General features: G+C 39.8%; 2 protein-coding genes across 2 annotated transcripts; both read left to right on the forward strand.

Moving 5' to 3' along the window:
* The first annotated feature begins 4,195 nt into the window (after positions 1–4,195).
* On the forward strand, positions 4,196–39,066 carry LOC149075510 (uncharacterized). The gene is made up of 5 exons (XM_089242875.1): positions 4,196–4,429; positions 9,860–10,076; positions 15,894–16,724; positions 21,529–21,758; positions 34,328–39,066. The coding sequence occupies exons 1-5, from the start codon at positions 4,412–4,414 to the stop codon at positions 34,532–34,534; spliced, it is 1,503 nt and encodes a 500-aa protein (XP_089099001.1). The 5' UTR covers positions 4,196–4,411; the 3' UTR covers positions 34,535–39,066.
* LOC149075511 (uncharacterized) lies at positions 25,809–27,947 on the forward strand. Its single transcript, XM_089242876.1, has one exon. The coding sequence runs from the start codon at positions 26,129–26,131 to the stop codon at positions 27,233–27,235; it is 1,107 nt and encodes a 368-aa protein (XP_089099002.1). The 5' UTR covers positions 25,809–26,128; the 3' UTR covers positions 27,236–27,947.
* Positions 39,067–67,580: the final 28,514 nt, after the last annotated feature.

Here is a 67,580-nt window from a genome sequence, read left to right on the forward strand (position 1 = left end):
GGTTTTTTCATTATTTCCATCAAATGAAATTCTTAATGGTTCATTAGCATGGAAGATATCATGTTGTGACCGTATGACCCGTAATTTAACGGGATATTCCAGTAACTTTTTTGTTGTCCAAACGTACAACTTCACTTGCCTCCCTGACAATACTTTATTTATTTATACTATATTGTTGGCCCTTAGGCCTAGACAAGAGGATGCGATTGAGAATGACAAAGATATTGTTTAATATTAGACAAAAAACTAGTGATAGTGGGAGATTCAACAATAGAGCTTGGGAGTTTGTTCCATTCACCAATGGTATGAGGAAAGAAGCCGTATTTAAAGCAATCAGTGGAAGCAAAAATAGGTTTCATTTTAAGGGAATGGTCGAGTCTTCTAGAGATGTAGGATGGTTTGGCTAAGATACCACACTTTTGCATTGACCATGCAAAATTTTATAGAACAATGGTAATCGAGAAATGAGACTATGAGTAGAGAGAGGGAGGAGATGAAATTCGTTTTTAAGACGGAAACGAAAGATGACCAGCAGACGTGAGCAAATCGGGTGGATTTATTTTCCATTGATTCGAGTTTGTCTATATTATGCTGGAGGTGTAGGGGTCCCAAATTTCAGCGGCGTAGGAAAGGACGGGGGAGATATAAGTTTGGTAACAGAGAAGTCTGACATCCCGAGTGGAGTGTTTGAGATTGCGGCAGAGGAAGAAAAGTTTGTCAAAACACTTCTGATAAACGTAGTCAACGTGTTTGTTCCAACGTAGGTCGGCTGAAATTATGACACCGAGGTATTTGATATGTGAAACTTGGGATAACGTTAAATTATTGATGGAGTAGGAGTATTCAAGAGGAAGTAATTTAAGGGTAACTTTCATGTGGACGGTTTTTGAGATATTGATTGGCATTTGCCGTAAAGCTTTCTGCTCAGATAAGCGATTTTACTTGCCTTCGACAATTTTTTCTGCTCAAATAAGTGATTTTACTTGCCTTTGGCAATTTTTTTGGCTGTAATTGGCCACTTCACTTGCCACTGACAATTTTTTCTGCTCAAATGAGCGAATTCACCTGCCTCTGACAATTTTTTTGGCAATTTGTAATTGGTAACTTCACTTGCCACTGATAATGTTTTCCAATAAAATTGGCGAAAAAAATCTCAGAATTAATCAAAGTCCAGAATTAATGACAGAAAAAATTCTAGAATCGATGAACATGTGCAGAATTAATGAAAGAAACGATCTCAGAATCGATAAAAATTCAAAATTAATGAGAGAAATAATTCCAAAATAGTTGGAAGTTAAAAATTTGCGAAAAAAATATTTTCAGAAATGGTGGAAATTCCAAAATATGAAATCCAATTGAATCAGTTGAAGTACAGAAACCTTATTTCAAAAAATATATATTTTTGACGTATTTATATTTTTTTACTTCTACTACCGTGACTGCGGGGACCACCAAACCGAAAGATACCCAGGCCACTTCGCCACATGACAATATCGGCTCATTGTCCTCACCGACTGGATACATCTGGCAATTTATTTATAAAAAACATTTACATTACAAAATATACATTACAATCATAACAATTATAAAATCATAATCTAAGTATAAAATCAGTTGCGAGATCTCAATCTACGTATACAATCGGAGAAATCAAGCATATAATCCTATATTCCAAATAAAATCTTAATTCGAATATAAAATCCTATGAATCGCATATTGAAATCAATAATAAATCGGATATAAAATTCATAATCGATTTCGTCCTCAATTTAAATCGTTCGATTTGAAAATGCCCGGTGATACCGCATCTGTCGGGCTTCGGCGGCTCTGGTTAAGGTAGGCTACAAATGCCTCTATTTCAGCTCATCGCGCATCAGTGCCCGAAATAAGTAAGGCCGGGTCGTGTCTCCAGTAGTGGTTTCTGGCAATGCACTTGAGAGAACCAGGGTTCGATTCCCGGAACAGAGTTGACATCGGCATAATGCAGAGAAGAAGTTCAATTCCTTGATTTCTTGTAGTGACAAAAAATTAAAAAGTCTTCGCGTAAAATGCAATATCGTAGGAGCTGGAATTCGTGGAGATGGATCCCTTGTATTTCGTTATGAAATTGTTTGAGGATCTGTCATTACGGAATCACAGGGAGATTTCCAATGATTTTAGGCCGACGCCACACTCGTGTTCAGCCTGACCCAATACGTTTCAAAGCTGGTCATGGGTGAGTAGTGTCTCCGCCCCACCATTGGCACGTGATCGTTAAATGTTGGAAGCTGGAAGGTATTGACAGTCTGGTCGGAAAGAATGACCAGGACCTTGCAGCGTCCAACCCAAGTTAAAGTAGTTGCCTTCCTTCCCCAATCTTCCACACCTTCTGGCGGCCACACATTGGTCGAAGTACGAAAACAGTCACAACACGCATTGGCGTATTAAATTGTTCTGGAAACAAATGTTCGCCAAGGAACATTGGACCAGGTTAGGGTGATGTGTATTCAGCGTATGTCGCTGCTTCATTGCAGAAGGGGAAAAGCAAACATTAGAAGCAAGTATTTGTGAATGGGTATTGGATCAGGCTGTGGCCCTGGCTTTAAACAGTGGTTATCAAAAGATTGTTTATGGAATTCGAAACATTCAAAAAAGGTTGCAAGGTTGCAGGAATTCAATAGGCCGTAGAATACACCCAGTCCTTCGACATATTGACTTTTTAGTTACCAAATAGATATTTCAACCAGACTTGCCTTCCTAATTTCTGTAAACGTATCCCAAATTATGTGCGACCGTGTAAAGGCCTCTTTCCGTAGACGACGTCAGACGCCCTTTGTCGTCGGACTTAATGTCGGCTGTTGCCGCTCGCGTAACTTGCCGTATGTTGTCGGTTCCAGTGGACGACCGACCTAAGGCTTTACATTTCGGTAACCCAGAGATATCTCGTGCTTTTTTCCCCACACTCGACCATGTTTTTTCCTCCAACCCTGTCAATCAATTACAAGCTTAAGTTAACATTTTGATGAATGGGAAATTTAGTAAAAACCGGACGCTTCAAATCTTGCCAGTAGAGACTTCTACTACTACTACTTGACCGTACAAACAGCTCGTACTCATTCCTCTAAGGAATTTCTAACGAATTGATATACCCAGGAATTGTGTGCTCGAGTGTGTGGCGCCCCGCTAGCGTATGTTGGCAGTGTTGTGTGCCTGTTTCAGTTTCTTGCTGGTGCTGCCATCTGAATTATATTTTGAATATATACTGCCATCATATATTTTGAACTGAAGATGATAAGGTACAACTCAGAACACACATTCAGGAGTGTACCTATTCGAGGATGACGTCACTCTCCGCTATCCATACAAAGATTTTTAACAGCTGGCTGATGCGAAGATATATTTTTTTTTGGAAATAGAGAAAATTCAACTGCCCCTGCGGGGAATCGAACCACGCCCTTTCACTTTCCGGTGAACGCCCTAGACTACAGAAGAAACGAATATCTCAAGGGTTGTAGCTAGAATTTTTGCTGTCCAGGGCAAACATTATTTTGCCGCCCCCCCCCCAACTTTAAATTTCGATGATTTTGTAACGGTGTTCTTTGTTTCCACATAAAACTGCCCTCCCCGGGTTAAAATTTAGCCACCCGGGCAGCCGGGAAGTTGCCCCCTACTGCCCCCCTCTAGATCCGGCCCTGAGTAGTAATGTAAAAACACAAAAACAAATGTGATAAGAATCGTCCCGATCCCCAGGACCGAAGTTTTTTTCATCCCACCCTTTTAGGGACCACGGGGTCCGTCAGCACCTTTTTGGGGGCCAAGGGATCACTCAGTACCTTCCGTGATAGGTCATCGACCGTGTAAATGGTTATTGAGGAAACACTGCTTATAAAGACATATAATTAGACATTATGTCGATGGCATAACGGTGTTGGTGGCGTGGGCATTAACTGGGTTCGAATTGGAATCCAAATAAGTGCTCGGAAGTTGTCGAAATTGATTTCGCCGACGTCATCATCGGAGTTGATGAGAAGTTTTGAGAGGCAATAAGGGGATGCCTTAGAACATCTCTCCAGGCCCGTCCCAACGGTATTTATTAATTTTCAACAGGCAGTCGTCGAAGGCGCTTTTCTAATGTTAATAACTTTGCTGCGGGTTGCTAGGAGGACGGTTCTGGCGCATGCGTACTGATCGCGCCACTGCATCTAATATTGATCCATCTCTGGGACACCTTCGTCTAGTTTTTTCAGGGCTGCTGCGCTTCTAAGACGGTCATCTTTTCCGGGAAAAAAAACAAGAAAAACATATATTTACTTTCACAATCTCTCTCATTACTATCTCTCTCTCTCTCAGTGTATGTGTGCGTGTGTTTGAGTGCATACTTACGACCATCTCGTCTTGTTTGATTTATGGTCCCGTGAGGTGAAGAAACACCATGAAAATCCAGGAACTGGTGAGTTTTGAATGTTCAATTATCCCTCCCTTATAAAAAAAAATACTTGAGTCACCCGGTGATTCCCGTACCGTATAATCCAACGGTACCGATAATCCGATTTACAACAGGAGGGATGGATGGATGGACCCGGAATCGCGTAGGTGTTTGTCTCACGTCCTTGACGGACATTGAACAGTTTCAACGCGTGTCCTCTTCGTTTTCTCTTTTTATCCATGATTGTATTTCGAAAATACCAATACAAACTAGCGAGCAGAAATTTATAATTATTTAGGAAATGATGCGATTTAATGTGTACACGTTTACAGATCCACGAAACATTTTTCTTTAAGAAATGAATGTATAGGAACAAGTAGGAATATCGAAATGTAAATGTTCATCTTTTCAAGGAGACTCTCACTTAATCAGTTAGTGAATTTAAGGTGTTTAAATTCGGTCCATAAATTTTATGGAAGGCATGTGAAATTAGTTTGGAGATGGGCAGAGAAATGATAACTTAATAAAGGTGGGTTCTTTTGCGTTCCACGGACCCTTTGTGCCAATAAGACGAAGGCCAGGGCTGCGGTGCTGCTAAGACGAACATTTTCCAGACAAGAATTAAAATATATTTTATTATATAGTATATCTTTTCTCTCCCCTTCGATTATAGTATTACATTCGACGCCACTTATTAGAATCACAGATGAAATGTTATCATTCTGGTATTGTTATCACTTTTGTAAAGAACGGAACGAACCAATATCATAACATGGAAAAAAATAGTTCGTTTGTAGTTATTGAGACTTCGGATAATGTTATCAATTTTTTTTTCCCTTCGATTTTTTTTTTAAGAGAGAGAGATAAGGTTTAACTAAATTTTTTTTTCCTGTGAGTTATCGTTTTCAGGCTGCGAGACTATGTAGGGTGCTAGGTAGGAGGTAACGATTTACTGAAAATGACATTTCTTAGGATTTCAAAATTATTTTAATTATAGTGTTATACAGTCGTCTCGGTATTCGCAAGGGTTAGGTTCCGGGGTGTGGGGGTAACCGCGAATACGTAAAATCCGCGGACAACAAAAACCCTACTTAAACTTTTATGTTTTTTTTAGACATCTCGTTTATATCTGGTTTGTGGGACAGTCATAGAAGGGGCATTCAGTGATTTTCGGCAATGTTTTTTGAAGGAATATTGTAATGTTTTTTAGTCGCTGCTTCATTTCAGATAATTTGTTAGAGTATGGTAACTTCCAACGGGATAATGGCTAAATTTGGCTGAAGCCAATAGAGCCTGGACCATGTTCGGTTCGAAAGAAAGAAAGAGTTATGGTTACAAGGCTTTCTTCTTCCAATCTTCCTACTTGTGATGAACGCATCATAGATTGGTTTATGCCACGGAAACGATCCATTGCCGATTTGAAATTGGCCCTTGGTGAAGCCCTTGCGCTCTGTTGCGTTATAATGAATGAACTTGCCATCCACTTTTTGTTCTTGATCATCATACAGAATCGCTTTGGTTTCAGGAGCAGTGAGTTCGATTAATCTCTCCCTTGTCGATTTCTGAATTGATGTTAAGTAATTCTCCAATTTTCTTCTATGTCCACATCATTGAACGCTTTTCCATCCACCCTCTCTGCTAACGTGACAATGTCTTTCACAATTTCTTTGACTGGCTCCGTAGAAATGGATGTCACACATTGTAGTCAAAAGTTTTTCCACATAGTGGAAAATGCGATGATCACTTGATGCATTGACACTAATGGCATCGGTGAAATTCATCCGTGACTTTTAGACGTTTTTTGCATTTGCATCTTCAATTGCCCGTCATTGAGTCATGTGTATAGAGAGCCATAAATGTTCGCATGCGATCGAGTAGCTGAATGTTACATTAGAATAAGACAACCATAAGTATTCTTTATGGGCATTGTATAATATTTTATCATGTGTATATTGTTCATAATTTTTGTTAATTGCATTTTTAATTGGGTTGCTGTATTTTTGAAATATATGGCATCCATATTTTTATGGGCATCTTTTTCTCAGCCACCTCGTTGGGCATTTTGCCTGTTGTGGCGTTGTATTTGTATTTGTATGTTGAGTTAAAAGGCATATAGTGTACTCAAGCACTAGAAAAAATCTTCAGCGCAGTGGTTTTTAAAACGTTTATTCAACGCGGAAAAATTTATTCAGTATTTTGTTCCGATACGAGAATTGGCACTGCAACGGTGTTTTCCAGAAAACTGGGAAAGAGACCACGAATATGAAAACCGCGAATACCAAGGGCTGACTGTACACTGAAGTGCCAGAAAAACTGGTGCACCCACCTAATATCATATATGTCCTCGCCGAGCACTCGGAACTGCTGCAACACGATGTGGCATGCACTCCATTAATGTGTGAAGATATCCTGAAGGCTATTCACACCATGATTCTCTTATGGCAGTCCACAATTCCATAATAGTGGGAGGTGATTTTGTACAGGACGTTTCAGGGTATCCCATATGTGCTCAGTAATGTTTATGTCTGGGGTTTCAGGTAGCCTAGGGAGGATGTTGAAGTCAGAGGATTATTCCTGAAACCACTCGATATAGCGACTCCCGACGTGTATGGTGTCACATGGTATGTTGGAATTGTCCAAGCCCGTCGGAATGCATACAGGATATGAATGGGTGTAAGTCATTAGAAAGGATGTTTGCGTACTGGTCACTATTCAAAGTTGTATGTATCCTTAGCAGGAGTCCCATATTATGCCAACTACACACGTTCCATACCATGACAGATTTCCCTACCAGCTTGAACAGTCTACTGTTGATATGCGGGATCCATAGGTTGTTTTGACGTTGACATCGAATGCTGACCTGGTTCAAGATTCCATATAAAAGTTTTAAAAACTCACAAAATAAATTATAGATTCACTAAAATTTTCTGTTGCAAAACAATTGAAAGCTTTTTTGAAGTTCAATGAATGTCTCGGGAGTTCTTGAATCAGTCATGGTGTCCTAAAGCAGAATACTTCAAACAAGTTTTTGTGAGCTTTTGTGGTAAAAAAATTTTGTGAGTTTTTTTTTACTCAAGTTTTTATGAGCGATTGACAAAATTTATGAGAAGTTTGAGCGGTGGATAACACCTGGACGCAAACCACAGCAATCTATGGACACAAGTTTGAAAACTACAGAAAAGCTCCGCTATACTGTTAACGCAATGACAAGAAACGAACGCGTACGGGGGGGGGGGGGGGGTGTCCAATAAATTCGTAAATACGTAGTTTAAAAGTTCATAATAAAGTTGAAGAAATTCATACATTTGAATGAGATTTGAGAGTAGGTAATTCTCACTGGGGAGGGGGGATTTTTTCGGTATAGAAAAAATAATTTCAAATGTTAGTCGATAGAGGGCACTGCACTAGAGCAAATTCCCGGAAATATTCAACTTATAGTCCTATAAAATGCAGGGTGTACTATTAACAGCCCATTTCTGAATTTTCCCGTTGCACTTACATGAAGTTTTCATTTTGATGTTGACATTGGTGGACAAAGCACTACTGATGAAATTTTTTTACCGCACGTCATAAATCGCCGGCCGAAGCTTTACGAACGTTTCGGGTGCAGAAGAAATAGAAGAAAGGTTCAGGAACAATCACTTTTGCCGGATTTTCGTGCGGTGCCGTCTATCAATAGAAATTTTAACTAAATTGTTTTGTTCCAAAAAAAAAAAAATCCCCTTTCGTGGTAATAGCTTTTTTTTTTTTTTTGCGAACCACGTTCAAATATACGAATTCCTTCAATTTTCACGAATTTTTAAATTATTTATGAGTTTATGTGTCACCCTGTATATCACCATTCCCGGATTAAAATTTTAATTAAATGCATTAGCTGTGAGCCGAAAATAGAGCTCACACAGAAAAACACACGCACACACAAACATGTATTTGTTTTTAAATCATATCTCAAAGTGCGGCTTATACACTGGAAAAGCTAAAATCATAATTATTGCATGAGTGACTAAAGAAATCGAAGCTTCAACATAGAACGTGGGGAAAAAAGTACATAAATTGTATTTTTTTTCCTCTTTTTCAAATTTAAAAATTTTGGTGACATTTTCCTATTCGGGGAAACAATTTTATTTTCAAATTAAAGACCTTGAATTGATTTTTTTAATTGTTTTATGTGTGTGTATAGAAAGCGGAGGGGGGGGGGAGATGGGATTTTTTTCTCCTCGTTATTAGGGGTCATTCAAGTATTACGTCAACATCGATGGGGGGAGGGGGGGGCTTTCCGATTCGCTGAGTTTTGATGACAAGTGGGGATTTGGATGATGCTTACGTCATCAACCACCCTTTTTGAAAATATGAAATATTCTTAATGGCATCTCATTCGGTGCACCAAAAACGGAAAAAAAACTTTGGATAGTCACCTAAACTAACATTCTCCCTATTGATAAGTCCCCTACAGAGCCACTTTAGTGACCTCTAAATGGCTCGCGGATCCTTCAAGTGCTCTGGAAATGTGTCCGGGCCGCTCAAGTGCTCTGGAAATGTGTCCGGGCTGCTCAAGTGCTCTGGAACTGTGCCACGTATCACTCAAGTGATCCGTAATTATGCCACGTATCACTTAAGTAATCTGGGAATATTACGCGGGTAACTTGAGTGATGCAGAACAGCACTGGGGGCCGCTTATGTGCTCTAAAACTGTGCCACGTGTCACTCAAAGATCTCTAAATGTGCCACGGATCGTTCAAGTGGTTATGGAACAGTGTCGAGGGGTACTTAAGTGATCTTTGAATATGATATGAATATGATGTGAAAGTGATCTTTGAGGACTACTTCAGTGATCTGAAAATGTACCCCGGGCCACTTAAATGCTCTGGAATTGAGACACGGGTCATTTAAGTGATTTGTAAATGTGCCGCTTAGTTCATTTTTACAAAATCGGGTTTGAGGGGGCAAGTCATATCACATAACCTTCAGAGCCACATTTGGTTTGCGCGTTTGCCATATATGGCTGAAAGGGTGCAATGAATTTCTTAAAGAGAAATTTTGAGTTCTTACCCTTCAAATAGCATTGAAATTAACAGGAATTGATTATAATAACATAAAAAAAGGTATTTTCTTTCGAAATTTCAATTTAAAAAAAATAAATTTTGTCTGAGGTAGAGGTGCATGAGAGTCCCCTATGCTGCCCCCTCTCGCGTACGTTTCTGATCCCACCAATATACGTTAGGAGATAGGGGGCAGTGTTGACAAAAGTTTTCTGACAAGGGGGGAGGGGGTCAGAGTTTTGCTGACTTTTGCGGACGGGGGGGGAGGGAGTCAAAAATGGCTAAAAATTTGCTGACGTAATACTTGAACACCCCCCCCCCCTTATCACTTACTTATCAATTGTGCTTATCCTTGAGCGGTATTTTATTTATTATCCATTTATCACGTAGATCATCCATATTTTTTTTGTTTCAGATTTTACTGTTTTTCCATTGTACCTTGGCGGTTGCCCTGACCTTGGACAATCTGCCGAGACGAATGGATATGCCATCTTCTTCGTCCCACCGATTCGGTTCTTTTGACATGGACGACGATGACTTTGACAGCGACGATGACGGAGACTATATTTCAAGAACCGCTGCCAACAAACGTAGAAGCGATCTCCACAAACTCGATTTCGCCTCCAACTCCAGTAAAGTATTCTGCTATTTTTCTAGCATTTATATGCAAATGTTACGGAAGGGAATTTTTTTTTCCTGACCTTATTGTGTTTTCTGCTTAGTTTAGTCACATATTCGATGAAAGAAACTATATTTTACACAGTTCTTAGTATCGGCGGATATCTCTTATCCCCAGGGCTGGACAAATCTCCGAAGAATTTACACGTAATTTAAAATAATAAGTGCCCGAGTCACACCACACACATAATATTTTAAATGTTCGAAAAATATTATCACTGGATTTACTTTAAAAATTGTTTTTAAAGGAATTTATTTATTTACATATAAAATATCGAAAGTGAAAAAAAATTTGTAGTGGAAATTTTGAAAGAAAATTCAAAATATGGGCACTAATTAAAAAAATCAAAAATTAGAAAAACGGGTCAAAAAATTGAACGGGTCTCTGATAACAAAATCTTAAAAATTATTAGTGTTTTTTATAGTTTTTTTTTTCATGATAATCACTGGGAAAAATAATCAAAAAATTCCATCGCGTCTAGTTTTTGAGATAAAGTGAAAATTAAATTTCAGTAGTAATGCATAGGCAGAGCATACAAATCACACTGAAACTGTTGCGTCATACACAAATATATAGTAAATCATTTCAAAAGATATTCCAGTGAATGTTACGGTAATTTTCGGGCGCTGATTCCGAATCTGGCATTGGTTTTGTTAGATGGGCTGTATTTTTTGAGGAAAAAGTGAAAATTAAATTTCAAAAGTAATACCAATAAGCAGAATACGAATCACATTGAAACTGCGAGCTATAAACAAATATAGTAAATCATTGCCAAAGAGATAATTCAGTGATTTTATGGTGATTTCTCGGCGATGATTCCGAATCTGGAATTGATCAGATGGGATTAACTTTCTGAGATAAAGTGAAAATCAAATTTCATTGGTAATACCCATAAACGGCATACAAATCTCATTGAAACTGGACTTTATGAATGAATATAGTAAATTGCAAAAAAATGGACCGGCTTGGTCCCCTTTTCCCTGTTTCCCACTTAGGGGTCTCTGATCTTAATATGCATATCTATTTTTTTTTCAAACCGAGCACAACTCAGGTCTATCGCCATATATGAGCAATTTACTACCTAGTGAGTTGTCCCGGAAGTGTAAGTGTGCGTACTTAGCAGTCTAAGTGCGTGTCTAGTGTTATGTATGATTTTTTTTTCTCAGTACTGCCATTTATGTTTCAGAAGTGGAGAGGGTGAAGTGTAATGACTGAATATTTGTACTGTTTGTAGGCCTGTTGCTTTCTGTGGCGTATACATATCTATTGCGGCTGGCAGAGCTCCAGCCCGAGATTATGATCATCAATTTTGTTTTTCGCATTATAAGTTCATAATAGGGGGGGGGGGCGTGAATAGTCTTACCTGAGTTTATCTGAGTTGTCGGGTGTTTTTTACACTATAAATTCACTATAGAAGAAGGCCCCACTAAATATCTCAGTATGGGGGGGGGGGGATGGCTGGTTCCAGGATGGGGAGAAAGCACAGAGATTCTCGCGGGGAAAGGAAAAATTTTATTCCTACATGAAATGTGCCCTCTAACTTTTTTTTCATTCAGATGGGGAGGGTGGGAGGGGGGTATCTGTATCTGTCTTTTATTTGACCTGCACTGACCTGTTTCCCTGCGCATAGAATTCCGATATCCGTGCAGAATCTCAAATTTACTACCTTACATACTACCTTATGTAACATAGGGAATTTTTTTCTGCGTAGCCGAAATTCTGTGTATACAGAAGTACTATTCTCATTCTTAGTCATTCCTAGACTCTAAACGCGCGTCAATATTTCTTAAACGTATTAACCACGAAAAAATGGTGGTTAGTTACTTTTATCTATAACTACCAAACGGGTGGAAATAGAATTTTATCAGCTACAAAATATGCCTTTCAAAAAACACCAATACAGTACAAGATATATTACGTATAATGAAAAACATCGTTAAACTGGAACCTCTTCTGCCATCTATCAAATAAAAAGCGCGACAGTTACGATTATTCGATTGCAATTGGGTGACCGTTTTTTGACTCATGAAAAAAAAACCCCAATTTAATATGATATTAGTAAATTTTTTATGAGCAATAATACTACTTAAATTGTTAAGCCCGTTTCAAAATTTTAACAGTTGATGTTTGTGCCAAAAGATCAGATATCAGCTTTTTCCAGACCCAAACACTTTCTGGTTATGAAAAGACCGGAGGTACCGGGATTGTGAAAAATGTATGTAAGCAACTTCTGTATCTAGTGTTAATAATTAGATCAACTACAAAATATCAAATTTTTGTAGATAATATATATTTAATCAAATAATCATAACTAACCTCTATTAATAAGATATAATCGCATTTACTAATATAGTTGACTCTAGATTTAAAAATGTGGATGGGTAATATATGCAATATGATGAATTATTAATGTTTAAAAAACCCATTAATTATAACTGAATAACGACTTAACAGGCTGATGAAGTGACTTTCTTTACGTGTGTTTTTTTTAATTAACTTCCTGCCTGCTTAAGCGTTCTTTTCTCCCTAGATTAATAACCCAATGTGGGGTAATATTAAACTCTAAGTAGTTTAAGAAATAATAAAATATACAACCATGGCGAAAATCGCACTACTAGTCCAGGATGGCTAAGAAATGACTCAGGGGTTATGCACTGTTTGCCAATTTCAGTCGGAATCCACAGGCCACTATGTCATATTTAGGAATGAAACAGTTTCATTCCGATTGTCGATTATGAACTGACTGACTGAGGTAGATACATTTTCTCAGGGCGTACCGAGTCTTTAAGACTTCCATAAGCTTCCCTGTTCGATGTTGCTCCGTACGAGCTGGATGAAGAAGTTAAGAAACTGTTTGTATGTGATAGTTTGAGTGTGTGAGTGTATGTGTATAAGAGGCGTGTCAATAAAAGATAATAAAATTTACAACCCAAGCTGTACTCAGAGAGTCCGTATACATCAAATTAATTGAGATCATATTAGAAAAAATGAATTCGGTAAGTTGTGGCTTACTTATCACAGAAATTTGTAGAGCTATGTCCGAAGGAGGTGAAGTATCAAAATTCAAGAACGCATTTCATATGCAATTACAAATTAATCAGTCAATTATCTCAGCAAATAATTGACAAAAAAGTGGAATACTGCACCTAATGGTTACAACAGAGTGTATATATATATATATATGTTCATTCTATTGAATTGCGCGATTAAATACAATATATATGATTACATGTAGATACAAGATTAAATGCGATAAATATGGGTAAGCGTTCAGTATATATGCAACACTATGCCTCCAATCAATGAAGAGAGAATTAGTTATTATTTACACTTTTTACAAAACTAAACCAATTCATTGGGCCATATCAGGCCAGTATGTTTTTAGGTCTAAGAAACCTCAACATCTCTCCCGCAGGATAAGACGAGATGTCTCTTATGAGCTAATATCCTCTACATAGTTTGACTAAGTAGTCCATATGGTATCAACGGTGAAGTTATTTTCTATAAACATTATGCAAATGTATTATTAATAATATTTTAATGTATGCAAACATCAACTGTTAAAGTTTTGCAGCAAACTTGGTAATTCAATTTTAAAAAATTACTGCTCAAAAAATATTTATTAATATCATATGATATTGTTTTTTTTATGCGTCAATTTTTATTCATTAATTTTAATTGAAGGATCATCAACAGTTGTGTTTTTTATTTGATAGGTGGCAGAAGGAGTTCCAGTTTTATGATGTTTCTGAATATAATTCATCCTGTACTAGTTAGTAGTTATTTTCTAAAAGGGGATATACATTATTTTGGCTGATATAAAATTTTCTTTTTTACCCCTTTTATTGCTTATGGACAAAAGTAACTAAGAAAGGTACTATTTTTTCATGGCTAATAAGTTTACAAAATATGACCAAATGTGGCCCTCGGAATCATGCCTACACCGCTAATAACGCTAAACATAATTTTATAAAAATGAACCAAGTGGCACATTTCCGGAGTACTTAGGTGACCCGTGGACATTTAAACATCACTCAAGTGGCCCACGGCACATTTGTAGGCCCCCTTAAGACTCGCGCCACACTTGCAGATCATTCGAGTGTGTGTGAGCTCCGCCTCATTTACAGATCACTGAAGTGACTGCAGCGCTGTTCCGTCACTTGAGTGTTCCGCGGCACATTTACAGATCACCTAAGTGACCCGTGCGTGAGTTATAAATCACTCGAATGATCTGCGGCACACTTGAGTGACCTGTGACACATTTACAGTGACCTTAAGTGACCCACGGCACGTTTACAGGTCACTTGAATGAGCCGTGGTGCTGTCACATATCACTTGATCAAGTGGCCGATGACACATTTTTCAAATCAATGAAGTGGCTCTCATTCTCCTAACCTCTTTGCTCCAGAGGTACACGCATGTGTACTTCCATTTTTAACGGTTTTAAATGGTGCTTAATGATTCTTTTTTCAAGTTAAGACCTGAAGTGCACGCATCTGCGCCCAATTCAAATGGTCCGAGAAAAAATATCGTCCCAAATTTTTTTCAAATAAATAAGACAGACGGAATTAATTAATTAATTAGTTAATTTAATTTTTTTTCCTTTTTCTTTTCAAAGGCCATTTTGACGTACAATTAACACAAATCAAACTCAATAAACACGAAAAAAGTTCTCATAGCCAGTTTTGGCTCAGGTTTGAAGAGGCTAAAGACAGGACATTCTTGCCCTATGCTAGTTATTGGCAAACTACGGCCCGCTAAGAGGTTCTATCCGGGCTGTCGCAGATTTCAAAATAATAGTATAGAAATTTTCAATTTCAGTGGTTTTAAAAAAAATAAATCATTTAATGGCCGCAACTAGGGGAGGAGCAGGTGGATATCGTGCCCCGGGCGCTAGACCTGAAGGGGGCGCAAATTTCATTTTGACACCTCTCTTTCAACATTACAATGGGGCGTCAAAATGCGCGCTTGGCCCGGGTGACCAAGCATCTAATCGCGGCCCTGTTAATGGGTGTTCCTTTTCGTGCATTTATGGAAAATATAGTTCTGAGAATTCAAATAGAAATATATTTAAAAACTTTTGCATATGCATAAGGGAAAATCTGTGGTGTTTGGTCAGAACATGATGTCTTCAAAAAATGGCTTTTTGATCTAAAAGTAAATCTTCGGTAATTATAACTAATTAGAAGTGAGGTAAATGCATTAATACGTGCGTACGGCTAAACAACATGCTGATGTATGATATTTTCATTCGAATTTGTGTGTACGCTTCATTTTTTATTTTAAGTGACAATGTGAAAATGCTGGAGGCTTCAAATAATACCACACATAATGCCATTGTATTCCTAAGTATAAAAATTCTAATTACGAATCAATGTCCGAATGTGTTCGGCCCACCAAAATTTTGTCTTTTAGAAAAAGCGAGCTCCTCTTGCAGATTCTTTCAAACGTGAAACTGTCAAAATTTTTGAGAAATATGCATAATAAGTGTAAATTTTCTTTTGCGAGGCCCCCATTGAATGCGTTGCTCCGGTTGCCCCTAGCAAGGGCGTAGCGGGGTGGGGGGACTTAGGGGGTCTGGCTCCCCGAAATGTGAGAAAATCACCGAAAAAAGGAAAAAGATAAAGAAAAAAGATGGCCAAATCTATTGTTCTATCACTTCGGTTCTCCCCATCCCCCCCCCCCGAACGAAATTTCTGCCTCTCTGGCTACGCCCCTGGCCACTAGCCTAATAACGGGCCTGTCTAATCTCCTGCATTTGTTCTTCCAGACTCGGTTATGAAAGCTAAGGACGATGCCGGGGCATTATGGGAGATGCCGTCCTACCCATCTCTGAGGAACTTCAGAGAGCAGGTCAAGAGGGACGTCAAGAATCAGCGACGACAAATGTCGGAGAAGCAAAACAACAACAACAACCAGCAGGAATTGGCCGACATCTTGAAAGACGACGATGACAACGATGCCGGGAAAAAGCCATCGTCATCGCCAGCAGTTCAGCAACGGGATCGCAAGGTTCCACCGGACGTCAAGCGCAAATCTCCAGCAGCAAAGAAGAACAAGAGAGAATCCGAGAAAGTCGAACAGCCGCAACCAGACCAGGACCAGCAGGAGGCCAAGCATGGCAACGACTCCCCGGATTTCCAAGAGTGGCTCCGACGCGAATATTACCGCAACATGGCCAAATCCTTCGCCTCGATGCGTAAGAAGAGGGCCATGTGGGACGACGAGATGAAAGACATGGACCACCGGCGCACGGCTCCACCGGCCAGGGCCTCGAGGCCCAAGAAGAACGGCGGCGGTGAAGACGCCAGGTTCGAGGAAGTCACTGACAGCCTCAAGTCGATCGAAGACGAACTCCTGGCGGACGCCCTGAAGATCATCAAGGCCAGCGGCGAAGGGTTCGAACAGGATCGCAAAATACGGCGGAGGATCACCAACGACCTGAACGCGGCCTACGACATCGAGACCATGAGAGCAGCCTTGTTCCGCCTCAAGGACAACCTGTACAGCAGCGAGCCTCGCTATTATTACGGCAGAGAACAAGACGATGACGATGACGAACGCGATGACTTTGCGGAATTCAGGAAATACAAGAAAAGAGGTGAGGAATCTCCTCGTTTTTCTTTTGTTCGATTCTTTTTTACAGAAATACGATTCAATACCGAAATTTCATCCATTGCACTACTACAGGGTGATTATAATTAAGGTTTCAGTGTAGTCTGAATAGTTTTTCCTCAAAACCTGCTCCTCTGAATGCAGCCAAATTTTCGGGATATCTTAATGAGACCATGGGATCATGGGCGGAGATACAGAGGGGCGTGGGGGGGGCATTGCCCTCCCTGCGTCAAAGGTGGAGTCGGCTGATCTAATGTATATATGAATTGACATCATCATCATCATCATCGCCGCCCCTCCAGCAATAATGGCCGTATCCCCTCAGACTTCCAAGTCTATCTCCGCCTATGCATGGGATGGACATTTATGAAATGATAAAAAGAAATATTTCGATTTTGACCACCAGGTGAAATTGGTGCTATTTATTGAATTTTCCTTTCTCCCCCATGGTCCATGTAACGTATATATAAGGTGGCCATACGTCCCGTATTTCTTGGGACAGTCCCGGTATTTTCTATTTTTCGGGCCGTCCCGAGTATTTGGCAGAAGTGTCCCGGGTTTTCCCGTTTTTTACGCAAAGCCTACTCGAAGTTTTATTCTTTATTGAAGTCAAAGATTGAAATTATTTTCGAACTCATAAATTATATTATTATGATAATTACAACTATAAATAAGAATATTAATCTCCCACATTCGTCTTGATGAACGTTTTATCTCGTGGAATTCATTTTAGTCCACTGCAATTTACAGTGATGCTTCATTTCCCCGCCATGTTGTTTTTCATGTAATTTGAGCACTATTTCGCAACTTTGTTCAATTTTGCACCATTCTTGGCGATCATTGGCGATGTCCCGTATTTTCCCGTATTTGGAATCACAATTTTCCGTATTCCTATCGAGGAAATATGGTCAGCCTACGTATATACCAAGTTACAATGGAATACATCTGCTAGAACGGGCGCTAAATAGATCTGAGTAGTTTCAATATGCTGACACTACTCCGACCCATGTAGCGCCCGTTCTGGAGTATTCCATTGAAACTTTATATATACGCTATATGGACCATGGGGGAAAAAACGGAAATTTAATATTAAAAAAAATCGTTACTTTTTCACCTAGTGGTCGAAAATCGAACTATTTTGTTGTCATTTCATAAATCTCTCTTCCGTGGTATCATTAAGATATCCTAAAAATTGGCTGTATTAGGATAAACAGTTTTTGAGAGGAAAAACTACGCAGAGTACAGGGACTTTGATTATAATCACCCTGTACTTCTACTACAACGGAACCTCGTTTATACGTCTCTCAGTTATACGACTTTCACGTTTATACGACATTTGGCTTCGGTCATAATTGGTTCTTGTACATTTTAATGTTAAAATAATTCATTTATCCGATGCGAAAACCTCAATTATTCGACGTTTTCACTTCGACTCGAACTCCTAATATTTTGAGGAAAACGTGATTTGTATCCATCAAATGCGCATATTCTTTTTATTCAGCGAAAGCGCGTTGCTGCAACTGCAACGGTTCCTCTTTCATATTGTCACCGCAAGAGCCATAGGTTTTAAAGTGATTGGGGACGTATATATAAATAGAGTGGACACTAAAGGGATTTGTTTATCGCTTGTGTTTCTGAGAATTCACAGACGCTGCGAACCTCAAAGAAACGAGTTTCAATTGTTTTGACGGCCATATGTACATTCAGAATTATTTTTTTTCTCCCATTGGTTTCAGCGTTATCCGCAGAGGGTAAGAAGACCACATTCGGGGGGGGGGGGGGGTGACGTAACTCTCTAATATCCATACCAGAGTTGCCGGCATGAAGAAAACATTTTGGGGGGGGGGGGCTGAAAGTCGCTAGTTGACTCGTATATACGGTACTCAAGCGCGTACGCAGAAGCGGGAGGGTGAATTGCATTATTTTTTTTCAAATATTCTTTTATTATACACTATGTATGCAGTTGGGTTTCGTGATACACTGAGGTGCCAGAAAAATTGTTACAGACGATCATTTGTAAATAAAGGAGAACTGTAGAGTACTTGGTGATCGGTTTCTGCTGCTGAAACGGCAGGTTATCATTGGCCCTTAGGAGACTACGTTTTTTTGGTAGATAGGATTCACGACCTGCCCTCGTTTCCTCCCCCTCCCCCATCCTTTAAGAAAAATGAAGGAAGAAAAGGAAGGAAATAAGAAAAAGTGATAACGACACACCGCGGCAATCCCTTATCTGTGCTATCTTCGCGTATTGATATGAACGTTTTTACTCTTGCTGTCATCCCCGAAAGGGGCGTTAGTTTTCATAAGGAAAACGGTTATTACTATATTTAATCTGCATAACATGATATGGCTGCACGCGTTATTCGCTACGCAGATGGCGATGAAGGGGGTAAGGGCCGCTACCGCAGCAGATTCTGGGACCCCAATCCACGTATCATTTCAATGTCAATGTCAGAGCGTACCGTGAAAAAAAAATCTCCAACAAAGGTGCGTGCGGAAAAAGACCCCGAAGGAACGGCATCACAGACGCCTGGCAAGATACGTTTCACAAGATAGACACGCAGTGCCTCAAATCACCACAGATTTCAATGTTGGGATATCAACCACAGATTTTCATGGGGTATCAACCGCAGAGTTCAATGGGGCATCAATAAATGCCAACGTGCGAACTGTACAACGGTCCCTCCTTGATATGGGTAATAAGGATAACTTGAATAACTTCGATGACCAGAGCCGTCTAAATAGCAGCATCATGTGCCCTCGGGCCCCCTTATCTGACTAGAAATACCTCTGCCTACCATTTCAAGTGCTTAATTTCGAAATTCTTAACCAGATCTCATTATCATGAGGCTCTCTGCACTTTAGGTCGAGCTGAGCCCGGGTGGGGCCATTCGTCAAGAAGGCACTGTTGATGACTGCAAGGCACAGAACTATGCGCCTCGCTGGGACATACGTAGTCGGCTTGATATGGGACCCCCCCCGATAGGGCTACAGACGACTCTGAGGGGGTAACCAGTACGTAAACATGCTTTCCGAACACCCCCAACTTACAACTTCCTAAATTACACCCAATCGTGTCCTGCATACACTCCGACAGGCTTGGACAATTCCAAACCACGCACCGAGTGGCTCCAGAAACACTCTTCTCAATCCTCCAAAGGCCACCTAAATCGCCGGACATGAACACTATTGAGCACGTATAAGATGCCTTGCAACATGTTGTACAAAATCATCTCGCACCGTTATGAAACTGTGGAGGGCACGGTAGCCCATGTCGGATAAGCCTAAGTGCCAAAGGATGTTTAGTTGCCGCGAATTCGATACCCGATTCGCCCTTGTCAGAAACTTTCCTGACGCAAGGGTACAACAGAAACAGCGATACGACCACAGAAAAAAATTACTACCGCAGTGATTCCCACCCTGAGGGGATAGCTCATCAATCTCTGTGTGAGTATAGGTAAAAGGCTGCCGTTCGGAATCGGCACTAAATTGTAAGTACCATTCTAATTAGCCCTCGTGTGCAGAAAATGACCGCCGTAAGAGAAAAAAAAATCAAATGAAATTGTGGACTGCCTTATAAGAGAATGATGATGTGAATTGCCTCCAGGATACCTTCACACATTAGTGGAGTACATGCTACGTCGTGTTGCATCAGTTCTGAGTGCTCTGGAGGGGATACCTACACGATATTAGGTGGGTGTATCAGTTTTTGTGTCACTTCAGGTATGTAGTTAGCTCATTTCTCCCTCATACACATGCAAATGGAAAAGATGACGTCTTCAGAGGAAAAATATAACCACAATCACGCCGACCGGGGGATCCCAGTTGGGTTGGTTACCAAATCTTAATTCCCGGTTGCTCAGCGGAAAAATACGTCTGCGTTTACATTAAACTCCGTGGTCAGAATTTTACTCTTCCATAATGAAAAAGTCGACGTTCGTTATAACGACCCCCATCGCTCCAAGGAAAACGAACGTTGTATGTGGAGGTCTTTATATCGAAAGGAAAAATAATTAGCTTCTTAAGAAAATTCATATTTGGACGGAATAAATTTTTTTTAAATTCATTCTTTCATGTAAGCAGTTGGCATTTGAAATGCATCAGGATAGAAAATTTAGGGGCTCTACGAGAGCCGAGAGGGGTCTGGGGGTGCCCTCAAGAGAAGACGACCTTCTTCCTCTCGTGGGTGGGGCTCGAAGAGAGCCGAGCGGGATGGGGCTTAGGGTGCAGAGCGCCCTACACACCCATCCCGCTCGATGATAATAATAAAATTTTAATGTAATGCACGTACCTATTTACCGAATTCTCAAGTATCAAAGGTCGAGGTCAAACACAATTTTAGCAAACGAAAAACAAGGATTTCTTACATTTATTTGCAAAAAAAAGGTGGGGCAGTGCCGTCTTAACGCATGAGCCCACCCGGGCACGGCCCGGGGGCCTCAAGCGAAAAGGGGCCTCACAAAAATGAAACCAGGTAAAATTTTTCTAGAATTTACTAGGTAGGACCTCAGAAAACCCACTTGGCCCGGGGACCCATGATGCTCTTAAGACGGCCCTGAGGAAGGGGGGGGGGTGTCAGAGCTGAGTTTGGGCATTGTATTGGATTGAAATGCTCTTTGCATGTCGTTATATTGGACATTTTTAATGAGCACAGGGGAAAACGATCGAGACTCGTCATGCCGGCCAATTATAGTGGAACGGTCACCATAATATGTATATGGCGTTATAACGAGCGTCGATCATATTTTTTTTTTTGTCATATTTGTACAATGACGTTTATTCCATCACAGGTCCTTCTCGTTCGGAAGGGTTCAGCCTGACGCCATCGCCATCGTCCTCATCATCATCATCATTACCTCGTGACCTCTCGAATGAATTCCTGAGCACCCAGCAGCAGTGTCCTCCTCTGGCCGTCCTGACAAGCGATTGCTCCGCTCTCGGTGACACCGTGCCACCCGATGACTCCCTGAAGGAACTGCTCTCTTACGCCTGCAATTGGCACGAAGTCTGCTATTCTTGCGTAAGTCGCAAAGAAAAAAAAACCACGTGTTTTTTTTCATTGTCTTCCGAAGCGTTACTTTTTTCCTTCGAAATTTATGAATTTGACCCCCAATGAGTGGCAACAACTTCCATAGAAAAAAAAACAAAAGCAAACGCGTCCAACACACACACAAACCAGAATTCGCCCGAAACAATAGCAATATTGATCCCTATTTATCAGTTCTCGAAAATCACAAAACATTGGTGTTTTTCCTGTTCGTTTTCATGAATATATCCCATAATACACAGCGGCGGCTATTTCTGGAAGGCGTTTGAGAAACTTTTCTTTCAAGATTTCGTCCGGTGGTCGGTCAAAAGTCTCATTGTTCTTCGACGGCCATTTTTTTGATGGTTTTAAACTCGGACAAGATCCTATGACTTGGTTGACCCTCTTCACTATCATATGCTGTCCCGTAAACTTGGATGGATTTCTTTTTAAATCATAAAAATCAACAAATTGAAGTACCAGGATGCGGTTCGCGCCCTCAGACTTGTCAAAAAATATCTTGTCTATAAAAGAAAGGAAAAAAGTTAAAATTCTCGCCGATAGATGACACTGCGTATAATCTTGTTTCCTGATATTAAGCAAATTTAATCTCTCTCTTAAAAGACGATGGAAATCAACTTGCTTGCGAACAAATTCTTCCCAAATAATAGTGAACGCGAATTGAATTACGGCTTTATTGCGTTATTATGTCTCTTTGGAAGGCTTTTTGAAATTGGATTTTTGCATTCTCTTTCAACAATGCGATGTTGATACTGCTGAACCACACACTCATGCACCTCGCCCAGATTCCTCTGCGGAACTTCTAACAAATTGGTACACGTTGGAATGTGTGTGTACGTGTAGTGAACCTGACGTGAAGTTTGTTACTTGTATAATGCTCGTTGTGTATGGTGCTTCCATCTGCTATCAATTTTTCTAACTATGAGTGAAGTGTAATGATTGAATAATTGTATTGTTTTAGGGCGATGTGTTGACACTGATGGAATAGGCAAATGAGGCGAACATACCTGCTGTCCGAAGACAGGGCCGCAACTAGATGCTTGGTCACCCGGGGCAAGCGAGCATTTTGAGGCTCCCTTCTATTGTTGAAGGAGAGGTGTCAAAATGAAATTTGCGCCCCCTCGGGTCTATCGCCCGGGGCACGAGATCCACCTGCTTCCCGCTAGTTGCGGCCCTGTCCGAAAGTGATGTCACTCTCCGCTAATACTGCGAAGGCTTCGAGAGCTGGCTTATGCTAAGATAAATAAAGAAAAGACAATTCAACTGGTCTTGCAGGGAATTGAACCCACGTCCTCTCACCTTTACGGGTGAGTGCATAAGACCACCAGAGTCATCTGGTGACAGTGTCAGAGCTTTTGCCTGAGTTAGGTCGAGCTGTTCGTGTACAGCCCCGTTCAGTGCACGCGAGCGCTCTAAGGAGAGAGAGAGGATTCGTTGGTTTTGCAGTCTAGCGGCAACACCTTCTATAGAAGGAAACCTACAAGCGAAGCTTTGACGTCACTGAAGTCGTCCATTTCACCTGTAGCCATTGGATAAAGCAGGCCGACGTATGTGAATTTCGTTTACCTTTTTTTTGCAGTATATTCAGTGACTATAGGTGAAATGGATGACTTCAGTGACGTCACGAGCTTCGCGCGGAGGCCTTCTGCTCTAGAAGGTGTTGCTAGTGGCCTAGGGCGCTCACTAGGCATGTGAGAGGACGTGGGTTCTATTCTCCTTCAAGGCCAGTTGAATTTTCTTCCCTGGATTTATCTTTGCATCAGCCAGCTGTCGAAACCTTCGTAGCATTTAGCCTGGAGAGCGACATTGTCTTCCGATGAATTGCCATCTGGTGGAGGTGTTAGAAATTGTGAGCTTTTGTCCGAGTTAGGTCTGGCTGTCCATGTACGGCCCCGTTTAACGCACAAGAGCTCTAAGGAAAGAGGATTCGTTCTAATCTAGAGGTCTAGGGAGGATGATTCCCCCCTTCTGCATAATCTGGATGTTTGTTGTCCTACACTTCTGACTGGACGGTTTTATCAATTCATGATTATGATATCTTTTATAATTATTTTTTTTAATATTTTTACCTTTTGATGATGTTACAACTTAGCTTATTGCCATTGTTTCCCGTTTTAAGGAATTGTTGAAACAATTCAAATTTCAAAATAAAAGAACCCAGATTCACGCATCCTCAGGGGAAACGCCCCGATATCTTGCAGGAGACGTGAGGCGGAGTTGTTACCGTAAACGTGATAAATGCGGTTATTATGCATACTTGGCAAGCATCTTCATAAGTTTCATAAATTTCTCCAAATTCATCTTTTTTACCGGCGGTTACGCATAGTAACCAAGCGTCGTTTTGGTAAATTGAATATATTTCGCGAAATTAATATTTCTTGCCGGTGATTATGCATGATACCCAAGCGTCGCGTCGTTGGTAAACATGATAAATCGTACTATATGATAGACTTGATGATATATATCAAGTATTGTATACTTGAGTACTCATACATGTATTGTATCACTATATCGGGGTAGATCGAATAATTTGTTACCATTATATCGGGCTCCGATTGGATTCATCACACATACTATACGCATTCGGAATTTTTTCATATTTACCTAATTCACCAATTACATTGGGTATTAGGCATAATCACAGATAAAGAATAGAGATAAATTTCAAGTATTTATCAAATTTACTGATGACACTTGGTTATTATGCATAATCGTCTGTGTTTCAGTATTAATCAAATTTATTAACGGCTCTTGGGTATTATGCATAATCCCCGGTAAAAGTGACGAATTTATCAAGCTTATCAAAGTTATTGATATGTATGCATAATCATCGATTGTGAGTGAGTAGTATAGTGAGCGACCTAGAGAGTGAGTGATAGAATAGTGATTGACTGGGTGACCTTGTGAGTGAGTGAGTGAGTGAGAGCAAGCTAGCTCTATACAGGGGTAGTCCGGTTTCGCTCATTCATTCACTCATTCACTTGCTCACGCGATCATTTATTCACTCGTTCTTTCACTCATGTCCAACTGATGTTGGTTAATTTGTTGTCGGTGAATTTTTCTGGCGGGTAATTGCATGGCGATGAATTTTCTGGACACTGCTCATTTCAGTCAAGGAGAGCACTATTGTTGGGATAATGAAATCCAGAGATTCTACAGGAAATATATTCGCAAACAATTCATACATTAATTTGTAGATCAATTCTGTACATCAACAAACACAAAGATATCACCTGAAAATAAGCCCCTAATGCATTTTTGAAGCAAAAATTAATATGAGACCAGTGGCCTTATTTTTGGGGAAACACGGCAGTTGAATTGGTCTGTATAAGATAAATAAAAATTAATTAATTAATTATAACTAAGCCACCCATTCGATGCCGGGGCGTCCACAAGAACTCCTTTTTCGGGGAGAACACAGTTTGTAAAGGGCTCGGGGAATCGAGAAATTCCAATTTACCGAAAATTCACCACCAAAAAATTCATCGACAAACAAACACTGACACCAGTTCCCGTCACCAGCGAGTGAGTGACCGATCGAGTCATTGAGCAACTGAGTGGATATTTGAACTAGTTGGTAAATAAGCTAGCGAGAGACCACAGGAGCGACCGAATGACTAACTAGCTCGCTCACCTTCTCGTCCACTTGCGCACCTCTACTCATTCCCATATTCATTTGCTCACCTGCTCACTCACTCGCTCATTCGCTCGGCTATTTACTAATCGGCTCCCTAACCCTGGCTCATTTGATCAATCACTCACTGGCTTACTTACTCATTCCCCCCTGCTCACCCCCTCGCTCTATGCCACTTCGTCGGTGAATTGCTTGCCAGTGAATTTTCTCAACGGTAAATTTTCCTTTTGGTAAATTGTGTGGTGATGAATTTTCCGCGTGAGGGAATTTCGAGCAACTACCTTACAAAAAACATTTCGAATTGGCAGAAATGGATCGAAACAATATATATAAAGATTATTTTTTCAATATTATTATTTTTTTTACAAAAAACTATTTCAAATTTTCAATCGTTTGCATGAATTTGCCTCTAATTGGACGGATATCGTCGGAAAGCACCATGAATTATTAATGAATAAAGAAACCAGGAAGAATTTTTTTTCTTTTACAAACCTTGATAACATTTTTTTCCTAAGAATTTCCGTTTTTGTTGTTTTTACATAGTTAAGTATTCTGTTGAAGCAAGAATAGAACTGCTATTGATTATTATACAGTAACGACCAGGTAGGGGAACGTTCCAGATTTAGCCAAGTTTCAACCTAGTGAACAATTTGCTTTCAGAATGAAGCATTCTCGGTATGTTGCCTAAATCCATTACTTTTTTTAGACGATGCCAGTTGCAGCCATGGATAATTTAGACTCCCAAGAACCTGTCACCGATGGAGCTGAGCTCGGGAAAGTGACACCTGAGTCAAAGCTCGGCTCCAACCGAGATGCAATCGACCAAGATGCAAGCGCCGGCCGCGAGCTGGGGCAAAATTGCTCAGATGCGGCAGTAACAACTACCGAGACTCAGACGAATCAGTGGGAACTGCTTCTTGCCAATTTGGGTGGAATGAGTGAGAATGAAATGTTGGCTTTGGCGGTACTCACGTTCATCGCCGGGTACTTCGCGATGCAATCGCGAAGAATCGAAGGGAATTCGCCCGGTATTGACGTTCAAACCCCAGCTCAAGAGGTGTCGGATGCCGGTCCCGATGACCCCCAGAGTCTTTCAGCGGCATCACAGCAAGCGGCTGCAACCAATTATTCCGTCACTAATTACATTGGCATCAACGACGACGACGATGATGACGATTGGATCACAGAAGACGAATGGTATGTTACCGATGAGGAGGAGGAGGAGGAGGAAGAGAACGAACCTCCGAACCAACACTGGTTTTCCGAAGACGAAAGCACCAGCAGCGACGATCCACTAACGGATGAAGAAAGCGATCTACCACAGCTGACGAACTCCGAACAACAGTTCCTCGACCAACAGCGAGAACTTCATCCCGATTCCAGCTTGGCGAGTCGAATCACCGGGTTCCCCACGTTGATGCACTTTGTAGACATGGTAATGGCGAGTCTACAAGGCCTCTACATGAACGACGACGAGCGACATGCCGACAATAACGACGACGGCGACGACGAAAGCGTCGACGATGAAAATTACAACGGAGATATCCCACAAGCCACGAGGCCTCTCCTGAGGCAAGAAATAAACAGACTCCCGACAAAGACTTACGAGAAATCCAAGGCCGTCGCCGAAAACGGGACAACGTGTCTGAAGAGGAATTACGACAGGGAATGCATCATCTGCGCCGAGGAATATAGGACTGGTGATTCTCTGCGCGTTCTGCCCTGCATGCACGAGTTCCACTCCGGGTGCGTGGATCGGTGGCTGAAGAAGAAGAATCTGTGTCCACTTTGCCGCAATCAAGTCGTCGCCGACTGACATCCCTCAGAACCTCGCTTCACCGTCTCAGACAGGCCTGCTTACCTTCTTTAGTTAGAAACTGAAAAAAACAGTGAAATCTCTCAATCTACGAACCGTCCATATTGTATCAACACTGAGGGAATGGAAATTAAACAGCAACATTCTATGTTGAGTTTCCAAGTGGTCTTCAAAGAAATCCATAAAAAAAAAATGCACGTGATTTGTTTCGTTTTAACACTCTTACCGCGACATTGGAAATCACTAAACCTCCTGTAAAATGTCGTATCTTTTTCAATCAAATAGGCTTTCTTTCCGATTTTCAGCAGGAGTAAAGTAAGTGGTTCTTAAACTGTTGTGACCCGCGGCTCCCTTGTCCAATTGGGTACGTGCTCTGAGCGACCAAAACGGACTCTGTGTGACCAAAGCCCTGTATACATGGGAAAATAAAATATCCCGGCAACAGGAATTTTCATTGCACAATCCGTTTACACGGCGTTTAGTTTATGCCAATATTTCCAAACCCCCTTTCATTCCGGAAGTCGTCACAGATCACGTGGGCTGAACGAAAGTGTCCTGAAAAAGGAGCTAACAGTAGTTCCGCGGCGCAAAGGATTATGGGAGAGGAGGTCAGAGTCACACCCACCGTTCCTCCACCATAAAGATTGTTTTGAGGGATCTCCGTCCCGCCTTTTTTTCCTCCAGAGGGGGAAAAAAGTTTCCATGCAGGTAATAATTACCAAAGCACCCCCCCCCCCTCCCAATCTTACACATTGAAAATTAAAAGACCAGTCACACTCTGCTTCCCATCAGATGGATATCGAAGCGTTCCCGAAGGATTGGTGTATCAGGAAATTTATTAATTTATGTAAAAATAACAAACAACGATATTTCATATATGCATCAATGATACAATAAGGAATCTTGAATAAAAATTGTGATCATAACACCGTCCACAGTTAATCAGTCAGTAATCGTACCATTGTCTTTATGTAAATAATCGCACTTGTCTTGTATATGATAAAATCTGGAATTGAATTTATCTAATCTCTATGGAATGTACTAATCTCATTGATATATTCTTGCGCATGTAAACGAGGCTTAAGATAAATATCATTGTGCCCTGAGCGACCCCATATCTTTTTCTATTCTTTACTTCGACAAAAGAGGACCCTTAGGATATTATAATTGCCAGTGATTATCGGCCTATTCCTCTATTGACAAATAGTTTCTTAAAACTTTTCGCTATACTATATATATACAGGGTGTCCTGTAAGTCCTAGTTCGGCTTTTATCTCGTCAACCGTTCGTCGTACAGCTATGGTTCCATCTTTAAAAAAATGCTCAAAATGTGTTCAGGAATCATCCTGTACCAGTTTTCAGAGTGAAAATACAGTGTGTCCCAAAATAAAAAATAAAAATCTTTATATGAACGCCCTGTGTGAAAAAATAATAATTAAAAACCCAATTAGAAATTTTTCCAGTCTCTCTTGATGCCAACAAAGAAAAAAAAATTCTAAGTTTCTAAGTGGAATATTCGCTGACATATTCGAATTCGAAAATCGGGAAAAAAGTTGGGAAAGGACAGCATGAATGAGGGGAAGGAATCGTCGTTCGCGTTAGTTCATGCTCTCCTTTCCCAGCTTTTCTCCGATTTTTCAATTCAGATATCTCAGCCAATATAGAACTTAGAAATGTGGAGGGTTTTTTTTTGTTGGCCTCAGGAGAGACAGTGTAACAAGTTCCAACTAGTTTGAAGTTGGAGGACAGGAGGACCATATAGTAATTTAGATTTATTTATTTATTTTATTACACACTTTATTTTCACTCCTGAAACTGGTACAGAGTGATTTCTGAGCACACATTTTGAGCATTTCTTTAAATCAGACCATTCCTCTACGACGAACGGTTCATGAGATAAAGGCCGAATGAGAACTTACGGGACACCGTGTATGTGTGTGTAGCCACTCGCCGGCAATTCCCGTAAGTCGAATCATTCCTACGTCAGAATTTCGAATTTAAAAGACTAACTGTAGTTCGTTGAGATGAAGACGGAGACATGCAGTTATAATTATAGCCATTAAGCGTCCAACGCATTTATTTGCAGATAGTGTGCGCCGCTGCACCTCAGTGTGCCGCATAGATGTGCCACGGGACATCTTGAGAATATTACATTGCATTGAAAATACCAATTAGGTCAGTAATTTCAACGGTGTGTCGCATATTTACTCTAGGAAACTTTAATGTGCCTTGAGGTCGTGCTGCCTTGCAACGGAGTCTTCAACTATATTTGGTATTGATATATTTGGTGAACATTGGTCTAGTCCCGTTGTTTCTCAACCTACTATCCCCCGGAAGGGAGGGACGCCCATGTCAACAGGGGGCCTACATGACGAGATCTGTTGCCATGTTTCTCGAGAGTAAGTATGCTGATGTGTAAGCTGTTAGTTCCATCTTATTATGGGGCCTGAGAACTTCGCCCGAGGACCCATGGTGTTGAGACGTCCCTGCATAGGACCACCTCCACCCACTCCCACAAGAGGTGAAGTTCACTGAACTCTAATCCTGCGGCCAGAAGATTGATCTTGCTTAAAAAACTTATTGCTCACTATAAATTTGATTAAAAAAACCAATTGAAAAATAAAAGGGTCTCGCTCCTGGTCTAGTTCCATTGTTTCTCAAACTGGGCTCATATGACCCTTGCCGTCCTGGGATATTCTAGGGGGCCGTGGGTGAAAATCAAATGAAAAGGGGAGCCATGAAAGGTAGCCACAGAGAGCCGGAAGAATTTAGATGCGCAGAAAAATTAAGAGAAATGTGGTGGGAAAATTGTGACTATTTTCACATCATAGTAGTAATTGTGACCTGTAAATCCAGGGCCATCTCAATGTTTGGGTCTGTCCAGGCATGAGTCTATCCTCATTGGGAAGGGGTTCATATCCACATGACGAGGTTTTGTACCATGTTTTTCGAGAATAAATATACTGATGTGCAAGCTGTTACTTCCAGCTTATTATGGGGTCCGTGATGTCGATACGGCCCTGCATAGACCTCTCCCCCCCCCCGCACAATATTTACTTGTATATATATATTTACCAGCATATTTACTCAAAAAAATCAATGCATTAAGTAGAAAGGGTCTCGTTCCTGGATGAGGATACGTGGGTCCTGGATAACACAGGAGGGCCATGTGGCGAAAATATTGGCTAAATGTAGCCACGGGCAAAAAAGGGTTAAAAAAACACTGGTCTAGTTCCAGTGTTTCTCAACCTGTGGTCATATGCGCCCCGCCCCCCCCCCCTTTCTGTCCTGGGCTATTCTAAGGGGGACAACTTCAAATTCAAATGAATCGAAAGCAGACAACTTCAATAGAGTTGAGGCAGACATCTTCAGCTGTAAATGGAACTGAGGCACGTATATCCAGGGTTATGTGTCGGAGAAGCGACTTATTGTGTCGTTGCATCGGCTCATCCCGTATTTTACAGGATAGACAAATTTCCCCCATGTTATTCAGCTCTTGAGGGGAGTGATCGCCCCCCCCCCCGAACCCAGGTGGCCAGGGGGGGATCAACCTTATTTGAAAAATTTTTGCTCACTATAAATTTACTTAATAAATGAATTCATTATGTAGGGGGGAGGGGTCTCACTCCTCGATGAGGATGGGGTCGGGGCCCTGGACGAGGGCCGTGAGAAGAAAATATCATCTAAAGGTGGCCACGGGAGAAAAAAAAAGTTAAGAAACAGTCTAGCCGACTGAAATAATCGATTATTATTTCGATTCATCGTGTTTTATCTTTCTTTATAATGGTCTTAAAAGACGTTATGAGTTCATCGTTCGTGGATCGGTGACCGCTCGGTGTACACAGGAATTGTCGTAGAAGGAGATGTCCTTCAGATATTTAGGAAGCAAACGGTGGCAACGCGATAATCATTTAAAAGTTGTCTTTAGGGATGGGGGGGGGGGGGGAGAAGCTGAATAATTGCTGTCGCACCAACACGCGAATAACAATCGCGCCAGAGACGACACGCACCGTGTAACTGAATAGCGGAATACTTCACCTCGATTATTTAATAGTAGTGCGTCTGATGGTGTTTGGTGCCTTCGATGTGATGTCACAGATAAGTCTCTGAGGTCATCTTTGCATAGTAAGCACACAATAGGGTTCGTTTGTGTGAGGTCAATCCATCTTAAATGTGTCTATTCATCCGGGTTTATAGCCTCTAATATCGAGTTTAAGAGCTGTATATTGAATTGAATTTTCACAAAGCTCTAAGACGAAGTCTAATAAATGAGTCATTCTCACGAAATCGGCCTAAATTGTGTACAATACAACCAAATTTTCAGAATATCTTAATGAACCCATGGAGGGAGGGGGAATTTATGCAATGAAAAAGTTAAATTTCTGATCACCAGGTGAATAAGTGGTGCTTTTTTATTGAATTTTCCTTTTTTTTCATGGTCTAAAATCCAATTACAAAGTTGTTGCCATGTCTCTCCTGAGGCCAACAAAAAAAAAAAAAACTTTTACATGTCTAAGTGCAATGTTCGCAACGCTGGGATATTTGAATTGAAAAATTGGAGAAAAGTTGATATAAAAAAACAGCATATAAATTAATGCTTATTTCCCGTTTTTATGATGTTCTTCCCAATTTTTCTCCGATTTTGGAATTCTAATATCTCGGTGAATATTGCACTTACAAACGTGGAAATTCTTTTTGTTTACCTCAGGTGAGACAAGGCAACAACGTAACTATGTAATTAGATTTTTGAGGACAAGGTGTCCGTATAAAAAATTAATTTCTATATTTGCATAACTATATATCCCCTTGCAACATGAATGGCGCGTATCGGAGATTTAACAACACCATCTATAGCAGAAGCTCGTGACGTCACTACTACTGAACCACACATGCACCTCGTCGATATTCCTCTACGGGACGTCTAACGAATTGGTACATGGTGGAATGTACGTGCATGTGTTATTAACCTAAACGTGTTTGTTTGTGTATAATAAATTGCTATGTGTGGTGCTGCCATCTGCCATAGATTTTACTAACTATCAGTGAAGTGCAATGATAGAATAATCTTATCGTTGTAGGCTTGCTGCTGCTCTCTGTGGCGAGACCTTTTTAACGGGGGAGATCGACGAGATCTCGTGACGTCACTGAAGAAGGTCACGAAAAAGGGTAAAGATGGCGCATGTGTCGGACTGCAATATCCAATGACTATAGGTAAGATTGCCTTCTTCAGTGACATCACGAGCTTCGCGTGGAGTCCTTCTGCTATAGAAGGCACTAGTTTTACGCGTTATTTGGATTTCTCTTTCTAATTGTAAGTATGTTCCCTACGATCAGCGTTTCGCCAGTAAAATGCGGCAGGAGGAATAAAGAGCCTCAATATTATTATTCTTATTATTATACTGTATTTTGCGCATTGGCTATCCTACCAAGCACGCTCTGGTCACGTGAAAGAATCTCAATACATTCTGTACTCAAGCACGAGGTGATCCCGCGTGTGGGAACTTCAGATTATCTCCAGCTCTCACACGAGATACATCCACGTCGTCTCTCTCTTTCTCTACAGTCGAATCCCGTTTTAACGAACTCCAGGAGACCGGAGAAATCACTTCGTTATAACGAAATTTTCGTTATAAAGGAATTCCAAGCTTTTTCATTGTAACTATGAAAACTTATCTGGGGTATTAGAAAAGTGTTCGTTAAAACGAGATTCAACTGTACTAACACATTCTAAGGTTAATACGTAGACAGTAAAAAGTAATTATTAACAAGATGTATGGTGAATCCAAAAACACTTTTGAGTAACAGCCTGGTAGTCCTGCTATCCTGACTGCCGGTCTGGGGGTTCGAATCCCGATTCCAGCAAGAATGTCTACTATCGCCAACAAATTCCCTGGACGGATCTTACATATCTCTTGGAAATACGCGAGGATCGCGTTAATAAATAATCTGTAAAGTTTGTTGACGCCGAGTCTCAAGTGTGTCCTTAGATCAACATTCCAATGAATGTTGATCTAAGGATTTCAGCTGAAAAGCGGACAAATATGAAATTTTTTGAAATAAGCAAAGCGTTTTCTATCACTGATACATTGAATGCGCAATAAGGATTCCAAACAACACTAAAATATTCCAAAGTTCGTCTGACAAAACAGTTATAAAAGAGAAGGGTATAGTTTGCTTTTACTTTAATTTCCATCCAATTATCTCCATATTGATTCAAAAACTATCTATTAATTATGACATGAATGTCGCTCTCCACTTGTTAATACAAGATATACAGAAGACTGGATGTTGTGAAGATATTTATTATTTGAGATGTTAATTTTTTAAAGAAGGAAAAAACTCATCACTGCCTCTACCGGGAGTCGAACCCGGGCCCCTCGATTGCAATATAAAAATGCAATATATATATCCTCGATTGCATGTCATATATATATATATATATATAGCCATCTGGTGGCTCGTCGTCCATGAGCTATTAAGCTGATCGGTTCACCGTCCATTGCACGGTTCCGTTCGGCACATATACGCTCTAGCGAAGGAAAATCTCTATCTCCTCTGTATTCCAGAGGATTTGTCTGGCAATCGAGGGGCCCGGGTTCGACTCCCGGTAGAGGCAGAGATGAGTTTTTTCCTTCCTTAAAAAATTAACATCTCAAATAATAAATATCTTCACAACATCCAGTCTTCTGTATATCTTGTATCTATTAATTATTGTTTAACATTAATTACCTGACATTTTGAGGCCTGTTTCGATCGTAATATCCCTGAGTGGGACCCAAATATTCATGTTTGTCCAGGTCATATTATAGTCGTAAAGAACAGGTCTTGATTTCACAGAAATTATAAGAATTCCTAAATACCACGAAACGTCTGGTAATGAAGACATTATCTCGATGTAAACGTACTCACTGGAGCTGAAACAAAGAATAAAAATCCACTCTATATTATAATCTCGTTCATTCGATTTAAGGCGTTACAAGCCCCATTATTTCCGATTTACATTCGGAAAGACGACGCATTTTCCAGATGCGTAAGATTTTCAACACATGGATGATAATAATATAGTTATATATTTTTTTCTTCTTGTAATAGGGTGAGATATTTGGCTTGAATTCCGACAGTTGCGACATGGGCTTTGTGGAGCAGAGCAGAACCATCTGTAGAGGAGACGTGCCATGCGAAAGCACCGCTAAGCTTCTACTGTTGCCCCTGAGGCAACGCCGAGTATTCTACAAGAGAAGCAGCCCTAATATATGTCTCGTCGACCCATGCGTTGAGGATTTTCTCACCAGAGTTTAATGATGACGATGACGATGACTGACTGCATCTTTCGGTGTCATGAAATGTGATTTTTCTTTTACATTTATTTATATATACTATATCTATATAATACTCGTGATTGAGTTAATGTTCAAGCTGTATTGAAAAACAAAAAAAGTGTTTGTGTAATAATAACGTGTTGTGTGTGCGTGTATTATGATAATAATTATTGTTTATTTTATTGTTTTGATTTATTTATTTTTCGTCTCTAATTTATTTACGTTGTTGAGGTATGATAATCACGTTGAGGACTATAAATGATGTTTTTCGAATATTATTATATGAATTTAGATGAATATTGATTTCAAACTTTTCTGATAATTGTTCATTTAGATTGTTCCATAATTTCGAATTTCAGTTATTAATACCGTCTAATTTCATCTAAAAAATGCCTGATGATTGTTTAGTTTCATCTCCAATTTCATATTATTTTCATAATTATCCAGTTGTTTATTTCAATCATTTTCTACTTAAATATTAGCTTTAAAATTACCTAATTTATTTTAATTACTGTCTAATTCATATTAAAATTATGTAACAATTGCTTATTTTAATTATTTTAAACATAAGTTTTGAAATTATCTAATTATTAGTATCAATTCAATATCGCTTTCAAAAAATTATTTATTAATTATTATACTGCGTTTATTTCAATTATTGTACAATTCAATATTAATTTTGAAATTGTCAAGTAATTATTTTCGTTTCAATACTTATATTGCAGTCATCTATTAATTATTTGCCTAATTCATATGAAAATTTCAAAATTATCTAACAATTGCTTTTTAATTGCCGCCTAATTTCGTATTATTTTCAAATAATAATTATTAGAAATTTCCAGAAAGTAATTCATTAATTAAAATATATTTAATAATTGTTTATTTTAATTGCTGTTTAATTTCATATCAATTTGCAAATTACCTATTTAATATATAATTGCGTTTATTTTGAGTTTTATCCGATTCTATGACTTAGAAATTATGAATTAATAGTTATTATAATTTGTATCAATTATTGTTAAATTGAATATTGATTTTGAGGACATTCATTAACTATGATTGTGTTTATTTTTATCATATAAATAGATATCTGATTCCATATTGATTTAGAAATTATCCGCTAATTATTATAGTGTTTGTTTCAATTACTATCAGATTGAATATTCATTTCGAAAATAAATGGTAATTATGGTTGCTTTTATTTTAATTATTTTTTAATTCCACATTAGTTTTGAAATTATCTAATTATTATTATCAATTCAATATATATTGCTTTCAAAATTATTTAATAATTATTATATTGTGTTTTTTTCAATTATTATACAATTCAATATTAATTTTGAAATTGTCAATTAATTATTTCCGTTTCAGTACTTATTTCAGTCATGCAATAATTATTTAATGTAATTCATGTATAATTACAATATATTTATAACACTATAATTATTATGATTATAAATTAAAATAAATAATTGCAATTATATATATTATTTATTAATCTATTCAATATAATTTCATTTGTTGTGATTTTCATCCGATTCAAAATTGATTTTGAAATTATGTATTAATCATGTGTTGATTTATCGTAATTATTGTCCAGACCAAAATTTATTTACAGATTATCTCCTAATTTTATTATTGTATGTGTATTCCAATTATTATCCAATTATATTGATTTCAAAATTTTATCTATTAGTTTTATCTGATTTATATATATTGTTTTAAATTATTGTCTAATTTCCCTATCAATTTCGAAATTATCAGTTATTTGTAGTGCAATGCAATATCGTGTTCAAAATTATCTATTAATTGTTAATGTTGTTAATATATTGTTTAATTTCATGTTGATTCGGAAATTATCTGATAGTACTTAATTTTTGCGTTTACATCAATTGTTGTCCCATTTATGAGATTGATTTCTACATTATCTGCTAATTATTATTTCCAATTCAATATTGGTTTCTAAATAATCATTACGTCATTATTGTGGTAATTTTGATAATTAAGAATGGAACACACGGATTTTTGGAGTTAACTAATAAGGCAGCTAATTATTATATACTCATAGTTTCTCGATCTTTTTGGATTAATTATAGAATCGTATCACAGATAGGACAAGTCCTAGATAGGGTTGCCAGAATTTCAAAATACGACACACGTCGGGGTGCTGCTAACTTGAAATACATATTGAATAACGACACATTTGTTCAATGTTGACTGACCATATTTCTTCGAGAAAAACACGGGAAATAGTGAGTGAGCAAAGTTACCAACTATAGCTAAAATCGCCGGAAAAACCACCAATGGCGGGAAATGATGCACTTCTGCAATTACAGTTGAATAAAATGAATACTATGAAATAAAACGTCTAAAAACCATTACAAAAAAAAAAAAAATATGAGGTGAATATTCTTATTTCTCTCTTGCTCTCTCTGTCGTTGTAATTATCATAATATAATTCATAAATTGGGAAGATAATTTCAATCATTGACTTCAATAAAGAATAAATATTCAAGTTTGCATCCTTGAAAATACATTGAAAAAATGGAACTCATTTATGAAAAAAGTCGGGACGGCAAAAATTACGTGAAAATACGGAATCTCCTAAGAAATATGGGATGTATGATTACTCTACTGACACGCACTTCACATTTTGCGCATCCGTGAGGAAGATACTTGCGTATTAAAACGGCCCAAGAACATTATTGGCGCGAATTGGCGAATATTGAAGGGACACGCCCCACCCCCCCCCCCCTCTCCAGCCGGAGACCTTTTTTGGAGACGGCTAATAAAACAATGGAATAAAAACATAAAATAAGAGAAGAAATTAATGTTTTTATTCCCATAGCACAGTGTTTCTCAGCCAGTGCTGGAGCCCCTGTGGCTCCGTGGCAGCTCGAGAAAAATACAAAAAAAAAAAAAAAAAAAACAGTGAAATCGGGAAAAATAATTATAAGTATTTTTGAATAATAAATCAGTAACTTTGATGAATGAAAGATAGGCTTACGGGGCCCCTCCATGAAAATTATATACACCAGAAAGCGAGTCAAAAAAGGTTGAGAACAGCTGCCATAGAGTATTGGGAAACAAAATAAGTCGCCCTACGTTCAAGGTAGTGCCGTCACAGCCCTAGGGGCCCTCAAGTGTAAAGGTCCTCGTGGTAATGTGGTGTGGTCAAGGCCATAGCGAGGGGGGACTTGGGGGGTCTGTCCCCTCCTCCGAAATGTGAGAAAATGACAGAAAAAAGGGAAAGAGATGGCCAAATCTATTATTCTATCACTGCTCCCCCCCCCCCCCCCGAACGAAATCTCTGGCTACGGGCCTGGGTGTGGTACCGTGATTTTAGAGAGGAAAGAATAAAATTCGTCGGTAGTACTTCATATAGTACCAGATAGGTGTCCTCCAGAATATTACTTGACCCCGGGGCATATTGGTGTTAACGTGGCCCTTATTCAATCCATCTAGCTGGGATCTTTGGCGGGAATACTTGCTTGGATTGGGGGACACCCTCCCCCCCTCGTGATTGAATTTATTGCTTGGAAGCACTCTTTCAATTAAATCTCACCAAATGTCGCCGAATCCGCAGACACCAATTCAATACCCGCCAACTGAAGGTTACCCAGTGGCTGCAAGTACAATACGCAGGTACCGTCGAGAAAATCAGTAAAATCCATTTCTCACTGTCCCCAACAGATGGCGCCTCTACAATAGACCAAACTTTCATCAATCTTCCAATACTATAAGACGTTTATACTCACTTTTTGTTTTTTTTTCTGAAATTTAAAAAAAAAGTATGTGATCAGTATGGAATGACTTAAACTTTTTAATGATTTGATTCCTCAAAATTAAAATACGGGACAAACGAATGTTTTCACACAATTTTTTAAAAAATACCGGACGTCTTCTGGCACACCCTAGCCCTAGAAGATAATTAATTATACGGTTTTTTAATTAGTAATATAGAGCTATAAAATATTAAATAAATATACAAGTTATATACGAACATAAGATGTATAATTATATAATAGATTGAATTTCTCAGAAATTTTGAAACTCGATAATTTTGTATTAATGAGGATTATTATTGCATGATCTGCTCTGTTAATTACCGAAACGATTATTTTATCGGGTGATGATGATGATGATGATGTGTGTGTCAAACGCTTCTATTTCTTTTCATGAGAAAATTTATTAGTTAATATATTTATTTTACACGCAATACCCTGCAGTACAATTATTTTAATTGTTGTTGATGTTGTTATTGGTGACCTTGAGCTCTCTTTCGGTATTAATTTGTGTTGTTCGGTTACTATATGTATATATACATACATATTATGCGAGAAATATACAGTATATATGTTGCATTGTGTACCTATTTACATGCAGTACACATGAATATATTGGCGTACTACGTATTAAATATGTGATCAGCTGATGGTGCGTATTCAGAAAAAAAAAAAAAATGTTGGTTGTTTGTGATTGGAATAAATGCTATTTCGTGTTCTATGCCTACTGAATGTTGCGTGCTTTGAAATTTTGTGATCATTGTCTCATTATCACCGAAACTGTATTTTATTGCTGATACAGTAACAAGAGGGGGGGGGGGTCTTGACGGTTTGGGGGACCCTTGCCCGAAATTTTTTGGGTCTCCTTTGAGCCTCGATATATTTATTTAGAAAGAGAGTTGGCTTTTTCAAAAAAGCGTTTTTAAATGTCAAATGCTTATCCTATATACTGCCCCTTCCGTAAACTATTTGAAATGAACAGGGATGCTGGAAAATATGAATATATGAACACACTATTTAAACTAAAAAAATAATAAAAATGTCACCTCATTTCAGAACTAGTGAAAATTCGTAACAATGAAAGAAATACACTCATGTCCATAAATTAAGGATAATTCAGAATCACACGGAAATCGAAATCTAAAGTAAAAATTTCACCTGTAGAATTATCACACACATCTGCAAGAATGATATGCAAATTTCAGGAAGCCACCAGATGATGCCGATAGTACGTCACAATGACGAGAGTGTAAGGGGGGGGGGGTATATAAGGAATGGTGGCAAAGAAGTAAAATTGTTCACAAGACTTCTGTAAGGCGCTCAGTGCCATAAGCGAATAGTTATGACACAGGGGACGCATGTGGGTGATTTTTTACGTGGTAGAATTATCGGTCGCCTGGAATGTGGGCGTGCTCAGATGGAAGTATCCGAGGAACTTGGAATTGCCCAAAGTATCATCTCTAGGCTTTGGCAACGATTCCAAGATAGCGGAAATGTCAGTAGACGTTACAGTACAGGTCGCCCCCGAGTTACAACACCGAATGAAGACCGGTATTTGGCAGTAACTGCCAAAAGACGCAGACGGAGCACAGCATCCGACCTGTCTCGTTAGCTATCTGCAGCCACGGCTACCACAGTTTCAAGGCAAACCGTGTACAGACGTTTGGGAGATATTGGTCTATATGCTCGCAGGCCTGTCAGATGTGTTCCGTTCACGGCAACTCACTGTCGGCAGCGATTAGCCTGGAGTAGAGAACATGCAATGTGGACATCGTCACAGTGGGCTTGTGTGATGTTTTCCGACGAGTCCAGGTTTAGCTTGCAGTCTGATTCACGTCGGACTTTCATATGGAGAACGCCAGGTACCCGTTACCACCAAGACAACATCATTGAACGACACCGTTAGGGTGGTGCAGCATTGCTCGTTTGGAGTGGAATTATACTGGGTTCCAGAACAGATCTGCATGTTCAAACCGGAACCATGAAAGCCCAGATTTATCGGGACACCATTCTGGAACAACATGTACGTTTGTTTAGGGGTGCCATGGGCGCAGAATTTGTGTTTATGGATGACAACGCCCGTCCTCACCGAGCAAACATCGTAAACGAATGCCTTGAATCTGAGGATATAACCATCTGAGGATCAACCTTTTTCTAGATTAGTTAATCACGAGAACCCGGGTTTGAACCCCACCGTCACCAAAGTGGTGGTCGGCTGAAGTTGATTTTTTTGTGGTTCCCAACTTCAAGTTGCAAATGCGAACCGATCCCTCCGTTAAAAAGTCTAGCCACAGAGAGCAACAGCCCTACAACGCTACAGTTTGTTCAATGATTACATTTCACTCACAATTTGAGATACAAATAGCGGCACTAACTCACGCACAACACCATATACGCAATCAGACTGTTAGGTACACTCACTCACACTTCCGGTACAATTCAATCAGTAGTAAATTGTCCATGTCGATAGACTGGATTTGTGCTCGGTTTCAAAGAAAAGAAAAAGAAAGAACCTTTCTCACTCTCCAGATTCGTGAGTACTGTCATCAAAACGAAGAGCATCACTTACGGCAATTTTGAAGAAGTTATGCCTGAAATCTGCATAATTGTAATCCTTGAATGAAATTTTTGCAGGGTATTTAATTAGCGTTGATCAAGTACTCGCGAGCACAAAGTCGGACACGAACATTGAGCACTCTTGGTGCTCGCAAGTAGCACGTTGAAGATAGCTGGTGTATGGTATGATGCCATATATTTTAATTTCATCCTGTATATTGGTGTAAATTTTATGCCCCCATAATACGCTTACTGTGTATTTTAGCTGCATCCTGAACAGCGAGTAATATGGGGTTTTTACCATTTGTTTCCATTTTGTTAGCTACTTAAACTTAAAGGAACTTAACATCTCTGAAACACGTATAACCGTTTTTTTTCTTTACATTTAGGGCTTATTTAAGTTGCTATCGTTATTTATACAGGGTGGGCAAAAACTCCGTAAACACTTCGAAAATTCATGAAAACCCGAAAAATAACCGAAATAAAAAACGGTTTGCAGGGTTAGCATCGCAGAGTTAGAGATCATGAAAATTTTTTTGACATGGGGGAAAAAAAACTCACAAACAGCTGATAGGTGACGTTAACGTACAGAAGTCAAAAAAGGGTACTCAAGTAACGAACAGAATGCCTCCAAATCGTTTATTACAGCAGTATGTGTTCCACGTGACCATCACCGCAGGGAATAACACATTGCAGGAAAGTCACAAATCCAGCAACGGCAGAGTGCAGCAGGTCCACATACACGTTTTACAATTGGTTGTGGATTAGGAGCACAAGTTCTTATAACCGTCTCATTTGTATATTTCCAATTCTACTGGCTGGGGACTGGAATTGTGAAAGTCCTGCTTTCTGAGTAACACAGATCAAATTCCTGTGGCAAAATTCTGGAAAGATAGTGTAGAAACAAATGCTTACAAATACACTCCGGCTCCACACCAACGCCGGATGTACTGGACTATGGTCTATCTAAAACTTTCGGAATAATGTTGATTTAGAATCGTTCATCGGCCTCACCTCATAATCCAATCATATTTACAATTGATCTAACGAAGCCTCAAGATGTTCCTTTCTGCCTTGCCACCGACTGGAATGAATCCAGAGATCTGCTAGATGTTGACGAAGTTCTGGAGCTCCAGCAAACAAGGAGGAAGTTGAAGCAGCAACGGACATCTTTTCGGGCAGAATTAAATCCGCTTCACACAATTCAACTAGAAAACTCAAATACCCGGGAAACAAATTTGGAATCTCTCTTGAGCTAAAGGAAAAAATTAGACTCAAAAATAAAATAAGAAAATCCTGGCAAAGATTTCGTCGTCCTTTGGACAAAGTTGCGCTCAATCGACTGGAAAAGAAAATCAGGAAAGAAATCAAAGGATTCGTCAACGAGCGTTTTTCGAACTTCGTTGAAGAGGCCACTGCGAGTGAAGTCTCCCTTTGGAAAGTTCGGAAGATCTGCAAAAAGAAAAGCAAGAAAATTACCAAAATTCAAAACGAACGAGGTGAATTGGTCTTCACTGATGCCGAGATAGCGGAAGTGCTTGCCCAAACTTATGAGGGGCAATTCGAACCTAACAGTAATCAACCGATTGGCACTCAACGGGAACAATTTCTCAACAGATCACGTCATCAGGATGTTAGTGGGTTTCAAGATTCAGAGCGAGAGAAGATATGGAGGAGGTTAGAGAACTTATTCTATATATAAAACAAGCTCTCGATCAAGAAAGCCTCTGGCCTGGACGAAATTTCCAATCTTGCTCTCAAAACTCTGTCCCTATATGCTCTCATGTCTCTCATCAACATTTTTAATGTATTGTTAAAAATTTGTCACTTCCTGAAGTATGGAAACTTTCAGTAATCTCAAAACCTATCCACAAATCTGGCTCTAACCTTCTCATAGCCAAAAATTTTCGACCGATCAGCCTTCTGAGCAATCTATCTAAGCTCTTTAAACGTGTCCTTCGTACACGATTAAGTAACTATCTCGGCTCCTCTCATTTCCTTCGTCCTGAGCAGCATGGATTCGGAAGAAATCACTCCTGTGTCACACAGCTACATCGAGTCGTATAATTCTCAATACAAGCCTTCAACTACAAGGAATTCACCTGTGCAATGTGCTTGAACATTAGCAAGGCGTTTGACAAAACAAATCACGTAACTCTGTTGGCCAAGCTTGTTGAATACGGGTTTCTTGACCACTACGTGTTGTTCTTCAACAGCTATCTTAAAGACAGGCATTTTCTGGTCAAAAATGGAAATATTTGTTCTTCTATTCGTCCAGTAAGAGCCTCGGTTCCCCAAGGATCAGTTCTTAGGCCTCAGCTCTTCTCCATCTACATCAATGACTTCCCTGCCCCCTAAATGGGAATACTGGGACTCTTTGCGGATGATGCAATTATTATCACCAACAGAAAATCTGATAAATGCAGAGAAAATCTTCAGGAGACTCTGGAGGAGGTTGGAGACTGTTGTGAGGATAATGCTGTTGAACTTAATCATGCCAAGTGTCAGTTCATCTGGCTAACACGAAGAACCAAATTCACTAGAGCACCAATCTACCTGGACAGAGAAGGCCTAAGACCTCTGAAGGAAGTGAAATATTTGGGATGTATTCTAAACGAATCATTATCCTTCGTTCCTCAAATAAATCACGTAAGAACTAAGGCTACCCAAACCACGGGAATGATGTCACGCATTACATTCCCAAGGGCAAAACTAACTCTTAAAAACAAAGTCATATTGTTTAAATCGATCATTAGACCTATCGATCATTATACCTATAACATTGAAGTGCATTGCACCATATGTAAGTGATGTCTTATCGTTTATTTTTAATTTAAGTTTTATCACTGGCGAATTTCCAGAGTGCCCGAAACTTGCAATCGTTTCTCCAATACACAAGAAAGGGGACAAAAAGAATGTTAATAATTACAGATCGATTTCTTTACTATCTGTCTTCTCAAAGGTCATAGAAAAAATAATTAAATCCAGAATAATTAAATTTCTTGACAGCATTAATTTTTTTAGTGAGAACCAATTTGGATTCAGAAAGGCAAAAAGTACAGAGGACGCTCTTGTTAATTTTCTTTCAAATGTGTATATAGCAGATAACAATAATTGTAAAGTTTCGTCATTATTTTTAGATATCAGCAAAGCTTTTGATACCGTGAATCACAGTATTCTTCTAACCAAACTAGAATATGCAGGAATTCGGGGTTTGCCACTTAAATTTTTCAAAACATATCTTACTAACGGAGTTCAAAGTGTGAAAGTAAATTCCGTTTTGAGTTCTAAAAGACAAATTACATCTGGTGTACCTCAAGGATCAGTACTTGGACCTATTTTATTCCTAATATATATAAATGACCTGTATAACTTTAATTTGAAAGGAAAAATCACTGCTTTTGCTGATGATTTAGCTCTTTGTTACTCTGAAAGCTCTTTAATCAATTTGAGGAATAACATGCAAAATGATCTTAACTCAATAAATATCTGGTTTAGAAATAATAATTTAAAATTAAATACAGATAAAACTAAATATATGTTATTTGGTTCTGGTACTTTCGATGATTTTGGTGTCATAAAATATCATAGTGTGACAGATGGCTGTATCTCGGATTGTATGTGCACAGTTGTAAATAGAGTAGACACCTTTAAGTATTTAGGGATTTTTTTAGATTCAAAACTATCCTGGAAAACACATATTAATTATTTGAGTGTAGAATTAAATCGCAACATTAGGAAATTTTATTTTATCAGAAATAAATGTTCCCAATCCATTTTAAAACTTCTTTGTTTTGCGTTAGTAGAATCTAGATTGAGTTACGGCATTACATGTTGGGGTGGGACATACTTCTGCAATCTTTCTTCACTTTTTGTCACACAGAAGTCCTTCATCCGTATCATTCTGAGTAAAAATAGACTCACGCATACATTTCCACTTTTCAATCAATTAAAGCTACTCCCTCTGCAACATCTGTACGTTTATAAAAGTTTAAAAATGTTTTATAAAAGAAGTGGCCATCTCAATCTGAAATTACATAAGTCTGGAATGCAATTTAGACGTCATACTATACAGGTACCAAGGCCAAATAAAACTCGTTTCCAAAAATTTTTCCTTTATTTAGCTCCCAAAATATTTAATTTACTTCCTCAGTTAATAAAAGAACAATCTTCATGTACATCTTTTTTTATCAATTTAAAATCTTGGTTGTTAACTCAAGAAGATTTAAATTATCTATTTGATATTGCAATGTAATCTTCTGCATACGCTGCTAAATGCAAATTTTTTTGTTTATCAATTCCATTTCTGCTGCCACTTATTTCTTGGTGTTATATGTATGTGTGTTTTTTTCTTTCTTTTTTTCTCTCATTATTTATGCCGACAGATATATATCGGATATTGTTTTGTGGGCTCACAAGCTTGCTTAGCCCCTAAATGTTTTGTAACTGTGTTTAAAAATCTTAAATAAAGGAAATTTGAAATCATGACCTGCGCCACCCCAGTAAGGGCTCATATTTCAAAGACCAAGATGCAGCGTCCTCAAAGTCAACAGAATAAAATATTGAGAACCCTTGTGTGCGCCCCAAAGTATATTAGAAAGGGGCTGACATAAGAAAGACCTGAAGATTCTAACCATCCTCAGTTACATCCAACAAATCTCAGAGGATCACTTTGAAAGGATGAGGAACTCGGAATACGAGCATCTGAGAGAGCTGGTCGATTACAACTCACGTCAAAGACTAACATTTCTTAGGCCTCAAAACGTGCTGCATGTGTCATGGTCAGTACGTTAGAGTCCGAATTACTGAGCTGTATAATCTTTGTCTATCATAATATTTTTGTACTTTTATCTTGCTATCGAAATTATCGATCAACTCTATAGCATAGAGTAACATTGTGGTTAAATGTACATGGTTGATTTTGCATTGCACCGATTAGTATAATCTCGGCTAACACACTTGTTTTTCTATTACTTCTTTTGCATGTTAGATTTTTTTTCTCTCATTAATGCATTATGTAACATGTTGGTGAACTGTACATAAGTGATTTCATTTTTGTATCCATTGTAATACTCGCATTTATCGCATAATATTTCTTTTCTTACTATTCATTTTATTAATCAACTCATGCATAGTAACATACTGATGAAGTATACATAACTGGTCTTTGTGTACTTTAGTGTTCTGATGGTAGCAATTAGCGGACCGTATGTTTGTATGTTTTTTTTTTCTTTCTATAAACTTAAAAGCACTTCTACGCAAATATGCACAAACTTGTCTATAACCCCCTTCATAGCCAGCAAGGGCAGTTTGTAAGTCGCCAGGCAGTCCCCTCAGGCTGGGCAGCGACGAGAAAAATTAAATTCTGTCTGTCTGTCAAATTATAATTTTGCAGCAAGCAAAAAAAATATACTGACCAGTATTATGGCACATAATGGATAAGATATGTTATCATACCACAATTTTGTTCATTTCCCATGCTGCACACCGGTATAGAGCCAAATCAATTTTAATTGACGAATTTATAACAAATAGTTTTGTTTGATTTGATAGGTGGCAGCAAGGATTTCAGCGCATGCGAGCCGATTCCCACGTTAAAAAGTCTCGCCACAGAGAGCAACAGGCCTATACAATTATACAAATATTCAATTATTACACTTCTCTCCCCAAATATAGATGGCGGCAACCAGACACAACACTATATGCGCGCTCTGACTGTTAAGTACACACACATTCACACTGCCGGCACAATTCACTCGGTAGTAAATTTCCCATGTCGATAGACCAGAGTTACGCTCGGTTTGAAAGAAAGAAAAGAAAAAAGAAAGGGGTTCCGAGGTGAAGTTCTTTTCATGGGTATTTCTCTTCTTCTGTACAAAAAATATCGGAGCAGTAAAGCCAATAGAATTCGAACTCATTCACATCAATGTTCTATGCAACATAATTTATCATTCTGACGTTAGTATTGTATTCATATAGCATCAATATCTGCATTTTCATCCTCCCATGTCTTTAATTTAAACGAACATTTTATTCAAGTACTTCAAGATTTCGAAATATCTTTTCATAAAATTCATTTTTGGACGAGGAAAATTAAAATTAAAATTTACGCTTGACATACAGAGGGAAAAATTGATTATAACTATCGCTATATGTATGTCGTCTTGTTATCACACGTTTATTCTTTCATAGATCCAATAATTACTTACTAAGCGTTATCCTTTTCAGCCTGAAACGCAGGCTTGGCACACCCTCTCCCCGCTGCCAATCAAATTGGCATGGGCATCAATGAGGGAGTAAAGACAAGACCACGCTAGTAGTCTCTAGTGCCAGAACCTGGGGGGCGCTCAGATTATTTGATGAGCACCATCGTGACGACGTTTTTTCTCCCTCTTGAGAAAGGTAAAGAAACGCCATTACGATGCTCTCGATTTGAGCCCCGACCCTGCGCAGCGGTGGAAGACCAGTATACTGACCACTCGCCAGCCAGGCGACAATGGGAGCCATCATACTTGACCCCAAGAAAGAGCCCAGTGGACCTCCCAGAGTATGCATTTCCTTCACCAGACGTCTAGGACCTGGAATACCTAGAATACACGCACGTTCGTAGGGTGTCGGACACGCTAGCTTGAGAACGTGGTCTTCTAGCTTTTTCGTAAGAGGCACTCTTCCAGATCACCATTCGGCGTATGCCAGACGCTTTCCAACCCTCGACAACCTTACCCGATCGCCTCAATCGGGGATCCCCTCACCCTTCATTTGATACTCGAACTTGCGGAAAAACCGCACAAGTCTCAAACTGGCACACTTGCTTCTACAACGTTCCCGCTGACACGTGCGACTTCTCTCTAGCATCCATCAACAGGATCAGGAAAAAAAAGCCTTCTACCAGAGACAATTATCCCCGGATGAAGAAAAGTCCCGTTGATTACAGATTCGAATCTCGCACCAGAACGCAAAGTCAAGACCTTTCGATATTCCGGCCAAGTGGATCGTTTGTGTTTTTTTTTTGTTTTTTTTCACGCAGTCCTCAGTGAATCATGCTATACTTGCGTACATTATATGCACGGGGCCATTGGTATTCGGATACCTATTTGCTGGAGGATTCGGCGCCTCGAGCGTAACCTTCGAGATCAGTCTCCAAGGTTTAGACCCAAACGACAACAGCGAACCAAGTTAATCCCCTCGTACCTCTTGCCAGGAGGGTACACCTTCAACTCCTTCGATTAACTTGTCGTTTTCGGTGCCACAAAAAATGGCCCCCAACAATTCACACAGTCCCGTGGCTCGTCAGTTGAGCAATTTTCTTCTTTTAGTATAAAAGAGAAAACTGGATCCACTTGTGATGAAATGCATACTAAGATCATACGTTGAAAGCACCTTCTTTTATTCAGTTTTTCCTCAAGTTCGACAATTTAAAACGAGACATTGTTTAGTTGGAATTTTATGGTGAACCATTGTTGACAGACGATGGTTTTTCTTTGTTGTTTTTTTTTTGTTTCCTAAGTTTTCCCAACAACAATAGGGGGAGACCTCCATTGTTAGCCCCTCATAGAGGCTTATAGCCACTTATAGTTATAGTCGAATGGGATGGAAATGTCACCTCCGACATTCCGCCCCTGGCACGTTTCGTCCCCGGAACTTTCACTCCTGACATATCGTCTCCGTAAATTTCACTCCTGACTGTATGAGTGACCAAGTGAGTGACTGACTCCGTGAGTAGCTAAGCCACTCACATGGTACGCACCACTCGTCTGGTTACTCATACTGTCACTCACCTATTCACTCATGCAGTCGCACACGCATTCACTTGGTTACTCATATGGTCACTCATTTGGTCACTCATACGATCACTTTCACTTAGTCACTCACATGACCACTTACTTACTTCGTCACTCATATGGTCACTCATCTACTCACTTGTCACTCCTATAGTCACTCAGCCAATCAACTTGGTCACTTATATGGTCACTCAGCCAATCACTTGGTTACTTATATGGTCACTCAGCCAATCACTTGGTTACTTATATGGTCACTCAGCCAATCACTTGGTTACTTATATGGTCACTCAGCCAATCACTTGGTCACTCACACAGTCACTTACTTGGTTATTTACCGATTCACTTCGCCACTCACGCGGTCAGGGCAGGCGAAATTTCGTACGTGCAGAGAGGAGTAAATAAGGCGCCTTTTGATAAGGACCTTACTCTAGTGGCTATAGGAGTAAACAGCGTGAATTTGCCTCCGGGTTGTCGAGAGAAAGTGTCAGCAAGGAAATGCAAGACACGTCGTTGATGGATCCCATCCGACGAACGACACTCAACCTTGGTCAGAAGCAGCATAAACGTGTGGGTAATCATTCAACACAAAAGTCATTAAGGAACAGACCTATTTGTACACAGACAGAATCGTTTTGATTCTCAAAATACAGATTTATTGTGTATAGCACAATTGTATATTTTTGGAGTACACAACAAGATTTTGTGAGTGAAATGGTTTTTAATTTTTTTTATCAGATCAATCTATGAAATAAAGACTATTTTTCTGGATATTAATGCAGAGGTCAAACCGGAAAATGAGAACACCCTTAACTTCAACTACAGTCGAATCCCGTTATAACGAACTCTAAGAGACCGGAGAAATCACTTCCTTATAACGAAATTTCGTTATAAAGGAATTCCAGGTTTTTGCATTTTGTTATTACGTAAACTTATCTGGGAGATTAGAAACGTGTTCGCTAAAACGAGATTTTCGCTATAACGGTATTCGTTAAAACGGGATTTGACTGTATCTGGCATCTGCTCTTGATTTGCAACACTAATTTCTCAATTTACACATATTTTAGTAATATGTTTCTTTTGTTTAAATTCATATTCAAAGTTATCAGTTCGATGAAATGTTTTACAGCCGCTCGAATGTAGCCAATAAGGTTATTGGATGTGTTTCGAAAGTTTTATAAAAGAACTTTTACAAAACATTTATAGTATGATACTGGCCTAAGAGGAAAAAAATCTGAAAGAACACGTGACCTTCTTTCAAACGATTAAAACCAATTTCTCTTTGGGGCTCGCAGCGTCTGCGTATTCTCCAAAACAAGCAATAAACGAATCAAAAAGTATGAAAAAAGTTTTATGAAATTCTTTTATAAAACTTGACAAATATAACCTACAAGCTTATCGGTCAATTTCGAACTAATGCAACCGATAAGCTTATTGGTTTGTTTTTTTCAAGAACGTTTATAAAACTTTTATATTTACACAAAAATTGCCACGTTTTTAAGACAAATAAATCACACTGGTCGAATGGTCGACCGACGCGTTTCGGCTCTTCAATGGAGAGCCGTCATCAGGACCTCGTGGTCAGAACTCACACGAATGAAGAGTGATGTTTACGTCTGGTCGTCCGAAGAGTTCGCCTTTGTATTTGCTGCGTCCGAGTGGTCTTTGGATGCGAATTGGGGAGCCATCTGTTGTAAAGTGTTGAAAGTTTTTTCACGACTGAGGTTAATAAAGCCTGTCCAAGCTGACGAAATAGGTGGTGTGTTTCTTCCATCATTAACGAGGAAATTCTGGCATGTTCTGATGAAGTATCCCTCGAGAAAATTCAATTCCGAATTGTGTGTTGCTTTTTTAAAAACAAATGCTTTGTCAAAATCAAAATGATGTGAATGTTGCCAGCAGTGTTGGGCAATAGCCGAATTATCCGTCCGTCCCTTCTCAACATGCCTTCGGTGTTCGAGAACTCGAATATTTAGAACTCGAACACCGAAGGCATGTTGAGAAGGGACGGACGGATAATTCGGCTATTGCCCAACACTGCTGGCAACATTCACATCATTTTGATTTTGACAAAGCATTTGTTTTTAAAAAAAGCAACACACAATTCGGAATTGAATTTTCTCGAGGGATACTTCATCAGAACATGCCAGAATTTCCTCGTTAATGATGGAAGAAACACACCACCTATTTCGTCAGCTTGGACAGGCTTTATTAACCTCAGTCGTGAAAAAACTTTCAACACTTTACAACAGATGGCTCCCCAATTCGCATCCAAAGACCACTCGGACGCAGCAAATACAAAGGCGAACTCTTCGGACGACCAGACGTAAACATCACTCTTCATTCGTGTGAGTTCTGACCACGAGGTCCTGATGACGGCTCTCCATTGAAGAGCCGAAACGCGTCGACCATTCGACCAGTGTGATTTATTTGTCTTAAAAACGTGGCAATTTTTGTGTAAATTAAAACCAGGCAAAGTTACTCATTTTTTTGTGATAAAACTTTTATATTGTAACCCCCATCTTTGCACAAATTAGCAACAAAACAGAAATCGCATTTCCAAACCTCCGTCTATCCAAGCCTTTCTCGGTCTTACTCCATTTCCGATCTTGTCACCCCGGATCAGATTATCCAAAACAAATGGGATCCTCAGTCAAAGTGAATATTGATTATTTTATATTTAGCTTCCGAAGATGGCACCCATAGTTTGCCGAAAGGCATGAAATATTTCACATTTTCCCATATACTTACTGTATTTGGCTTTTTCGTTGTTATTCCTTTCTGATGTGTTGTTTTGAATACTAGGTGGAGAAACAATCGCAGCTGTAATTTCATTATTCTTCTTCATACATTTTACAATATCCACCCCCCCCCCTCACTAATGCTACATACTTACCCCGTTAACGGATTATAACAAATAATTGGATTAAGAGCGTTGACATCATCATGCGTCGAAAATTTGGTTTTTCTATATCGACTTCTATACGTTTAGTTCAGTGGGGAGATAAAAATAACAGTCGCTGAGAGAAGTTTCTGAGAGTATTTGATGGAATAACACGGTTTGATCGTGGGAGTAGAAATAATCGATTAATGAGGATTTATATTTATTATCGTTACGCGTGTTAATGAGATTGCGAAAAATGCTGAGAGGAAATTTCTGTCGAACTGATTTAAATATGTGTTGTACACAAGCTGCTGTTGATGTAGCGTAGTGGTCTAGCGTGCTCACCCGGCAAATGAGAGGATGTCTCGTCAAAAGTAACTTGAGTGATCTGCAACAACACTGCATGTCACTTAAGCCATCTGGAAGTGTACCGCGGGCCACTTAAGCACTCTGGAAATGCTCTGCGGGTCTTTTCAGTAATCTGGGAATGTGCCGTGGGTCGCTCAAGTGATCTATAAGTATGCCGCGGGTCACTCAGGAGATCTGGGGATGTGCTCCGGGTCACTTAAGTTGTGTGAAACTTCAACGTGGATCACATAAGTGATCTGTGAATGTAGCGCGGTCACTTGAGTGATCTGGGATTGAGTGCCTCGGGCTACTTAAGTGATGCAGAACTGCACCGTGGGTTACTTAAGTGATCTGGAAATGCACCGCTTAGTTCATTTTTACAAAATTAGGTTGAAGTCGTGGATCACATCAGATGACTCCAAGGGCCACATGGTTTAATCATGTATGCGTTAGAACAGCGGTTCCCAAATACTTTTAATCATGAACCCCCTTCCTTCCAAAAAAAAAAAAAAAATTCTTAGTGTCTGCCAAGGACCATCACTTTTTGTCTTGGACCACCAGAAATCTTGGTGCTTTCCATGCACCCCCCCCCCCTCCCCATTTATAGCAACAGAATCGACAGCCATCTGTCATCGATATCATCGAGAATGTTCTCGAACAAGAGAGGACGTTCTATCCGGTACTAGTAAATGCGATGCGATAGCAATAACATCTACTGGACTACAAAAAACGTAAAACAACGTACCCTACTCCTATCAAGAGATGTCGTGCAAGAACAATTTTTGTCAAATTATAATATTATCGCTAGTGCAGTATACCAACATTGTAGAGGTGCTTTTTCATGGTACGGGCAGGGCCGGTCCCAAGAATTCTACCGCCTGAGGCGAATATTATTTTGCCGCCCTTATGATACGACTACCTCAAAAGAGTTTTCTTTCCTCACCTCTATTACCTTGCTACAGTGGTTCCTGAAGTGTTTGTAATAACCCCCTTGGGGAAGGGAGGGGGGTAACGTTGATGATTTAAGATGTCACGAGAGAATTTCCTAAATAGAAACGTCCTGATGAGAGTAAATACATCGAATCAATACAATAACACTTCTTCGAAGAGGTCTTATATCACCTTTCACAAAGTTTGTCCCATGAATTTAGAATCACCCTGTTTTACTACATGTGAGAAACATTAGTGAACAGGAACAAATTACGCGCCACCTATCAAATAAAACTGTTATAATTCTTCGATTAAAATCAGCGACCGGATTTTGATTGATGTACCACATGAAAAAAAAACAATATTATCTGATATTAGTTGATATTCTATAAGAAATAATATTAGTTTAATTATCAGGTTTGCCATGAAATTTTAACAGTTGTTATTTTTTTGTGGTAAATTAACATCATTATAAAACGCAAAGTGTAGTTATCTCGCTAAGCACACAATTAACAACTGTTAAAATTTCGAGGCAAATTTGGCAATTTAACTGATTTATACAGAAATTGCACGTTTTCAAGACAAATAAAATTCAATTGGTCGAATGGTATTTTATACCTTTGTATTTGCTTCGTCCGAATGCGAATTGGGGAGCCAAAGACCACTCGGACGCAGCAAATACAAAGGCGAACTCTTCGGATGACCAGACGTAAACATCACCCCTCCACGACTCATTCGTGTGAATTCTGACCACGAGGTCCTGATGACGGCTCTCCATTCAAAAAGCCGAAACGCGTCGACCATTCGACCAATTGAATTTTATTTGTCTTGAAGACGTGGCAATTTTTGTATAAATTAAAACAAGGCAAAGTTTCTAATTTTTGTGACAATTTAACTAATATTATTGCTTATAAAATATTAACGAACATCACATCATACTTTTTTTTTTTTCATGCGACACACTGGCCGAAAACTGGTCGCTAATTTCAATCGAAGAATTTTAACAGTTTTAATTTTTAGATGGCGGAAGGGGTTCTAGTTCATTGATGTCTTTCACACTGTACTGTATAATTGTTTTCAAAACAATTTTAAAGTGCCTAAAAAAAAGCACCATTTTTCCGTAGTGAAATAGTTTATAAAATATAAGAACGCTTCGAGCCTGAGAATGCTTCCGTGTACACAGTTTTTTTGCTGCGCAAAAAAAACTTTCCTATATTCTATGAGGCAACATGCTATTTTGTCATTCCGCACAGATATCGAAATTCTGTGAGCAGAGAAACAGGTTCGTGCAGGTGAGATAAAGGAATCTGAAAAAAGTTAAAGGGTTAATGTAAGAATAAAATTTTCACTTTTTACGCGAGTATCGCGGTGCTCATCGTGCCCTCCTCCATCCTGGCTACAATCTCGTGCCAACGCATCGACTTTAGGGCTCTCTTTAAGAGCATCATGTGCATCCCAGGCAAGTCATGTTTAGGTGTTCCCATCTGGTTGAAATTCAAAACCTACAAATTTACATATTTTTCCTTGACAAAATTATAAATCATAAATTTGCCGGTCTTCAAATAATCAGGAGACTTTTCTATACATCCAAAGCCCCCCCCCCCCTCCACCGTGGGGCCCGTGGGTTAAAAAAAGCAGCGAGAGTTCTCACTTATTATTCTATTTTTGAATTCCTACTGATGGCAAAACACTACCAAACCTGTAACCTTGTTTTCACATATTTTGCTATTTTTATGTGATATGCGATAGAGCATTTTTTCATGATTTTCAGTAATTTCAAGGGATTTTTCATGAGTTTCAGTAATTTCAAGGGATTTTTCATGAGTTTCAGTAATTTCAAGGGATTTTTCATGAGTTTCAGTAATTTCAAGGGATTTTTCATGATTTTCAGTAACTTTCAATAACTAGGATCTGACTGACTCTTTTTGAACTGTGGATTGTTTTGCTTACATAAAATTTGTCAATAGTAAATCCCCATTAATTTCTGATGCACTGAGTTGAAACAGAACTTTGTTACCTGTATTGCATTTTTGATGTTATTGCTGGGGTTTTTTGCGTCACGACTCCCATGTGATGTTTTTTCCCCCATTCCACTTCGAATAGATGTTGCTAGCTGCAGATTGTGTGACCTGCTTCTGTGAACTGTGGTGGCATTTGCCTGCTTATAGCCAGATCATGACTTTTAACCAATTTGACCAGTTCTTTTTACATACACTACACATTCATGCAAACACATATCTATCTACAAACATGGACACATTTTCCTCTTCACAGGCCTTTTTGGCCAGTTTTTATGCCGGCAGTTGGCCCTCGTGGGCTGGGAATCGGCTTAAAATTCAATTATGGTCTGGTCTAACTAGGATCTGACGTTGAATCCGAAGCTATCCCCCCCCCCGGGACATTTCCCACCAGGGGGTTATATTGCTCACTTGGGAAACGCTGCTTCAGAGCATTAGTTTACATACTTCTCAGCAGCACGATAAAGAGTTTTTTTCCCCCCCCCCCCACAATCTTACTCTTCATTAGCTTCATTTGCCCACATTTTGCAATTTTTCGACGATATTAGCAATAATTATCAATTTTACTCACCTTTGGCATCGTTTTTAGCAATGATTGGCGATTTTTTCGGTGATTTTAGCAACAATTAACAATTTTGTTTGTGTGCGTTTAGCATCATTTTAGGCAATGATTGGCGATTTCCCGTAATTTCCTCTAGGAAATATGGTCAGCCTATTTATAAAAGCATATTTTAAGGTTGAAGTCGCTTTTCGTATCTCTCGCGTTCGACCTTTAGCTAAAAAATACAGGGTGTCCCATAAATTTGTGACTAATTTTAATGTTCACAAAAATGAAAGGAATTGGTTTATTTGAATGCGGTTTGCAAAAAAGTTATTCGCACGAATAACTTTTGTTTGGAACAGAAAAAAATTCAATTCAAATTTTTTTATCGAGGGTACTGCACGAAAATTAATATCACGGAATTCCTTCGCATTATCTTTCTTCAATATTTTCTGTATCCAAAAAACTTCAGCCGGCGATTCGTGGTTGAGGTTAAACAACTTCACCAAATAGTTCTTTATTCACCAATGTCAACATCACCATGAAAACCTTATGAAAGTGCCCATAAATAGGATAACTCGGAAGTGAGCAATTAATCGTACACCCTGCATGTTATAGGACTCTGATATGCATATTTATACTGATTTGCTTTCGTGCAGTGCTCTCTATCGACAATAATATGAACTTTTTTTCTGTACAAAAAAAAATCTCCCCTTCGTGAGAATAACTTTTACGCAAACTTCATTCAAATATACCAATTCCTTCAATTTTTTAACTATTTACAAACTGATGGGACACCCTGTATAAGGACAATATACATTTTTCCTTCCCCACCCCCATTTCCAATTTATTGGGAGCATCAATTTTAGAGCCCGAATCGAAAATTGAATGGCTTTATCGAGGATAAACTCGTCCAGTCGAAGAGAGAGATAGCGAGTGACATCTCGCTCCGTTTCGTCACACAAACAAGAATGGCCGTTTTTATGACCAGAAATTCTACGTGACTTTGAGCCAAGGAAGTCCAAGTGTTTCCAATCGTCATGCTTCGTTTGACACGTCACAATTGATCTTCGATATATACTTACTTACTCACTTACATTATACGTGAACACACACCACACACACACTTTTCTACCTCTCTCGTGCTTCGGATGACTTTTTTCTTTTTCCAGTTGCGTACTGAAGCGTTACGTGGAGTGCGTACTAATGGTGTCGGTCGTATCATCATATTCCGCATATCGACCCACGTACAATAAATTGATAAACCTTACTTTTTTTCCATGTATATATTTCGCATTAGGTAATGCGATTATATTTTTTGTCTTGACCGCTGTTTATCCCGAGAACAAATCGTAAAAATAAAAGCTGTTTTTTTGGTCGTCCGTCGGTTCGGAAGCGTGAGATGTTGCGCACGCATATCTCATGCTTTCTTTTTTGTTTCCATTGGAGAAATCTATTCGTCTATACTTAGCCACGGTTCAAAAAAGATCACTTGATGCTGTTGCTTGTCGAAAAGAGAAGAATTAGCATCTAATAAAAAGGCTGCTTGTCCTGTCGACTGGGAGAAAAATGTTGTCGTCTCCTTCTACGTCTTTCATGAATGTGATGCAGCTTATGATAGCGTAGTCGAAACAATGGCGTAATGATGACTTGGGTTTTTTTTTTTTGGTCGTTGACTTCACGCAGGACTCGCAAAATCTCTCTCTCGTTTATGTATATAATGAGGGGTCTGCATATAAGCATCACACCGTAGTCTCCATTTTTCTCTTATATGATCATCTTCAGTTCTTTTTTATGACTTATCATTAGGGAAAACTAAAACTTTATTGGAACGTTATGATGATTTTGTAAAAAAAAGTATAAGCTTTGCATACAAACCGGATACATCCAGGACCGGACATGAGCAGGTGAAAAGAGTGTGGCAGCACCGAGACGCTAAATTTTAGAGGCTGCAAAAGGGGATAAAAATACATTGATTACATTTTTCACTTAATAGTTAACTTTTTAATAAAATGCGTAATATCTTAAAACTATGTCCAAGACGGTTGAATCCTCGGGACTAGGATTTAGACACCCAATACGCTAAGCAGTGGGGTTGCAGGTGTATCTGGTACTGGACCAACTGGGAGCGCTGAATTCTTCTTTTAATCAATCAAAAATTACACAGGGGAGGTAAAATGTGCGCTTGGTCCAGCTGAAAGAGTATCTAGTTGCGGCCCTGTGTAGATGATCGGTTCTCTATTGTTGACAACCCTTCCACTATGGATCCCTGCTTACAAATATTATATACCAGTGGTTCTTTGGGGGGCAAACTCGTGCTTTTTTTCTCGCTGAGAAGCGGGCAATATTGGTCAAAATTATTGCCAAATGGCTTTCTTATGACAATACAATAGTAGTTTGAGAGTCATTCTGGGATGCCAGGGAAAACCTGGCATGCACCAGGGTGCCCACGGTGAAAAAACTAGTTTTAGAGAGTCGCAAAGCTGCTTTTGCACCAGGCCGCAAAACATTTTGGTTTGCCCCTTGGATACTCCGAAACGTTCTTGATACAACGTCTTTTCAAGAGGTGTTTGAAATAACAATAGCATCGATCGCGTACGACATGCTATTGAATATGCTTTGATGTAATGATTCATTAAAAGAGAGGATTTAATACGTACGTGCAGGCCCGCAACTAGGGGGAGCAGGCGGGTCTGGTGCTCCGGGCGCTGGACCAGAGGGGGCACAAATTTTATTCTCAAACCTCTCCTTCAAGGTGGCGCCAAAATGCGCACTTGCCCCGGGTGAACAAACATCTAGTTGCGGCCCTGCGTACGTGATTTGATTTTTAAGGCATGTCCTCAGATGTCATTGACATTACAATGAATAAAATTATATTTTTAATAAGCGTAAATTCACTAACGCCATGGTCTTCTTAATCATGGACTTGGATCTGCATGAACGATCATGAAATTTAGATCTGATCAGTGGTTATGAGCAGAGGCGAACGCTGGGTCGGCTTTTGTGGAAAGTGGTGCACAAAGAATACATTTCTTCGTATTAAAAAATTTTGAGTTACCTAATTTCGAAAAGCATTTGAATTGACAGAAATCGATTGATTATTATTGCCCATATTTAAGATCGTAATTGCCTGCATTTTTCTCGATGATGAACCTAAGTATGAAGGTATTATTTTATTTGAATCCACAATATGGATGCACTAAAACTTTTCATATCAATTGCAACGAGTGCATAATTTTATCAAGCCTGCCTGGGGACCACCTGCGACCATAGGTTGAGAAACGCTGGTCTAGGACACGTGCATAGATAAAAATAGAATACGCTTTTCCACACTAAAACTCAATTTCTCACAGTCGGTTGCGCCACTCAATAACATTTTCAATCAATGGCTCAATGTTAGCGTTTCGGCTTTAGCTTTGCTCCACTCAAAATCTCACGACAGGCCCCTTCGATAAGAAACACACTAGAAAACAAATACGTTCCGGTTAATCACCGAGATTGTAACTTCACCATTGTGTTATTTCAATTCAAGAGAACAGGAAAAAAAGAAAAAGTTGCCGTGGGAGAGACTCAAACCGACACTAAACCTAATCTTGTATTTACACAGTACGCACATACTCGGACTTATCAGCACGAGATGGAGAGATACGGCGTGGCTGCAGTCATTTTTCGTACTACGGAAAATCCGTATTTTCTTTAAATCAAGATAACGAATTCTACTTGCATTTTTTTTTTCTTCTTCTTTGAATTACAGAGTTGAGTGTGTTCATGACTCTAGCTTGAGGGACTGCCAACAACTTTTTTTTTTTCAATTTACGTTACAAGTTTAGTACAAAAAAATTAATATAGTGAACCCACCAAAAATCTCGGCCTAGGGGATCCTCGCTTGTGGTCAGGGCCGGACTTGGGCTAGTGCGAAGGGTGCGGCCACACAGCGCCGCTACATTTTTGGGGTCGCAAAAGGGGGGGGATAAAAATGCTTTGATTCCATTTTGACTTGCGAAGGTTTTTTAACAGCTGGCTGATACGAAGATACATTTGGAAAGAGAGAAAATTCAACTGTCTTTGCGGGGAATCGAACCCACGTCTTTTCACTTTCCGGGTGAAAGCCCTAAACCACTTATAGAGAGAAACGATGTCACTCTCCGCTTTTCACACGAAGTACGAAAGCCTGGATAACCAAGCGGAGATCGAGATGTTGTTCGGAAAGAAAATTCACATTCCTCTGTGGGGAATCGAACCATCAATCTCTCACTGCCCGGGCGAGTGTTCTAACCATTGAACTACAGAGGACAGACATTTTCAATCCTTAGAGCATTCATACATATGCTCTAAGGATTGAAAATGTCTGTAGTTCAATGGTTAGAACACTCGCCCGGGCAGTGAGAGATTGATGGTTCGATTCCCCACAGAGGAATGTGAATTTTCTTTCCGAACAACATCTCGATCTCCGCTTGGTTATCCAGGCTTTCGTACTTCCCTAAACCACTGTTTCTCAACCGCCGGGCCGCGGCGCAGTGCTGGGCACTGGCATCAGTCAAATCGGGCCGTGAATGATTCATTATTATATTTTTTCCCCATTAGTCGTGTTTATGACTGGGCCTTCCCCCTAAAAAAGAATTCTACCGGGCCGCGGGCTTCCAAAGGTTGAGAGCTACAGCCCTAGACCACTAGACTACAAAGGCAACGGATGCCTCAATCTTTCCTTGGAGCTCGTGTGCACTGAACGGGGCCGTACTTAGACGGTCGGACTTAACTCAGGCCAAAGCTCACAATTGCTGACATTGCCACCAGATGACATTGCACACGAGCTCCAAGGAAAGATTGAGATATTCGTTGCCTTTGTAGTCTAGTGGGCTAAGGCGTGGGTTCGAAACCCCGCAAAAAAATGCAGTTGAATTTCCTTTCTTTCCTAAATATATCTTCGTATGGACATCATCCTCGGGCATTTTCACTTCTTAACAAAGCAGTAAAATTCAGTCCAAAATAGAGAATCATTGAACAATCTGGTTTAAGGCAGCACGAAAGCCCAGGTCGATAATATACTCGCCTGATGAAGTACCAAAAGATGTTCAGAGGTGTCGCGGATTCGATAGCCGGTTCGTCCTTGCCAGGAACCTTCTTGCGGGGTACAACGGAAACGGCGGCGTGACCACAGAAAAAGATTACTACAGCAGGGAGTCCTACATCGAAGGGTAAACGCCCCAACTTCTCGGCGAGAGTGAGAGAAAAGCCTGCCGTTCGGAATCGGCAATAAATTGTACGTCATGATCTAATTAGCTGTCGTGTGCAGAAAATGACCATGGTGTGACAAAAATGATCAAAGATTTGGCCTAGGGACATACCCACTAAATTTCTAAATTCTTTTTATAAACACACATTCAAAATTACATGAAGGAGGTGCATGCTTACCTTGGCTGAGCAACCAGTTTAGGCCCAGAGTAGACAATCGGTTTTCTAGCCCTGACAGCCTTCAACCTTCAAGTGCCGGGAGTCACGGAATTTCTTCACTGGGCAGTGGATACTATTGTCTATATTTATTACCGAATGCCTTTTTTTGTTACCATGGAATAGTAGTTTTATAGTCATTCTCGAGCGCACTGTTAACTTGGCACCAGGGACACCAATGTGAACATGGACACTGGGTTATTGGGAAAATTCTGGTTCAGAGGGTCGTAAATCTTTTTTCTTTTTTTTTGCACCGGGGAGCAAAATACTTAAGCACTTTCCTGCTTGTGGTTGCGGTAGTTTATCGAAACGTCTATTCGTCAAAGCGGGAACTTGAATGATTTGGAGTCGTCCAGCAATACAGGGATGAAAAAATGCTGCAACATTTTCTACATTAGCTACCACCTTACCCTGTTGTTACTACTACTACTACTACTACCTAGCGGATGGATGATCTCCTTAAATGGGAGCCGGCTTGAATTCGCACCTCGAAGTTGGAAAACCACAGAACACCAACTTTAGCTGACCATCACTGCGCAACCAGCAGAGTTCAACCTGGATCCTCACGATGAGAGCCCTGTTACGGCTGTCCGGCAACATAGTAAAAGAAAATGGGAACTGCCTGCCGCCATCATAATACGCATACGAGATCACCTACTCAGGTGAATGGAGGGGAGAGGGGGCCCTGTTAATGAGATACATCAGGTACACTTTGATTTTCCAGTGCAGCTATGTAGATTGGTTTTCTTTCCTGTGTGCCATGAAAATTTTGCAGTCATCCTCATATTCTAGTCTAATATTCTTACTACCAACTAAACACATTTTCCGCTATGGGCTATCATGATCTCTCTTTGCATATGCAGACATTCTTAAGGCCAAAACTTTTGTATGTAATTGGGAATGCCCGCTAATGAGCAGTAAAATATATTGTAGTCCGTTAACGTAATTCAAACCAGTGTCCGCTAACGGAGAGTATTCATTATAGGAGGTTCCACTGGATTGATCTAGCTAGCTGTTTCATGGTTGCCGCGATTCAGTCGTTCTTGAAATCAGGGGCGTCGGAAGTGTTTGGATATTGTGGGTGCACGCGTATTGGTCTATACCTAGAAAATTTTGAATTCTGAACCAATTCAGGGTGCTCAAACTCATGCCATAAATTACCATTTTTTGGTGCCCGGGCACCCACAGCACCCCCGGCTCCGACGCTAATGCCTGAGCGCGCGCACACACACACACACACATAATGGTTTTCCCAGAATATTCCTTGATCACGAATCTCATCTACTTTGATCACCATTACCGTAATTGTGGTAGAAATTTCATTACGAATCGACTCGATAAGTACTTTAACATCTAAGCTTTAGTCAAGCACAACAAAACAGTCGATTTTTAGTTTCGACTAAAATGGCATGTATCCTTCTCGTAATGATTTGGAATTTCTATTTCGATCAGAGACATTAAATGGATTTCTGAAGAGGATTCGCAATAAGCTAATTGTGCCATATTCATTACCATGTAATGTAAATTTATATACGATCAAGTTACTTTTTCTTTCCAAAACACGAACATATCTAATACGGTACCCAACGAGAACCGAAAATAGTATTTAGCTACAGTGGATCATTATTTTTATTTTGATTCCCGTGGATCTTTATTATTCAAAATAAAAATTAAATGTTTTTGAATTTCCGGCACAGAGTCAAGCGGACCAAATTGAAGTGTGTAATTAGTTGCTCAAAACATTTTTTCCAATTCACGTGGGGCTTCTCGGAACAATTAAATATGGAGAAACGAAGCCCCACGGTAAAAAATAATTTGCACAATAGTTAACGGTTTCGAGACACCACATTCCCGTTTGAAGGGCATGGACAGTCACTTTCGTTCTGAATTTTAGAAGTGTTGGGCTTGCACCTCTCTACTCACATTGTTAGTACAAGTCTAATATTTTTACATTCAAATTCTGTTTCTACCATCCCCTCCCCCTCCTTGGTTGCGGAGATAACTTCAGATCGATGTTCATTTAGACTTAGAGGGCTTCTCTAAACTAAAGTTTAAGGTATATTAGCTTAAAATTAAGAGACGAAGCCCCACGGTAACCAATAGTTTGAATCGCCATTGAGATCGTTTTCATTTCAAAACGGCGCATTACAGTTTGAAGAGGTAAAGCAGCCATATTTGCCTTATCCGCGGGTCTGGACGGTTACTTTTGTTCTCGAACCACCTATTTCATTGTAAAATCATGCAGGACACGACAGACTTTTACTCTGAATCTCAGGTTTGCACTTCAAGCTCAGTAAGCACATTGTTAGTGCAAGTCTAACGACTGCTAGTTTACCGCCATAACTTCAGATCGCTTAACTCAAGTTTTTCTTGTACTCCTCTTTAATGATATTTTGCCCCATAACTAGTTTCGAAGTTCGTATCATGATCCACTCTTTGTCTCTACCAGCCCCCCCCCCCCCCTAGTTGCTGAGAAGCTTTCAAAACAAGACCAATTCTTGTTTTGAAAAATGAATTTTAGGGCTTTTCAAGATATTTATTAAAATCGGCATATTCGTTTGAATTCGAAGAGACGGAGCCCCACGGTAGCCATTAATTTGCGGCAGCAAAAGAGTTCGTATTTTTACTTTCGCACTCCTGTTTGAAGCAGAAGGGTCTGGACGGCCACTTTCGTTCTGAATCTCTGGCTTGAAGCTCAGTAAGCACATTGTTAGCGCAAGTCTAACGACTGCTGGTTTATTGCCATGACAATCTCGGATCACTTAGCTAAATAATGTTTTTCTTGCACTCCTCTTTAGTGATATTCTGCCCCATAACTAGTTTCGAAGTTCGTATCATGATCCACTCTTTGTCTCTACCACCTCTTCCCCCCCCCCCCCGCCGCCGCCGCCGCTGCCGCCTTAGTTGCTGAGAAGCTAACTTCAGATCGATCTTCATTTATAAAAGGGCTTGAAAAAGTTTAAGGCATTTCGTTTAAATCCAAAGTTTCGAAGTCCCACGGTAACCAATAATGTATACCCACTACAGTTTTAAATTTCATTTTGGAACACAGCATTCCAGTGCAAAAGATGAACATTTTCGTTCATATTTGCGGGTATGGGCAGCCACTTTCGTTCTCAGACACCGCCGATTTCATTTTTGTGTGTAGATCACGACGGCCAGTTTCGTTCTTGTTGCGAGCCTGAACTGCCATTTGTTTACCCACACGGGTAAAAGGCTTATATCCCGGGAGGGACAGAGCCTGGGTAGTGTCTGGTCTGACAGCCTGGACTGCCAATTCAGTTCTGAATTTTAGGACTGGGCTTGCACATTGCTAGCGCAAGTCCAACAATGGCTACTGGTTCACTGCCGTGACATCGACCGTCGTGACGTGCTTAACGCAATTTGACGTTTTCTTGCACTACTCTTTAGTGATAGTCTCCCCTCGTAACTATAGTTTCGAAATTCGCATCATGATTCATTCTAATTCTGTTTCTACCACCCACCCCATCAATCCACCCCTTTCAGTTGTGGAGAAACTAACTTCAGATCAATCTTCACTTGTGGGTTGGTGGGCCCTTTTGAAACAAAAGTTTAACGCATATCGATTAAATTCAAAGAAACGAAGCCCCACATTAACCAATAATTTGCAAGAACAGCAACGAATTCTAGTTTGCTTGCAGTTTCGGAACACCGCACTATAGTTTCAAGCGGAAAACACAGCCATTTCGTTTGCGGGTCTAGACGAAAATTTTCGATCATAGGCCTGGATGGCCACTTGCATTCCCAGACCTGGACAGTCGATTTCATTCTTGTTTGCGAGTCAAGTCGGCCACTTTCGTTCCTATTCTTAGTGTTCGACTTGCACTATAAGCTCAGTACTGGTTCGTACTGTGATCCCTTCTAATTCTGTCTTTCCTCCATCATTCCTCTTCCTCCTCCATCACCGAGAAGCCAACTTCAGATCAATGTTCATTTTGATGCGAATTCCGATCCTTCACTTGTTATATTCTGTTCCCGTGTCCTGTTTCTGTATACCTACCATTTATTCCCATGGTCTTCGAAAACAAATTCTCATCGTCATAGGACTTGATTGAAACGATTTTCCAAAAACTGAATTCACTCTATGTTCCCAGCACTTGATCATTTCACTTCATCCGGAACTCGATCAGGAATATTTTCGTGGTCTTCCTAGAAGTTTTCTCGTGATCTTTCAAGGTCGTTATAACCGAAAACTCTTCCTAGACCAATTCAAAATGGATTTTAGAGCTTAAGATATTTATTCAAATCGGCATATTCGTTTAAATTCGAAGACACGGAGCCCCACGGCAACCCAATAATTTGCGGCAGCAAGGAATTCCAGTTGGTATTTTTACTTCCGCACTCTTGTTTCAAGCGGAAAATACTATTTTTGTTCGTGGGTCCGGACGGCCACTTTCGTTCTCGAACCGCCTATTTCATTACTTGCGAGCCACGACAGCCATTATCGTTCTTCTCAGCCACTTTTGTTCTGAATCCCTGGCTTGAACTTAAAAGCTCAGTAAGCACATTGTTAGCGCAAGTCTAACAACGACTGCTGGTTTATTGCCATGACAATCTCAGATCACAGCTGAATATAGTGTTTTTTCTTGCACTCCTCTTTAGTGATATTCTGCCCCATAACTAGTTTCGAAGTTCGTATCATGATAAACTCACTGTCTCTACCCCCTCCCCGCCTTAGTAGCTGAGACGCTAACTTCAGATCAGGGGCGCGGTAGCCCAGGTCGGTAAGATACTCGCCTAAAGTACCAAAGGATGTTTAGAGGTGTCGCGAGTTCGATACCCGGTTCGTCCTTGTCAGAAAACTTTCCTGACACAGGGGTACAACAAAAATTGCGACATGACCGCAGCAAAAATTGCTACCGCAGGGAGTCCCCCATCGAGGGGTTAGTGCACCAACCTCTCGACGAGTATAAAAAACAAGCCTGCCGTTCGGAATCGGCAATAAATTGTAGGTCCCGGTTTAATTAGCCCTCGTGTGCAGAAAATGGCCATGGTGCGACAAAAATGATCAAATGATCAAACTTCAGATCAATCTTCATTTATAAGAGGGCTTCTTGAAACAAAAGTTCAAGGCATATTCGTTTAAATCCTAAGTTTCGAAGCCCCACGGTAATCAATAATTCATAACTACAACGTTTTTAAATTTTATTTTGGAACACCGCATTTTACTTCATCCGGAACTCGATCAGGAAGGGGATTTTCGTGGTCTTCCTAGAAGTTTATTCTCGTGATCTTTGAAGGTCGTTATCACCAAAAACTTGTAATCTTCCTGGACATCAATTCTTTTGAAAAATCGATTTCAGAGCTATTCAAAAGATATTTATTCAAATATTCACAGCACTAGATCATTACTATTGGATCTTGATTACCGTGGTCTTCCAGTGTCTTCACTAAAACAATTCGCATAGGCTTCAGGCTTTCCAGAATGTGAATATCATGGTCTTTCGAAGTCATTGTTAACTGAAAATTATTTCTCATGGTTTTTAAAATTATTTTCTCATAGATTTTTCAAAGATCGTTATTCTCGTGGTCCAAGAGCATGATTTACTGATTTACGGGGTATTCCTGGAACTGGAGTGTCAGAAGTGTTTGGAACATGTGAGTGCTCGTTTTCAGGGCCACAACAAGGATAGGGGGGGGGGGGGAGGGCAGCAGATGGGTCTGATACTCCGGACGCTGCAGCAGAGGAGAACGCCGAATTCACCCTTTAACTGCCCCATCTACATGGGCACCAAAGTGCGTGCTTGCCTCGACGAAGTATATAGTTTCGGCCCTGCTTAAATTGTTCTTCACATAGGAAATTTTGTGTGGTGCTTCGATCCTGCCATAAATTACCGTGAGTACTCGAGCACCTATAGTACCCTCGGCTCCGACAGCACTGCTTGAATCTGTTCTTAGTCTTGGAATCTAAACCAGAGGTGCGAAGTTTCTAGCCGTTACAGGAATTCAATCAAAGCTTACAAGATAAAACCCCCAGACTACTTACAAAAGTAGTCTAGGAGGCTCTGGTTGTTGGTTCAATGCGGCAAGCGAAAAATGTTCTGAAAAAAAACTAATGTAAAAAAAAGGAAAAATATAAATATTCCAGAGAGCTTGGGTAGGTAGCTAGATGGCTAGCTACTTGCTACCAGGTAGCCATGTAGCAAAGATGGTAAGGGCTTGAATTTTCACGTTATGTAAGTTTTATGTTGGTCTGCCTGCTTTTTGCGGAGAGACTTTTTAAATACGAGACCGGCTCGCTTCTGCTCCAAGTTGGAGAACCGCAGAAAACCGACTGTGCGGCAAAGGGGGGTTTAAACCTGGATCGTCACGATGTAGCGGGAACTACATATTGCTCTCACATCCTGGAGCCAATATCTTTTTCGTGGCCCTGAGAGCAGATTTTTTAACGGCACTAAAGGCAGGCACCCAAATCCTTCTAAAAAAAAATTCGAGTGTAAAAACAAACAAGGAATAATATATTAATGGGATCCGCCAGAGTCTCCCCCCCCCCCCATGTTGAAGATCTGTCGACACCCCCCCCCCCCCCCCCGCGATCGGGTGGCGGATCAATGCACGAAGCATGTCGTCGTGCCAAAAATTTCCTTCACCATCATTGCGCATGCGCATTCGGACGCGTTCGGTGTTAAATATCAGCTTCGCGACTCATGGGACTGTTTGTTTTTCGAAGTTAGTGAAACCAGTGACATAATAAGTGCATTTTTACAGGACTGTAAG

Source organism: Pholcus phalangioides, unplaced genomic scaffold (genome assembly GCF_987345545.1).
Source record: "Pholcus phalangioides strain wild (caught in Gottingen) unplaced genomic scaffold, Ppha-v1.0 ptg000015l_1, whole genome shotgun sequence".
NCBI classification, from domain to species: domain Eukaryota; kingdom Metazoa; phylum Arthropoda; class Arachnida; order Araneae; family Pholcidae; genus Pholcus; species Pholcus phalangioides.

Bases quoted from the DNA above. Each gene is read 5' to 3' on its own strand.
- LOC149075511 (XM_089242876.1), top strand. From the start codon at position 26,129: ATGCCAGTTGCAGCCATGGATAATTTAGACTCCCAAGAACCTGTCACC.
- LOC149075510 (XM_089242875.1), top strand. The intron at 10,077-15,893 runs GTAAAGTATTCT...TTGTTCTTCCAG, and splicing joins CGATTTCGCCTCCAACTCCA to ACTCGGTTATGAAAGCTAAG. The intron at 21,759-34,327 runs GTAAGTCGCAAA...TTCTTGTAATAG, and splicing joins ACGAAGTCTGCTATTCTTGC to GGTGAGATATTTGGCTTGAA.